This window comes from Poecilia reticulata, chromosome 2 (assembly GCF_904066995.2).
Source record: "Poecilia reticulata chromosome 2, P_reticulata-male-v2, whole genome shotgun sequence".
NCBI classification, from domain to species: Eukaryota; Metazoa; Chordata; class Actinopteri; order Cyprinodontiformes; family Poeciliidae; genus Poecilia; species Poecilia reticulata.
In genome coordinates, this window is record NC_088831.1 from 1,695,076 (window position 1) to 1,755,956 (window position 60,881).

A 60,881-nucleotide genomic window follows, 5' to 3' on the forward strand; every position below is an offset into this window, starting at 1 on the left:
TACCTCCAGAATATCTCTATTAGACAAAAGTGGCATGTAATTCGGCGCAATCTAAAAGTAAATGATGTTGTAATTGTCAAAGAGGATTTTCTGCCAAGAAATAGGTGGCTGTTGGGTCGTGTTGTGGAAACAATTACCGATAGTGATGGCTTGGTTAGAAGAGTGAAGTTGAGAACAGGAGAACAAACATCAGGAAGGGATATTATCTCAAAGAGTTCAGTGATAGAAAGACCGGTGCAAAAGTTGGTGGTGTTATTAGAAAGTGACTGGTAAACTGAATGTACACAAACAAGTATGTTTTAAACAATCTGCATGGTTTAAGGGAAACTTTAAAATAATGCATGATTTTGGCAATAGTTCATGCATTACTGGTGGGAGTGTAATGGATAGTGAATCATTTTAATTAAGTTTCCTAAATTATTCAAATTTGTAATTATTCATTGTAAATTATTTAAGTATGTTGCAGATTGTTTAATTATATTTGTCTGTTTGATTACCACTGATGGTTTGTATTTTGTTTATTTGGATTGCACTTTGTAAAGTTTTTTTTTTTGTACCTCACGGGCTGCCATAGCTAATGAGGGCAGGCCTATAAAAGCTCGCAAACAACTTGAATGAACTGTCAAAGATGTGCTTGGCACAATCAACACTTGGTGTTCCCCTGTGAAAGCAGCGAGGTACGTTTTATTTTGTTGTTTGTGTTGTAAGTTTATGTTTATATTCTAATAATTGTATATGTTTTTAGTTTTCACGGTGACTGAGATGGGTGTGACGTCTGATGATCCAGTCAAAGAAAATAAACAAACCTGGAAAATTCACCCGTCGAGACCGCGCAATTCATTCGAATGCTGGGGAGCAGCTACAAATATGTTTATGAACAAATATAGCGTTAGGCCTTTTCATTTAGATGACACACTACCATGAATATGTGATTTTGAGGAATGAACTGTCCATTTTTAGTTTTTGTAAGTTAACTAGCAGCACTAGCTGTGTTAATATGTGAGCAGCAGAGCAACTGAAAAATCTCCTCTACCAGTAAAAAATTTGATTGCAGATTACAGAAGCTGGTTTGATGGACAGATGTAACATGCTGAGCATGGAATCATTTCTCATGTATATTGCTTTTGCATTTATCATTTTTCTTGTTTCCATTGCTTCTGTAACAATTGTTTCAGTAGTGAATAACTTCATTTAAAATGATCCTTCACTACATTTATTTTTCTCTACAACAGTAAAATAATTCCAAAGCGCCTTCCAGGTTAGAACCTTGTAATTTTTTTGTAGACTGCATGGTTGTTTATGTGTTCATTAAAATTCTCCAACTGAACTCAATGATTTCTGCCTGAGGCTATATGACACCTTATAGCTTTAAAGGAATACCAAAAATTATTTTTCTAAAACTTCTGTTTCAACAATATTACAACACCTGTTCATAGAAGGGCAAGTTGATATGAAGCAAAACTCTGGGAAAGCACAGTTCTGATAGTGCCTATCCTTTTCCAGGAGGGAGGTTGCAGGGTTTTGTGGGTTTCTTTTTGAAATAAAACCTAGATGAAAAAAAAACCTGAATTCCGAGAAGAATCATAGACATACCATAAGGAGTAAAAAGCAATCTGAACAAGCAATGCATTGTTTGCAGTGACAAAAATAGATATCTATGAAATCAAAAAGAATGAAAACTCTTGTGATGCTTACCAACACGCCAGAAGGTTAAGATTAAATTTACTTTGACGATAAAGTCATAATCCAAACTGAAATCCTTCAATGGAAACAGCAAATTAAAAACATCCTCCTACTGTTTTCCTTAACTGTTCTCAGCAGGAAAGTACTTCACTTCACAGATTGAAAGAATGTATTACTAGAAGACCAGACCTGGAGGCATGTGCTTTGCTTTTACTCAGCTTCACTATAACCAGCGTTATAGGCCACTTCGCCACGCCGCCACGTCCACCTGCTGCATCGAAACCGGTTGGGGTTAGAATCCACTACACACCAACATGTTTTGTGTCTCTGGACAAGGTGTTGTGCAAATCTGTGCTTTTCACTTCCATTACCAAAATAACTAGCACCAAAATAACTAGCAGAGCAGGAGTTTAAAATTATCTAATCAACCACCGCTGTGTTCAGGGGAGTGCTTATTAATAATCGCAAAATCAGTGGTGGCAAGTATCGAAGTACAAGTACTTCGTTACTGTACTTAAGTACATTTTTTGTGTATCAGTACTTTACTTAAGCAGATTTAATAATAGGTACTTTCTACTTTTACTCCACTACATTTTACAGTAAGTATCTGTACTTTCTACTTCACTACATTTTTACAAAACTGTCGCGTTACTCGTTACATCCAAGTCGCGTTGCGCTTTTTTTCCGTTAAAATGTGAAGTTCAGGGACTTAAGGTGGCGCCATAAAATCCAAGCAATAACGTGACTTAGTGTCTGTTGTCACCCATCGCCTCCCCGTTTACTGGCACGCGGAGCTCCAGACATGCGCAGTGGTTTCCTCTGAGGGGGAGAAGATGTCTGTCTAATCGTCAGTAATATAATAGCGCTGCATAAATCATAAGATATGGCGACATGTAAAATCAGCAGCGCTTTGCTTTCACAGACGGTGGGGACTTCGTCCAACTTTTAGCGTCACTTCGAAGGAAAGCTTAAAGAAAGGTAAGATCTGTGGACGTGACGCTAGCAAAGCTAGCTGTACAGAAACACATGTTGCATCTGCAATGAAAAAAGTTGTCACATGCGCTGAATTATTGTGTGGAGGTGTTGACTGAGGTGTCGCAAATATGGGACAACGCTGTGACCAAAGTCTGCATTGATATGACATTCAGGAATGATCCGATTCTTCTGGACGGATCTTTACTGATTAAATTTATTTCAGCTCTAAGTATTTAATATCTAGGTGTTTCATGGGAATGTGGATCTTTCAGATCAATTTGAGAAGCAATTTTGATAGGTAAAACTTAATTTTTTGTGTCATGTAGCACGGGGTGCTGGTCTTGACTTGGTCTTGGGTAGGTGGTCTTGACTACAACTCTGCTACATGGCTCCTCGGTTGCATGTCCTCCCCCACCCACCTTCTTTCCATCCCCTTTCTGTTGGATTTCTTTAAAAATAAATGCCACTGGTGGCAAAAAAAAAGTGAAGTGCTATTTTAGGACAGGAGACCAGATGTTTCCATCCCTGAAATTATGATGCATAGAATCACATATCTAAGTCTAAACTATGTTACAGAGAGTAAACACAACATTCTTTATCTGTGGCATTGTTCATTAAAATGGCACATTTCTAATGTATTATATGTAAATACGATCGGTTCACTTAATGATATTGTATTAGGGATTAGGTAATGCATTCAGCAAGTACTTTTACTTTTAATACTTAAGTATTTTTAAAAGCCAGTACTTTTTTACTTTTACTTAAGAACAAATGTTAATGTGGTAGTTTTACTTTTACTTGAGTACATTTTTGTCTGTGTATTTGTACTTTTACTTAAGTAAATTTTTTGAGTACTTTCTCCACCACTGCGCAAAATAAATATCAAGCCTGAAAATCTGATAACGTAACGTACTGAATGATATGTTTTTAAAATTAATCTCTGCTCTGCTTGCGGAGCTCAGGCCGAGCCTCTTTGCTTAAATGACAAAGAGGGAGAGAATAAAAAGGTGCAAGTGGCTTTGAGTTCAGGTAATTTTACCTTCGTTTACCTTTGCTGTGGAGCATCACAGCCACTGTAGTTTCTGAACGTTCAATAAACTACAAAATGTGGACTAATTACCTCGTTCTTTGTGAGTATACGTTGTTCACAATAAACATCAAACACGGTAAATTTGTTTCATTAAGTATTTGACAGACAAATGGCTTCTACTGCGATAATTTTGTGAAATTAAATTAATTGTATAATATTAAAAAAAATAGTTTGCGCATTTCGCTTTGAACTCAGAGTCTGAGAGGCTTTTCCTCTATCAAACTATTTTTTTTGCCTCTTATTTAGTGGAAATATTGATGTTGATGAGACTTAATGATAACCTTATTCAACATTTGTAGCTTCACTGTTGAAAATGAGGCTCCAACATTCACAAATGACATTGAAATAAAATCCAGTCCAACATCTGGTTTGAGGTGATTCCTCTGGTACCTTTGGAGGAAAAATATCCCAACTTCAGAAGATGTGGTTTTAATATAACAGAGCTCCTGTCAGTATGAGAGTCAGGGTGAGGAGGCACCATGTCAGGGAGATGAAGTGGAAGTTGAAGGATCTTCAGAACAAACAGGCCATGAGACCAGAAAGGACCATTTTTGAAACCAGATCCCAGAGTGGATCAATTTCAAAACTCTGGTTTTATTGTGGACATATGAGCCATGCCTTTTTAAAATAATGATACTGTTCCTCATACTGTCTCTTTATCCTGTATGTACCTCACTTTCACAAACAACAAATATGGCACATTGGTTGTTTTTTGTGTTGTTCTGTTACAGTGATTCAGCACCTCTGAGTGTCCTGGCATGCCTAAACAAAGATCACACAAATCAAAATGTCTTATGACAAATGTGTCATGGCAGTGGGATTATGTACTGTAAATGGAGTCAAGGAACTCCCTGCTCCTCATTGCATGGGAACATTTACCGTCTCACTTATTTTTTGTCACCATGTTCATTTAATTTGTGTCAACGAGGAGTAAAAATAGTCCTTCATAGTTCGTGCATGGACAAATGAGACTGTGGGTGGAAGCGTGAAGGCATATGCTTGTGCTATTCAAAGAAAACAAACTGAATTCACTTGCAGTTTGTTACTATTTATACTAGACGGTTGTTGTTTATGGTAGTTTGAGAGGAGGCCCATGGCAGAGCAGTGTCAACACTTCAAGTCCTGCGACTGTCAGGCTGGTCGTTAAAAGGAGCTCAGTCAGGGTAAGGTACTGCAAACACAACAGAATACCAGCTGGCAGAATATCACTTCATTTTAAAGGATTTAAACTATTGTCCATTTTTAAGACCTCCTTGTGTTTTTACCTTTCTGATTGTCCTTTGATGTTATTTCAATATGTCAATGTAATGTCCTTTCCTCGTGATGCCATTTATTTTGTGAAGTGCAAGAAATATTACTGACTTGTTTTTATTTCTAATTGAAACTTAAATGCAAAACACTTTTAAAAATACTAACTAAATGGTAAAAGATAAGTTTGACTACTTAAATCCTGACTTGTTTTAAAATGTTTTCTGCCCATTTTTGATTAAACATTTAATTTTCTTTTTTCAGTCTGTATGATGTGGACTCAGTTCTTAAAAATGCCGAGCAATTGTTGCATTACTGTGGCAAAGAAGTCGTACCCTGGACCGAGGGACAGTAGAACTGTCACTTCGCAGCCGTCAAGCTACTTAGTGGAGCAGAAGCTGGAACAGGAGCTGGAACAATGCATTCCAGAACAAACCTCATTGCCTCGTCAGCTACAGTGGACACATGGCTTTTGTTGTGCATCAAACTCTGTTCTACAGGGATTGATTTTCTGTCATTACTTGAGCTGAAATCCCATCCCACACTCTGCTCATGTCAACAGTAATCCACATTGAAGATGAACGTGTCTTTATTTAATAAATTCTCAGTGGATTAGCATTTGGATTTGCAAAGCTTAAACTGAGGCCATTAGTGGTTTGCATAAACACAGAATATGACAGTCAAACACATAAGAAGCCTTAGCTAGAGATTTGCTGGAGGGTGCTGCCCCCACCTGTTCAACACAAGGAACAAAAACAAATCGTTCTATAAGTATCAAGTATCTTAAATCCCTAAATGTATTCAGCAGAACAAATAACCAAGATTAGCAAACATAATGTTGCACTTTAAATATCTTTAACCCTGCTGCCCCTTGAGCTCAGTTAGCTGCTTCTGCAGGTGGAAAATTTCATCCAAAGTCTGCCTGAAAAAAGAGACGATTTGATTGCATTTTTAAAATTTTGTGTCATGGAAAGAGGAAATAGATGACTTTGGGGCGATGGCTTTACCTGTGTACGGCCTGAGCTCTGCTGAGCTGGCAGCGCAGCCGCTTGACGATGGCTTCATAGCGCCTGTTTTGGATCTAAAGGAGAGAAAATCATCAACAAAAGTTTTTAATTTTGGGGGATAATTCAATCCTCTGCTGTACCTTGATATCTCTCTTTAACTTTGCATGAATCTCAAATTCTTTCTTCAGTTGTTCTCTTCCTCCAGCGATGGCTATATTTCTCTCAGAGATCTCTCTCTTCAGGGTATCAGTTTCCTCCTGGACAGAAGAACGTTTACAAAACCAAATACTTTAAAATCCTTTTGTGTATGTTTTGTACCTTAGCTGTTTGCAGGGTCATCCCGTTTGGGTTTTGCAGATCCTCCTTGAGCTGTTCCTTCTCCTGCCTCAGCTTCAAGACCAGCATCCTGTTCTCCTCCAGCTCCCTGTGGGCCTCTGTCTGGCTCACAGCCTGCAGGACGGCGTCTCTGTGGCCTTTCATCTTGTTCCTGTACATGCTGATTTTTTCCAGAGTGGCTCGGGCGTTCTCCTCCTCATCCTGTATGAGCATGTGCCGCTTTACGTTCTCCCTGTTGATGCCGGAACAGCGGTCCTGCAGCAGCACTCTCTGCCTCTCCAGATGCTCCATCTCTCCCTCCAGCAGGCAGATTTCTCTCAACTTGGACCTCAGCTGCTGCTCCGCATGTGGATTTTTCTTTTCAATGTCAGCCAGGGCCGCCTTCAATAGAAACTCACCGAATCATAATAGCATGATATTACAAATACTACAGAAATACAGTGGCTCGCAAAAGTATTCATACCCGTCCAGCAGGAAACTTCCTGCTGGAAGGAAACTGCTGGGTAATGCTGGGTAATGCTGGGTGGGTAAGACTTCACCTTACTGCTGGGTAAGGTGAAGTATTATGTATCCAACAAAGCCAGATTGAAAGAGTTTGCGTTTGTACCACAAATTTGAAATGAAATTTACTTGTTTTTGTATTGCCTGTTAGCCTATTAGTCTTGAAGCTAGTCGGCTAAGAAACATTAGGCTAATGTTTAAACCTTCTTGATAAAAAAATATATTTGTTAACATTCCAATATTTACTTAAGTATTTTGCAATATTATTTCCTAACCCTGGTTATCTGTGAATTCCGACACCCTCCATTACCCTCAGGTAATGGAGTCTACCTGAAGGTAATCTGATCTTAGGACAAATACAGCTACTCTGTGGCAACTTCTTCTGAAGGTAATTGGTTGCACTCAGAGAAAGGGGGGAGGGGGGTGGGAATACTTTTGCACACTGCACTTTCAGTTTTTCATTTGTAAAATATGGTTTGAATCATGAATAATTTTCTATCTTTACAACTGGATACCACTTTGTGTTGGTCTTTCACATAAAATTCCAATGAAATATATTTATTGTGACAAAATATGGAAAAGTTCACAAGGGTATGAATAATTTTGCTAGCCAATCCGAGTGAAGTTTTATCAGAAAAATGATGAGGTGTACCTGCAGGGTTTTCAGAATTTTCTGTTTCTCTCTCAGGGTCTCAGTCTGGGTGTAGCTGTGCTGACTGACATCCTCCACCGCCTTAGTTAATGAAAACTCACAGGATTCCTGGAAGCCTAACACATCACAATAAAACACTTGTGTTAAACCAACTTTCTTTTTCTGTTCCTGCTGGAATAGAAATGAAAACACTTCATACTGTACATGAAAACTTTTCATATTTTCCAGTTAAGGTGAAGTATTATGTATCCACCATAGCCAGATTGAAAGAGTTTGAGTTTGTACCACAAATTTGAAATGAAATTTACTTGTTTTTGTATTGCCTGTTAGCCTATTAGTCTTGAAGCTAATATGCTAGTCGGCTAAGAAACATTAGGCTAATGTTTAAACCTTCTTGATAAAAAAATATATATATATTTGTTAACATTCCAATATTTACTTAAGTATTTTGCAATAGTATTTCCTAACCCTGGTTATCCGTGAATTCCGACATTTTGTTGCGAACACATAGCCCTACGCTTTTAATTTATTTATCACAACTTTATGAAACCGATGAAAATATAGCAAGACCCTTTTCACAGTGACGTCAGACAATGGCCGCCATAACTCGAAACGGTGTATCTTTACTTCCGGTGTGATTTTGTCTCGGGAAACCTGACTGAAAAATTCACGGATACTCATTATCTTAAGGACATAATAAAAGGTGAGGTTAATAATAACAGCATTAAATTGTTAGATAACCATCATTACTCATTGTCAAGCCACCATTCTCTAACTGTGTATAAAATAAACAGCCTCCGATCGGACAGTAAACGAGCTAGCAGCAGCTTTAGCCACAGTTTGGCCACTGAAGACAAATATTCTCCTCTGATGCGAGACTAAATGAACACCAACCCATGATGCAGCGCGGCTCATCGCGCTTTTATTTTGAAAACCGACACGCAAAATGAAGCAGTCACGTGACCCAGGCAATGCGAGGCCTTGTTTGTTGCCAGTCACGTGGTTTTCAGCAAGACGACACAAGCCTCGAAGCGGGGCTTCATCGGACACGCCCCCTTTTTACTCGGTACACGCCTCGAAGCCTGGATTCAGATGGCCCATCACTAGTGTTTGCGTCATCAGCGCTCGCCAGAAACATTTCTTCCTCACCGGCTCCTAAAACTTAGCTGAAATGTTTTTCCCTCGCTGGTTCGAACTGTGCTGCCACTGCAGCCGTGTAGTTTCACGCCGTGGGTTTCCGTGGGGGACCCCGAAGGACCACAGCAGGCCAAGACATGCTAACTTTACAGAGGTACAGCTCCGGGGCACCAATGCAGTCCCAAAACGCCTTTCACATTGTGATATAGGGGATTTGTACAACAGCAGCTCAGTTCAGAGGTATCTGCAGAAACTGATGGAGGAACACAGAGAAATCAGCCGCAAGTTACAACACGATCACCTCCGTGGTTCAGACAGGAAAGCGCTGCTGAAGAAGCACACAGAGCTGCTGCCTGTTGCTGGTCTGTTTGGAAGCATTGAACAAGCCCAGAAAGACTTGGAAGAAGTCCTTTCCCTTCTGCACAGTGAGTAGTGACTGAAACCTTTCGTATTCCTAACCTTAGGGTGGAATATTCGTGTCTTAGGTTCTTTTTGAACCTGTGAACCTCAGCTGGTACTAAAGATGAAGATCAAAACCTGATCCAGCTGCTCAGAGAGGAGGAGGCGCAGATCTGCAGCAACATTCTGACCTTGAGAAAACATGTGAGTCCTGTGCAAACATCTACAGAGCTTTAATGTCACTGATCATACTTTTCAAGGTCAATGTTTATTTTTTTGTATTCAACACATTAAAATCAGTAGAAGTTGTCAAAAACAGGAAACAAACCTGTGGTTCCAAACTAAAACACCGTTACCAGCATAATACTTGATGCTGTCCGGTGTCGGGTATACAGTATCTGTCCATCGTTAGCCAAACAGTGGAAGGCATGTTGTGCTTTCTAAAGATGGAACCTAAAGCCAACATTTAATGATTAAATAGTAGCGCAGAATGGATCCTTGCGGTACGCCAGTAAGGGGCACAGAGGGATCAAAAAGAAACATTGGTTGAAACTCAAATATGATGTAAAACTGTGCAATTTGACCCCAACCAGCTCTTCCTGTTCTCATGCTTAAAACTATATTTTCTCTCCAGTTAATCAAAGCTCTTGTGCCCGTTGACCCTCTAGACCCAAGCGACGTTGTGCTGGAGATTGTCGCAGGACGAACAACAGGAGGTAGGAAAGAAAACAGGACTATTTTCCTTGGCTTTCAAGTATCAGATTCTGGTTCCTTCATTTAATTTTCCACATTTTCTTTGGCAGCAACAAGAAAGATCCATCCCTACTATAGTATTAAAATCCACGTATGAAAATGAAAATCAGTTAACCTTTAGGGGGTTCTCAAAAGATGAATGTTGACTCTGTTTCAGGTGACATCTGCCAGCAGTTCACCAGGGAAATGTTTGACATGTACCGAGGCTTTGCTTGTTACAAGAACTGGAACTTTGAAGTTCTGAACTACTCAGCTGCAGAGTACGGTAAGGTTACCCAACTGAAAGAGTTTAATAATAGCACCAGTGATACCAATTATATTTTCTTTACATTTCAGTAAAAAAAAGCAATCCTAAAGTTGTGTGACCAACATTTCTACTAGGCTTGAAAATTGACTAAATGCAACAATCTCTCTTTCGATTGGGTTTGATTGATCATAGTCAATCTTTACTGTGCCTTACACAGAACAATAGAACAATGACAGTTAGCTGTCTTTAGGTGGACTGCACCATGCGGCAGTCAGGATAGCCGGGGATAACGTGTACATGCACCTGAAACATGAAGGAGGAACGCACCGGGTTCAGAGGATCCCTGAGGTGGGCCTCTCATCCAGGATGCAGCGGATCCACACTGGAACTATGTCGGTCATCATCCTGCCACAGCCAGTTGAGGTACACCCCAAATTTTTACCTTGTTTCTCTCTCTGATGCTAACCTCAAACTCTCTGTAGTTGGACGTCCACATTGACCCAAAGGATCTGCGGATCGATACATTCAGATCACAAGGCCCTGGCGGCCAGGGCGTTAACACAACGGACAGCGCCGTGCGGATTGTTCACCTTCCTACAGGTCCGGTCTGCCAGAGATCTTCCTGAAGTTACTCAGGATCCGTTCCAGCTATAAACATGTCGGTTCTAACAGGAATAGCGTCTGAGTGCCAGCAGACGCGCTCGCAGCTGCAGAACAGAGACACGGCCATGCGCATGTTGAGGACCAGACTCTACTAGAGCATGATGGGCAAGGAGACCGAGCAAAGGCACATGGCGCGAAAGCAGCAGGTCAGGATACCGTTGAGAATCTGTCTCAGATGTTGTTCCTGTAGAACAAGGGAGCTTAAGCTCTCTAAAAAATATGAGTGACCAGACAAAAGTTTTCCAGAGAGAACATTACCCTAGGGAAGATGTTCTTTGGACCAATGAGACTAAAACTGAGTTATTTGGATACCAGAACATTTTTGGCAGGAATCGAATACAGCATTCCAGAAAAAAAAAAAAACACCAAAAATGAAAAATGAAAGCTGAAGCAGAGCTGGACTCTGCGACTTGACAATGATACGTAAGGATTTTTTTACACGTTAATGTGCCCTTTGACAAACACTATACAAAGCTACAAAGCACTTTGTTGTGAGAATGTATTTGAGTGGTCAGTAGGACTTTTACAGCAAGATATGAGCTCAGGCCACTTACCAGCTAATTGCAGTTTAAAATTTTGACACTAGATGGCTCTGCAATATGAAATGAAATGTTTTCATTCTTTCCTCTAAAATACAGGTGCCTGTGGGCAAAACGTGGCCCATCATAGCTTTTTATGTGGCCCTCTAGACTCCAAATTACATTAAGTCCCTCCAGTTTTTCAACAAATCTGCAAAACTCACTCAAAGTTCACACAAAATCTACAGATTCCCCCATTTTTTTCTGACTTTTGCTGCAAATTGTTCTCAAAATTGGATAAAAACATTGAGTTTAGATGACTGCTGCCTCAGCCTTACTTGATGTCAAGTTATAGTCTGGGATCGACATAACGATTAATAAAAAGTCACATTTAATGTCATACATCAGCACAAATATCATAAAAAGTCCTTAAAAATTTTCTAAATTAGCGCCACAAAATCTGTTTTTGGTTGCTAAAAAGAAACACAAAAACAATAGCAAAATCCTGGATGGACTCATCATTGTGAAAAGATGTTCAATATTATTTCATTTTAAGAAACACCAACTGAAAGCTGAAACAAACAGCTATTTGTTGATATTTTAACGTTTGTATTAGTTTTATCAATACATTCGGGCACAAGTGGCCCTTTAGATTGTTGATATGGCCCAAAATGAAAATGAGTTCGACACCCCTGCTCTAAAAGGTTGAAGGAGTCTCTCCATTGTTTCTTTAAAATTTGAAGGTGCACGTACATTTCGTTTATTGGAGTGGAAGAAAGATTCCACTCTGCTACCTGAATAAAATACCTGGAAGTTCCAGGCCTAGCCAAAGCTCAGCTTTTCTCTATTATCAAGGTGGGCACACGCAACCAGGCAGAGAGGATTCGCACCTACAACTTCAGCCAGGATCGAGTCACCGACCACCGGACAGGATACACCACCAGAGACATTAAGGTCAGATGAGAAGCAAATGTTAATATCCATCTATCTCTGCCTCTAAAATTGATTTGATCACAACAAATGTTAACTTAGGGTAAAGTTTGCACTACTTGATGATGACAATCTGAATGGAACATTGTGGCCAGATCTCTACCCTCACAGAGCTACTGGAAGTTGTCTTGAGACCTGGTTTGTTGATCCAGAATGAGTCCAGTAAAAAGTCAAACTGTTTACAACACCCCTTAACCGAGCTGCTAGCATCGGTGTGTTGAGGAGATCTCAAGATGTAGTTGTGGAGAAGAGGGTGTCTGGTTGGGTAACATTCGGCCATCTTTGCTTTGTGCAGACAGTATTGTGATGTTGCCGCCTGACAGTCAACTAATGCTGGAGCAGTTAGGAACTGAGTGTAGAGCAGATTTCAGTTTGTGTTTCTGAGTCACAACCAGAAAAAGGTGAACTTGTGACTCATGTCAGACCAAACCTCTCATGCATTTTGTTTTCAGGAGTTCATGAGAGGAGGGGAGGAGCTGGGGGAGCTGATCACAGACCTGCTGGAGCATTCTGAGCAGGAGGCTCTGCTGGAGGCAGTAGAGATCTTTGTGACTGGACAGCCTGCAGTCTGACAGATGGATGGACAGACAAGTAGGGTAGCTGGACTGATGAATGAAAAAATAGACAATGAAAAATTAAGTAAGGGTGCACCGATAAATTGACGTGTTCGTTTAAAAAGTCACCCCATTGTTGCTAACTCAGCAACTATTTATACAAAAAAAAATCTGCATTGACCAAAATCAGAATTGGCAGGTCAGACTTCTTAAAGATGGATGATCGGCCAGAAAACTTCAATCAGTGAACCTTTACAAACGGGTGAGTGGATGGACAGAAGATGTCTGGAAAGGTGGAGGATGCAACTTTTAAACTACCAGATTCCATTTGCGCCATGCTTATCCCAAACCGGAAAACTGGTCAATGAAATTCCAGACCGAGTGGGTACTTCTCTCCATTACATCTGGAACCAGGCCTGTCACATCAAGATGCATGTCTCCATGCTGCTGCGTCTGTTTTTTTGGTATTAAAGATGGCTGATCGGCCAGAAAACATAATTTCTCTGGTTATTTGCCAGTCAGGGTGTGGTGAAAACACCTATCAGCTCTACACACACACTCCCCACGTCACACCCTGTGTGTCTGTGCCAAGAGGCCAACAGCCCTGCTGGGCCTGAAATGGGTTTCATTCCCCTCTAATTGCTGGAAAATGATCATGTTGGATTGTCTCCATTTAATAAGATCCCAAACTATAGGAACGTTTCAAAATCATGACTTCAGTGCATAAAAAATACATTTTAATCTGGCCAAATTCTGCTCATCATACATTCAGAAAAATAAAAAACCTCCTACAAAAGTTCATGTCAATCCACTGACATGTTCCTAGAAACTTTTACTTCCAAGAAAGTCTCCATCTGAAAGCTTCTGCTGAGATCAGTCGTCGTCGTCTCTCTGCCGAAGGCTCCTGTTCTTCCCGTTTTGGGCCTTGTTCCTCCGGAATGAGGCGGGTCCGCCCTCCTCTCCCAGAGAAGTGATGACACGTTCCTTGAACTTGGGTTTGGGTTCCGACGGGAGTTCTGCCGGAGTGCCGGCCACGCTCTCCTCCGTCTGGGGCAGCTGTAAATCAACGTTAGCACTGGGAAGCAGACGGGAAAACACTAGCTGATTACCTGTGGTCCACTTCGTTTCATGTGTCGGGTTGGGAATACTTACAATGGATCCTGCTTCTGCTGGATCCGTTCCCAGGCACCGTACGGATTGGCTGCTCGGGGCCTTTTTACTGGAGTTTTTCCCGCTGTCGCCACCTCTGCTACCGTCTCTGGTTTGGGTCCTGACCTCTGCGCCTCTTCCTCTGGTTTTGTCTCTTTCTTTTCCTCTTCCAGAGCTTCTTCTGCCACTTTATCCTCACCTTCTTTTTCTGAGGGTTCAGTCTCTGATTTTCTTTTCTAAAAACAAGAAATAAATTCTCATGCCTCGCTCTTTAAAATTCGCCTGAGCGATGTTTTTATTTAATCTCACCCTGAAGTTGATTTTGGGGATTTTGGGCTTCAGATCTACTTCTCCCACCGGCTGCAGCTCCAGTGCTGACCCGTCAGACTCGGAGCGCTCCTCCCCTGCGGGCGCCGTCTCCAGCTGGGAACTCTGGTCCTCACCTGCGTTCTCCTCTTTCTCCAGCTGGGTCTCCGATTCCTCACTGGAAGGAAAGTCCGCCGGCTTCTCCCAGCTGGACTCTAGGAGGAGACAAACAAAACCGACATGGTTGACTTCTGGATCAAAGTTATAATAGTTAACTAAAACTAATGACATAATGAAAACTGTAATGGAAAAACTTCTTGTAAATAAAATAAAAATGGCAATTACTGGGGAAAATCTATATTTGGTACTACATTTTGTGTTTCTAAAACTAAAACATACTAAACTTATGTTTTAGTATGTTTTACTAAACATACTTAGTCCTGTACAGACAGGACTAAGTACATATTCCTGTCTGTACTTAGTCCACAACACAGTGACAGCCACAGTTGGGAGAAAACGCCAGAGTCAGTTAGTTGTTCAATAACAATTGAATATGTTTCTTGAAATTGACCCAATCGACGTATTCATAATCACAATACAATACTATGACCTTTTGGAATTCTGCATCTATAATGAACAAAAGTATGAAGAACAAAAACAAAACCTACTACTATAACTAACAAAAATTAAATATTGAACTTATAATGACTAATAGAAGCTAGCAAACACACTGTAAAAACAGACTGGGCTTAGGCAGGAACCCCTCACCCCCTGTGTTTGTGTTGTAGAAGTATGTGTAGCCATCCGGACTCACAGCCCCCATCCAGGGAGAACCCAAGGAACTCTGAAGGGAAACGGGATCAGAGCGTCAAGCTCAACAGGAAGCAGAATGTGAAGCTCCACAGGAAGCAGAACTTGAGGACAGAATTTACCTCAGACTGCTGGGACTGAGCAGAAGCTGAACTTCTTCCCTGGAAACCTTCAGGTTTTTCCCATTGAGACACTGCAGAAAAGGAGAAATAAGACAGAAATGGTTCTGGATTCCAGCAGGAGGTTCTGTTGCATCAGCCTGCCTCACCTCCTGTCACGGTGTTATAGTAGTAGGTGTGTCCCTCATCGCTCTGGCCTTCCATCCAAACCTGCATCTCTCTCGGTCCCTCTCTGGACTTCCTGCTCGCCTTCCATCCCTTCTTCTTCTGCTGCTGCTGCTGCTTTTTGGGCTGAACTCCCACCAGAGGTACAGGCTGATATTGAGGGGCTGCTCGAACTGGAGAACTTGATCCTACAAAATATACTCAATTTAAATCCAAATAAATAGCAAAAACACTTAATAAAATGTTGGTGAATTACCATCTGATCCCCGCTGCATCCTCTTCAAATCTTCCTCATACGCCTTCAGCGCTGCCTCCTCCATCGCTGCAAACTCCTTGGACATCCGCTCCTCTTTCTTCGCCTTTTCAACACTCTTTTTCTTAATCTACGCAGAGAAGGTCAGAGACAGATCAGCGGCTGCTGCTGATCGGCCAATAGCGGCCAATAGCAACGTTAGTCGTGATGCGGAAGCCTGGAGCTTATCTCTACTGCCAGTCCTTAGAATGATGCCAAATGAGGCACTTTCTCTCTGGTTGATCATCTGTAATGTTTATTCAAGTTCTAAACAGCAATATAGAAACAAAATATTTTCATCATTCATTATGCATTCATGGCAATATCCTAAATTTTCTTGCCGTCTCTTTCTAGTCAGCAAAATCTATTCCTGGCTCAATGCTTCAGTTTAAGTTAGTTCAAAAATACTTAATTCAAAATGAAAATTAAAAATTGTATAAGTTATTTTTCTTATTTAGCTTTGTTATACTTCTTAACTGTTTTCAGAAAATATACTGAGGAGTTAGTTATGTCCAGCGTAGTTTTATTTCTCTTATCTGTGATAATTGAAGGTGCTATGTGTGTCTTCTGGAGTTTCTGAGCTAAATCTAGAACTGATTCTGCTGCAGTTTTCTTCCTCTTTTCCTCTACCTCCACATGCTTTGCTCAAGTAGGGTCCAAACTGGATTCTGTATAACAATACAAACTTAGTATGTTTGTGAAGTGATACTAGATATTATATTAGTAAGAGAGGAAAAATATTTTCGGTGTAAACTTTTATAACATGAGTAAAGCAACAATTATTTTTATTTTACCCCAAATGCATTTGTGTTCATTGTGTGTTAATTGGTTATTTATCCCATAAATAAATATAAAATCAATATTACCTCTGAAATTTTAGCAGCCACATTTTCTTTGTGATTCTTCCCTCTTTCATGGAACTCGATGCTCTGCAGATCAAACATTAGAAGTAGTAGCATTACCTCCAGGGATAACAATGTATGTTTCTGTAATACTCACAGGCTTGTTGTCAGCAATCCAGCACTTGCAGTACTGGCAGAATTTCCTCGGTTGTGACTTCCAATAATCCGCCCTGGAAAATGCACAACATTTTTGAATTAAAGAAGAAAACATTTAGCTTTAGCCTTCGTTGCTAACGTAAAACACAATGCTAAATATTTAACCGGTCTGACGTCACAAATGCATACAGATAATAAACTCCGGAGAGTTTTTCATTACGTACATTTTAGTTATGCGTGGTCAAAGTAAAAAGAAATTGGTCAAACAAGCTGAATATGAGGACAACTGCCTTCCACATTTCAACAACCACAACACTGTCCTTTATTGATTACGTCATCATGCGTTGTCAAACTAAACAGCGTCCAAGTAAGAAAATAATGTATAAAGTTTAAATAGTAATTTTAGACTGAATAAACACAAAAGGTACTTACGAAAAGGAAATAAGTGTTTCTAATAGAATAAGTATGTTTTCAACATTTGACCCGTTTGTTTGACATCGGGTAACATTACCAATGAAGTGCTTCCCCCTGGTGGAGCATACGAAAACAACTACTCGTTTACCCTGGTAGTGTAATTAAAACTTGTGAAACACGCCGACAGAAATTACATATGGTGTTAGTAGACATGTCTCTAAATGGTAGGCGCTGGTGACCATGAGTCCCATATGGTCTAGCGGTTAGGATTCCTGGTTTTCACCCAGGCGGCCCGGGTTCGACTCCCGGTATGGGAAGGTAACTTTTTCACAGACCGCTGCCTTTTTCAGCAACATTCTTAAGGACTCACTTTCGTACATAGGTGTATACAGTATTGTAGTTTGAGGCTTTACTGTCATATCTTTGCTTTCGAAGTCACTTTAAGTAAAATATGACTTTTACTCTCCCCAACATACTGTGTGTACCTTTGGTTTTATTCTTGCATATCTCTCCGTCCATGTCCTCTCCATACTCCTGGCTGTAATTACTTGATTTTGACCGGGAGTGGCGCATTTCTTCAGATGGCAATAATAGCAGGAGAAGATGGAGGAGCTTATTTTTTTCACAGGTTATCTGTCTCATAATATACTTTCATGACATGGAGACATATTTATATGTAAAAACATTTTTCTTTACAAAGCTATATATACCAAAATATGAATTGGCATATAATGTTACCATTCCATGTTCAGAATAATATTGGAAGCACACTTATGTGTTAGCTAATTTAATTTAACTTATGGAAAACCCTGGCCATGCTCCTCTTGAGACTGTGTTGGGAATCTATAGTGTCTTCAGTCACAGGCTTTTTCAGATTCGCTGTAATACAGAAGACTACAGAAGATTTTCCTGCCAACAGCCATCGCTATCTACAATAACTCGTTGAAAAATCTTACCTAATAAGAGTTACAAGATTTAATTTCCCTTTGATAACAATGAAGTATTCTACATAGCTTAAATTGCACTTTGTGAACTGAAATAACTGAATAATAAAATTATATTATCACATACAATGAAAACATTTTCTCTATTTTAATGATACTGCTAAAAGCCTCACAAAATATAAAAGAAAGCGAAATAAAATTTATTTCTGTAAAAAGGTTTGCGTGCATTTTTTCCTTTTGTAAACGACCCCATAGTTACGTCTTTTTTGAGAGCGACTGAAACTGTCACGTCATAAGATCGCGGCAGACCGCGCGCTGGCACGCCCCATCTTCAGACTTCAACAACTGTTCCGCACCGGTGCTGGTAATCGGGTTTTCAGCTCCCGGGACGGCCCAAGAACAGCTCCATGGTGGCGTCCTCTCACCGGATAAACCTGGGCCCGCTGGTTGGTGCCATCGACCAGGGAACGAGCTCCACTCGATTTCTGGTAAGACGGACAGATTGAGCTCGCCAGGGAAAGCCATTGGGGTTGCTTTTAATGTGTCACAGCTGGCCGTGCCCTTGACCGATCTAATATATTTAGCTTTCACGCTGGCTAAAGGATATGTGTTAAAAAGAAAATGAACGTTGGTGAACTTATTGGGGCCTGCCATAGCATTACATAGGGAAGAGCAGCGGACAACCCTGGCCATCCTCCTCAACTGCTGAAATTTCGGCAGTTGAAATTTCCAACTGCTGAAATTTCGGCAGTTGAAATTTCCAACTGCCGAAACGCAACTCTTTTAGAGTTGCGTTTCGGCAGCTCTTACGGGGTCTTTTTGACCCCCTAAGCAATTTTGAAATCGCCGTGATGCCTACAAAAATCGCTCTATTGGTATGAAAGTCGGTCATGAAATTGCACCGAATGCCTGCTCCCGTAAAATGTTTTCGAAATTTCTCTAGGGCTTACGGTTTTCTATTAAGGTGCTTCAGAGTGAAATCATGTGACAGTGTAAACTCAGGCTCTCAGCCATTCATTTCCATACTTTACTGAAAAATTTCAGAGCTCGGCGCTCACCATCTTTCTCTCATCTCTGTTATTATTGTGAGTGAGCTACAGAAATGAATCGCGGTACTATCGGAGACGAGAAATGGCTCTCATACGCTTCAAAGGGGTTTCGGATTGCTTTTATGGATCCTGCACGGGAAGCAGTTGTTCGGACTGCTTTTTTCAGAAAATGTGACTGCTTCAGATAGAATTCCGTCTCTCCCTCATATGATAGTTGGCAGACAGTTGACATTTAAGCGTTGATCGCTGGTGTTCCCACATGAGAGCTGCTCCAACTCCAACACCTAGACTCTTCAAAGGGTGCGTTCACACTGCAGCCTGAAGTGATCTAATTCTGATTTTTTTGGCAATTCCGAATTTTTTTTCCAGGGCCGTTCACACTGCCAGTAAATGCGACCTCTATGCGTTCTGCAGTGTGAACGGGCAAATGATCTGAAAGTGTCCCGCATGCGCAGTAGAGGGCGCAATAGCGTCAGCGTTCTCAGTGTTCTGCCAACTGCCATAAAAAGAAGAAGTGCTCAGTGTTTACAGAAGTAAACATGGAGGCTAACGGTGGACTTAGCTTACATGAAGTTGTTGTCCGGCCGGAGCAGCATATTAACAACTTAATCCTCATTATAGTCCGTCATGGTTGTTTTTCTTCCCGCTTGCGCGTGTCAGGATACAGAATAGTGAGATTTGCTGAGAATCAGTGACGTTCAGTTCGGATGAATGCGGCCTGGACGTTAGGTCGCATTTGAATCGGATACGTATCGGATATGGGTCACATTCGAAAAGAATCCGACCTGTGCTGCTCACACTGCCATGAAAAGATCGAATATAGGTCGCATTACGTCAAAATAAATCGGAATTGGGTCACTTCAGGCTGCAGTGTGAACGCACCCAAAGATAGACTAAATTTTCTCAACTAATAGCAGAATATTTTAATCTATGTTTGGAATTTGTGAAACCTTTATGTGATTTGTGAGACTTCAATAAAGATCAGATTTCCATTCACACTTGTTCCATGCAGTCTTTTTCAAATTCAATTCTAATTCAAAACCACTTTATTAATCCCAATGGGAAATTAAATGTTGGTGTAACTCATTAATTCTTCAAAGAGTTATTGTAGATGGTGATGGCCAGGGGTGAAAGTAGGCGGGTATGGTCGGGTACCGCGTACCCCTAAAAGATTTAGCGGGGGTTCGCAGTACCTGCAAGAGAGAGGAGCGGCTGTCAGCTGTAAAGAATCAGTGGGTTCACTGTGCAGCCGTGAGTTTACCCACTAATCAGCCGTGACTGATTAGTTTTTCAAGAACAATCTAAAACACGACTTAATCAGTTAATAAATAGCTTTTTTCCCATTTCATATTGTTTCTGAACTATTTGTGCTTTGCTAGAGCAGCGGTGCAATATGTCGATAGCGGAAGGTTTTGAGTCGATCTCGACATTAGGTGACAAACTGAACACAGCCAGGACGCTGAGACCAGCACGTCCTCCTCTGACTGGCTTAAAACGTTCGTAACTTTATTATAGAACAAAAACATCAACAAAACGTGTTCAAATTAATGACCCAACAAAACTAATAATCTCAGTGATTATTGTTTCAACAAGGTGTTGCGCAATTCTGTGCGTTTCGGTTCCATTACCAAAATAGCTAGCAGAGCAGGAGTTTAAAATGAACTCACCACCGCTGTGTTCAGGGAGCACCTATTGGTAATCGCAAAATAAATATCTAGGCTGAAAACCTAATATCGTAACAGACTGAATGTTATGTTTTTAACGTAATCTCTGGTCGGCATGTGGAGCGCAGGAGGTTGCCATGGCAACAAGTGTGCTTAAATCACAGAGAGAGACGGAGAGTAAAAAGGTGCAAGTGGCTTAGAGTTGATCACCTGTTCGGGTTATTTTACCTTTGTCTTGGTGCATCGCAGCCGCTGTAGCTTCTGAACGTTCAATAAATGACAAACTTGGACTAATTATCTCGTTCTTTGTGACTATACGTCATTCACAACAAACATCAAACATGGTAAATATGTTTCATTAAGTATTTAACAAACAAATGGTTTCTACCGTAATAATTATGTGAAATTAAATTAATTTTCTAATATAAAAAAATAGTTTGGTGCTGTCGGGCTCAGAATCTGAGAGGCTTTTCCTTTATCAAACAATTATTATTATTTTGCCTCTTATTTAGTGGAAATATTGATGCTGATGAGATTTTCTCCAAAATAATAACCCTTTTCAACCTTTATAGCTCCACTGTTGAAAATGAGGCTCTAACATTCACAAATGACAATGAAATAAAATCCAGTCCAACATCTGGTTTGAGGTGATTCCTCTGGAACCTGTTGGAGGAAAAATATCCCAACTTCAGAAGATGTGCTTTAACTTATCAGAGCGCCGTGGTTCCTCCTATCAGTATGAGAGTCAGGGTGAGGAGGCATCATGTTAGGAAGAGAAGTGGAAGCTGCAGGATCTTCAGAACAAACATGCCTACTACTACTAGGCCTACTGATTATCCGTCTGTCTGGACACAGGATCAATATAATCAGTTTAAAAGCTAAAATGAATGGATATATGCCAGACATGAAAAACTGAGATGCATTCCATGCCATGATGTTCAGAATTTAGGTCTCATGGCATCTCAATGTGTCAACATTGCAGCCAGTGGGCTGAAGGAAATGCAGCTCCATTTTGTAGCAATTCAAGAGCTACCCAGCTTTTATCGCTTCGCAAAAAAATTAATCGGCACAGAACCTCCAAAGCACACAAAGATGCAATATATATATATATTTTTTTGTGTGTGTGTGTGTGTCATAGTACCCCCAAGAATTTAAAACTACTTTCACCCCTGGTGATGGCTGAAGGAAGGAAAAATCTTCTGCAGTGGTCTGTTAAGTGAAGTTTCACAAATCAGAAAAAGGTTTCACAAATCCCAAACATGGTTTTAAATATTCTGCTATTAATTGAAAATAATCTGATCCAGAAGTGTCTGGCCTAACGTCCAGGCCGAAGTGTTTGAAGTGTCTAGGTGTTGTAGATTTGGAATTAGAGCAGATCTTGTGTGATCGAGACTGGGGAAAAAAAGGGGCAAAAGTTGCCATTTTTTGAAGTTTCACAAATCAGAAAAATGTTTCACAACATTTTTTGCTCAACTTTCTAGTCTATTAATGTAGGAGGGAATGCATTTTAATTTATGAGCCTGAAAATATTTGCATCCGTATCACTTGTATCACTTAATGCTTATTTTTTTTAAATAATTTTCTCCAACTTAAGCGATTGAAAGTATAAAAATGGCATTCAGAAAATGTAAATATATCTACATATATTTTTAGTCACAGAAAAATAAAATATGTATCAGCTCTAAATACACAGAATAAACTTCTAATGTCAGAATAGAATTAACCTTAGAAACAGTCATGTAGCTACGTGACAGTTAAGAAACAGTCACGTAGTAACCGTTGCTATGTAAATAAAAACTATCAGGATATGGCTTTTCTAGAATAAACACATTTGGAAAACAATCTCAAAATAAACTAACAAAACATATAACACCAAACAGAACACAGATTGAACTTACAGCCATTGTTTCCGGAGGTGTAAGAAAAGATTGACAACACAGGAGGTGAAGTTCATACATTAACAGGCAGGCTTTTTCTCTGCGAACAGGTATTCCAAACTGCAACTGCCTCTGCTACCCACAATGCACTGCTACCTCAAAATTCTCCTTCAAAATAAAATACAGAGAAATTAATACTATAGAACTTTTTAAAACTAATTATTACATTTCCAACTTCCAGCCTGGGGCAGAACATAGACTAATGTTCTGTTTTAAGTTTGGACATTAGTAAGAATTCAAACTGAAAAAAACAAAAGATAAGTGTCATGCTAGTAAAGTGATTTAAGTGAAGCATTTACTTTGGTTGGTTCTCGTGTAAAAGTATAAGCAGTGGGGAAGAAAGTACTCAAAAAAGTACTTAAGTAAAAGTACAAATACACAGACAAAAAATGTACTCAAGTAAAACTACCACATTAACATTTGTACTTAAGTAAAAGTAAAAAGTACTGGCTTTTAAAAATACTTAAGTATTAAAAGTAAAAGTACTTGCTGAATGCATTACCTAATCCCTAATACAATATCATTAAGTGAACCGATCATATTTAATTTTAATACATTAGAAATGTGGCATTTTAATGAACAATGCCACAGATAAAGTATGTTTTTATTATGTTTACTCTCTGTAACATGCTTTAGACTTAGATATGTGATTCTATGCATCATAATTTCAGGAATGGAAACATCTGGTCTCCTGTCCTAACATAACATGAACTTCACTTTTTTTTTTGCCACTAGTGGCATTTATTTTTAAAGAAATCCAACAGAAAGGTGGGTGGGGGAGGACATCCAACCGAGGAGCCATGTAGCAGAGTTGTAGTCAAGACCACCTATCCAAGACCAAGTCAAGACCAGCACCCCGTGCTACGTGACACAAAAAAATTAAGTTTACCTATCAAAATTGCTTCTCAAATTGATCTGAAAGATCCACATTCCCATGAAACACCTAGATATTAAATACTTAGAGCTGAAATAAATTTAATCAGTAAAGATCCGTCCAGAAGAATCGGATCGTTCCTGAATGTCATATCAATGCAGACTTTGGTCACAGCGTTGTCCCATATTTGCGACACCTCAGTCAACACCTCCACACAATAATTCAGCGCATGAGTGACAACTTTTTTCATTGCAGATTCAACATGTGTTTCTGTACAGCTATCTTTGCTAGCATCACGTCCACAGATCTTACCTTTCTTTAAGCTTTCCTTCCAAGTGACGCTAAAAGTTGGACGAAGTTCCCACCGTCTGTGAAAGCGAAGCGCTGCTGATTTTACATGTCGCCATATCTTATGATTTATGCAGCGCTATTATATTACTGACGATTAGACAGACATCTTCTCCCGCTCAGAGGAAACCACTGCGCATGTCTGGAGCTCCGCGTGCCAGTAAAGGGGGAGGCGATGGGTGACAACAGACACGTAAGTCACGTTATTGAATGGCTTTACGGCGCCACCTTAAATCCCTGAACTTCACATTTTAACGGACAAAAAGCGCAACGCGACTTGGATGTAACGAGTAACGCGACAGTTTTGTAGAAATGTAGTGAAGTAGAAAGTACAGATACTTACTGTAAAATGTAGTGGAGTAAAAGTAGAAAGTACCCATTATTAAATCTGCTTAAGTAAAGTACACATACACAAATTGTACTTAAGTACAGTAACGAATCACAGATTCGTTACTGTACTTAAGTACAGTAAGATTCGTTACTTCACTTATACTTCACCACTGAGTATAAGTGAAGTATAAAGAAGAGCTTTCAGTTGAGTTGATTTAATTTGTTTTTCAGGTGTGGTTGTCATTTGGAGCCAAGATTTTTTTTTCTTTTTATGTTGTCTTATTAAAATGACTCATCATTTCCACCTGGTTTTTAAAACACACCTTAGAGTTTTTACCTCTAAGGTTTGATATTGTTGGCTTGTACCGAGGTTTTCCTTTGGATTTAATTTCGCAACTGTGACGTTTCAGCGATAAATGAGTCGCACCATGTTACACATGCAGATTTATTTTTGTTCATTGACAGACACTGGCTGTGTGGTTTCTGTTTTTTGCAAATGCCAATCATTTAAGTGCTATTTAATATTTTCCTTTTGGGAATAAAATAATCTCTCATAGCAGTACACATAAAAGCAAGCTATAAATTGCATCAGGTTTTTTCTCTCCATTTTTCAGGTGTTCAACTCAAAAACAGCAGAGCTGCTCAGCCATCATCAAGTGGAAATCAAACAGCTCTTTCCTAAGGAAGGGTAAGGCCGGTCATCTGCTGTCTGATGTTACCTCGTCCAACTAATGTGTCCCTGTAATCTTCCTTCATGTCCAGATGGGTGGAGGAAGATCCCAAAGAAATCTTGCAGTCGGTGTACGAGTGCATAGAGCGCGCATGTGAAAAACTCACACAGCTCAACATTGACGTGTCAAACATTAAAGGTACAACAATTATACTACGATCGAGTATTAGGACCAGGCTAAGAAAAAAGAAAGAATTATGAGAATAAAGTTGTACAACAATAATCTTATTCTCTGAATAAGTCCTAATAATAACAGAGTAAAGCTGAAATAATTCTATAATAAGGTTACAATATTACCAGTCAGAATAAAGTTGTAATATTAGAAAAATGATATAGTAATTTTATGAGAACTCCTCCACAAAAGATAATAAAAACTGAAATGAGCAATGTTGATGTGCTCTGGTGTCGGTTTTACAAATATAACTTGATGCTGACGTGTTAAAAGATTATCATAAGCAGGTCTTTGAGTCTGTTTCAAAGAAAGAACCACACAGACTTGTTAAGTTGGTTATGTCCAATCTTGATAACTAATGAAACTTTTTTTTTTCATTGAAATCATTTTTTTTGTGAATTCTTGTGACATTCTTCTGGTTCTTCTTTCTTCTGGTAATATTTCATATTTATTCTCCTAATATAACTTTATTCTCATAATTAAAATAATTTCTTTTAGTCGATCTGACCCATACTTCTGCTGACTCAGCGGTTATTGAGCCTTGCAATGAAAGACAATGTACTTTCTTTCTACCTTATAAACATCAGCATTTTGTGAAAAATGTAAATGAGAACATAAAACAGTTAATTGGAAATCATTCATTAATCCGGGTCACAAAGCTAAAAACAAATCCTTAAAGTTTATAAAATGTATTAATATCTTCAGTGCTCAGATTTCCAAATCAGTTGTGTTTGACTTTTTCTCATATGTTAAGCTGCATTCTGTGTGATTGTCAGCCATCATTGTGTTTAATTTGATGCAGCTGTTGGAGTGACCAACCAGAGGGAGACCACTGTAGTGTGGGACAAGCTGACAGGGGAGCCCCTCTACAACGCCATTGGTACCGATCTCTATGGCAGCCATTTGTTTAATATGCTGTTGTACTGCGTTTGGAAGACGGCAAAAGTGATGTTTGGGAGACATAGTAGTGGCATAATCACCTCATTGAGGGTTGCGGGTTCTATTACAGGAATTCATATAAAGCATTTTCTTGCTCAGTTGATAGATTATTAGATTATTGGTGTGTTTCCGTGGAAAGATTTCAAGAGAAATTCTCAAACATACAACTAGAGGTCACTAGTAGCATACAAAATTTATGCTAACGATTTGTAGCTAAATGTAACTCCAAGTGTACCTAAGAGCAGCGAATTGATCTGATTTGTTGTGTTCCTGTTTAGTATGGCTGGATCTGCGAACTCAGTCAACGATTGAGCATCTTATAGATAAAACTCCAAGCAGGGATAAGAACCATTTACGAGTAAGACTGAGACCTGACTTCTCTCCCAGTGATTCATTGTTTTTATTTATTTATTTTGGTGTACATCCAATGGGGATTTTGTGTCACTGCAGCATAAAACGGGCCTCCCGCTCAGCACCTACTTCAGTGCGGTAAAGCTTCGCTGGCTGTTGGACAATGTGGAGGAGGTCCAACAGGCCGTGGCGTCTCACCGCGCCATGTTCGGCACCATCGACTCCTGGCTTATTTGGGTCCTCATAGATTTCCTGCATCACCTCTTTTGTAGAGACCAGTGGAAATTGTAAATGAACGGATGAAACAATGTTTAAAGTTTTCAAATGTCTTCCTAACAGTGTTTGACAGGGGGAAAATCAGACGGAATCCACTGCACAGATGTGACCAACGCCAGCAGAACCATGCTGTTTAATATTCACACAATGGCCTGGGATCCAGACCTTTGCAAGTATGGCTCCTAGACTTGATTTTATTTTTATTTTATCATGTTGAAATAAGATTTATTTTGTGTACGTTTATGGTTTTTGTTTTAATTCATGAACAAAACTGCTGATGCGACTCTACCAACTGGGTTTATACTTTCTGAAGTTCAGCCTATTGGACAGTCATGCACCATTTTTGGAGATGTAATTCTGTGACAAACTTATGATAGTATTCAATTAACATACAAGATTACAAAATATTAAATTATAAAGGTTTTAGGAATTTATTCTTTACAAATTTTAATAGAAATCTTGAGAAAGACTGAGCTCAGTTACATGTAGTTGTTTTGATGTGAGATTAATCTAAGATGCATCACTAAAATAAATACCTTAGAGCCATCAGCTGCTAGTGTAAGAAAAAACCTGAGTGGATTCATGAAGACGAGCAAAATACAGCAAAAATATCTAAAGAGTCCAAAAAATGTACAAGAAAAGATGTGATTGTTACAAAGATCCATGAAAGTGGGATAAAAACATTTACTGAGGGTCCATTCAGGCCACTTTCATCCAACTCCAGTCCGGTTGTCTACAAAGTCCTTTTCGTTTGGAGAGATGTGAATGCTCTAATTATTTGCTCTGATCCAAACAAATAATTAAACTCTTGTCTGCTCGGTTGAGGAGCGGTTCGAATCAGGCAAGCGGACCAGAGACCGCTCTGAAAGTAGGAAGCGGACTATACCGCAGGGCATTCTGGGTAAATACAACCAAAACCAAAAATGTGACAGAAATGCTCCAACCACTAAAATCTGGTGCCCAAACACCCAAATGGGCAGACTAGATGGCTTCTGAAGTGACCAGACCTCAGTTCTGAAATCTACTTTAAAAAGCTTCTGGAAAAGACTACACAAGGAGGCAGTATAACTGTAAAAACTATTATTTTTACTCTAATCCTAATCCTACAGAGATTAAAATGGAGGACTTCCAGAGCACAGAATGTTCTCCTAATTATATCTTCCATTGGTTTACTTTTTTAGATATTTTGGTGTTCCTATGCACATCTTGCCTAAAGTGAGGAGCTCATCAGAAATATACGGCCTGCTGGTAAGACGCAAACTCTTTGTTCATGCAGTTCAATACTAAAAAGGATCCTACTAATTTTATTGATTCTGAAGTGAAAAGGTTTTATCTTTTTGTCTTATGTAAGAAATGTTTTTCAGGATGTTTTTAAGTGCATGAAGGTTGACTGTTAAAAATTCTTTTAGGCATTTTTTGTGCAATTATCTCTCTTTTCTCACTGTTAGAAAATAAGTTCTTGCTGGGTAAGTGATAACTCATCCTCACTCTTTTACTCACCATGTAACCTATTTGGCTTTTCCATCACTGGCAAATAAATCCACCATTCCAAAACTCCAAACGTGGAGGAAAGGTCCGCACCTTAACAGAAGCTATAAAGATTTTGTGTTTCCAAGCAATATTTAATTTTTCAAAGATCAAAATCAGTTTTGTCAGTTTAATTTTAATGTTATTTAATGAACTTTTTAAAAAATATTTTATATTTAGATTTGATTGTGCAGACTTTAAGTCTGCACTGATGCTGTATTTTGTTGTCTGATTATCTCAATTAAATTAGCAAAAATTACAATTTATCAATAGAAATATTTTAGTATTTTATATAAATGTTTTAGATTAATTGATATATTACATATTGGATGAATTGTATCAAAAATGATATTAGTGATTAGTGTGATATTAGTTTTACATTAGTAATATTTGACTGGAAAACTTAAACATGTAAGATATAAAAGTCAGATTTTGCTGAATTTAACCTTTTTTTCCTTAAATCTTTAGGGAACAAACTAAATTTAATAAAAATAAGGATAAACATTCTTCCGTCTTGATGATTCTGTATTTGCTAAAACTAGACCCTTAATATGAGACCAACCCTGGATCTATTTTAGCTGCTGGGAATGTTTTGGATGGTGGCTGTTGCTGTTGGCTGCTCTGCTGGTTGTCCTTCACATACCACTCCGTCTTCACACTTCACAGTTTTCCTTTCACATTGTATTTCCTCTATAAACTTCTAACCCTAATTTGCATGTGGGAGTGAAGACTTTATTTCCCAAAGATTCACCCTTCGATCTGCTGGTAGAAGTCGGCTGCTTTCCTGTTATTTGACTTTGTTTAGTCAAATAACAAGTGATTTATTTTTCCTACGCCTGTGTTACCTGAGCTTGTTTATTCATCATGTTTAGACCTATTTTCACATTTACTTTTGTCAAGTTATAACATTGTTTAAGATGTGTTAAGTATTTTTTTCATTTCGTTTTAACTGTAAAGAGTTGAACTGTTAAAACTATAAGTTGATTGGATCGGGTCAATAAAACCAGAACCAAATGCTGGATTTGAGTTGAAATTTGAATTCAGATGCAGTTTCAATCTGTGTACATTTAAATTCTCCTCAGAATTTGAGATTAAACTCAGATTTAATTAAAAGTGAATTTAAATTTTGATTACAAATAAAAAATTGGATTTGAATCTTATGGATTTGATTTTCCGTGACAGAAAGCCGGGGCCCTGACAGGTATTCCCATCTCAGGGGTAAGTCTGTCATTTTTTTAATTCTAAATATTCATTCATACCTACATTTATTTAAACTATAATGTTTCTTTTGAACCAGTGTCTTGGTGACCAGTCAGCTGCTCTCGTCGGTCAGATGTGTTTTCAAGATGGAAGTGTCAAAAACACGTATGAGCTTCCTTTCGCCCTGCTGGGTTTTTCAATTAATTATTTTTTAAACGAACGGCGATCCTGTCTTTAGAAATTCCTCTGTTATTCCTTCAGGTATGGAACTGGATGTTTTCTCCTGCGAAACACTGGGACAAGGGTAATTAAGTTTTTATTTCAAACAAACAAAACAACAACAAAAAAATAACAAAACAGTATAAACTCAAGTGGTGTGTGTCAACTTGCAGCCTGTCATGTCTAATAACGGTCTGCTGACGACGGTCGCCTACAAAATGGGCCGGGACAAGCCCACCTATTACGCTCTGGAGGTAGAGTAACATTTCTCAACTATTATCATGTTTGACTTCATGTAGTTCATTTTTATTCTACTGCAGTTTTCTACTGTGCCTCTTTGGCTCTTCATAGATTTACCTGACATGATTTTAAGTATAACATAAAATAACGCATAATACAATAACATGCATGTTTCATTTTTCTTCTCATCGTGTCCTGAGCTATGTGCTGCTTTTATATTGTTTTTCATAAATATCAACATCCCACAGAAGAAAATGCCTCCATCCTATCTTTTTCCAAACATTTTATTTAGGGCTGAGCATTTATTGCATTGTTTATTATTTTATTGTGACAAAAATTGTCATTTATTGTCATGATAAATTCCAATATGTTAAGTTTTACCATTTTCCCCACAGTTTTTTCTTTTAGGGTATTGGTAAATATCAATAAATGTGATTAAATGCAGCTGCTGTGTGCAGTTTGATGACAGAAATCACTTTTATTCATGTGACTGGGGTCAGAAAGAAGCATATTAAATATTAGAACCAAAGTTACCTAAAAAAGAAGTAATAAGTCGTTATCGTCATTTTTATCATTATCACAATAGTACCACAAAACATTGTGATATCATAAATTTATCCATTTTAAAACCTAAAGATAGCAATAAAATTGGTTCTTTTGAAATATGAGACATTTCCTGCAGTAGATATACATCACAAATGAGCAAGTTGTCTTTTTTTTTTTTTTTCAAAACATTTGGAGCTCTGTATTAGTTTATCTTTACCCAGGTGAAAAAAAAGTATACTGTAGTATACTAAATTCTAACATACTTTAGTATACTTTAATTGATGTACTTAAACTGTACTATTTTGGAACAACTAATTTTGTGCTTAGTATTCTTAAAGTATACTTTTTAAATATCATATTTCAGAGCTTTATTATTATATTTTGATATAATTATTATATTTTTAGTGTAATAATTCTGTCTCAGAATTATATTAAAAATATATATTTAATATACTTCAGATATATTTTAAATATACTATTAATATTAGAAATGTGCCGATCAGGTTTTTTTCTGCCGATTCCGATCACCCATGAGGGCCGATCACCGATACCGATCACATAATTATTATTTTTTTAATCATAAGCACTACCAGTTACATTATGTGGAAAAAGTAACCATTAATTCACCTTAATTTAGACAAAAACTTGTTTTTAATAACTTTTCCCAAGAAAAAAACAAAGTGGGCATTGTGCAAATTGTACTGCTATCTGTAATTCTATCTTTAACAGACTGATAACATATGAAGGCTCTGAAGAGGCTAATTAATGTAAAAAGTCAATATAAAACCTCTCAACATTGCCAAAGAAATTCAAGTATAAAACTTAACCCATTTAATCCCAAATTTTTCCCAGACATGAAAATATTAAAATCAGATGTCATTGATAGCCCTTTGAACTAATCAAAGGGAAATAATTTTAAAAATTGTGGAAAAATATGTGAAAGTGTGTTTTATGATCGGTCACAATTGTGGCCGGTGGGATAATATGGTGTTCTTATACTAAGATGAGCTAAAAGTGCTTTTTCCAAATAGACATGATCATAATATGTGAACATTGTTTCTTTATTGGAATATATCTTGCCCCAGCATTACTTTAATGCAACATTTGCTCTGTAAAATACAAATTTGACTATCGATATATTCTAAACCAAGGTAAATTTGAGTGCTTGAGTGTTTATGCATAATTATATTGAACTTCAGTCAGTTGTAGTGTCATCACAGTAACGTAGATCATAAAGATAACATCTACAGTAGAGGCTTTCATTTATATTTCTGAAAATTATGAACATTTGTCACACTGTCATACAATAAAACTCAAAAGTCTTAGTCCAGGAGTCTCCAACTACAGGGATTGAGGGCCAGTGTCATGCATCTTTTCCATCCGTCTCTGCTTCAACACACCTGATTCAGGTGATTAGCAGGACTTGGAGAACTGGACTGCATACTGAGGAGGTGATCCACTTAATTCAGGTGTGTTGGACCAGGAACACACCTGAAAGTTGCAGAATACCGGACCCCAAGGCCTGGAATCAAAGGAGAGTTGTATGGATCCTTCTCACCATTTGGTGACTTTGGTTTTCTTCAATTTTGGGTTATTTCATCCCTTCCTTACTTTCCATGTACTTTCTTGAAGCACTCGATGTGCAATAAAGCCTTGAATTTCTCCAAGGCATGGGTGGTGCAAAAGCAACATCTCTGGAAACGATTCTTGCATTGACTGACCAGTAAGTGTCTTGGTCACATCTCGTCATAACTTGAAGAGAAGTGTCCATTTGAGATCTATTTCCATGACCTACTGGCCTTATACCAAACCTTTGCATAAGATAATAAGTCACAACCCATGATGAGAAAATCGGTCGTTCCTCCTACGACACATTTGTAAAATAATATCTGAAAGGTAAATGGCCTGTACTTGTATAGTTCTTTATCAAGTCCAAATGACCTGAAAATGCTTTTCACCACATTTAGTCATTCACCCATTCACACACACACATTCACACACTGATAGCAGTAAGCTACTAGATTGTAGTTACAGCTTCCCTGGCACAGTTTGACAGGAGTAAGGCAGTCATTCACTGGCACCACCGGCTCCTCTGACTACCACCGGCTGGCAAGGCGGGTGAATCGTCCTCTTGATCAAAGTCACAATGACTAACAGACAAAGTGGGGTTCCAGCAGGCAATCCACCAGGTACAAGATAAACTCCAACCTCCTAAGCTACCATCACCCTGTTTACAGGTGTTCTTTTGAGATGGGCCACCACCACTTCTTGGACCTGACCATGACAGTGAACCTTGAGGGGTTTAGGTCATGAAGGTCTACACCTCTCATGTGTTCATTGATCTAGTTGACATCAGTCTCTGTATAGTTCTTTCTCATCTTTGTTTCTACTATGAAAATATTGCTGTTTTTCTAGTGGATCAGCAGTTTCTCATCTTGTGTCGGAACCTCATTAGGATCCTCTTTATTTTTTAAAGGGTACATCAGAGAGACAGTTGTCCCTTCATCATAAACCTTTGCAACAGAGTGCCACATGACTGATGAAGGGTCAGATTATTCTCTTTTCCCATGAACTGATTATATGCATTCAAAATCAGGCATGGAAAATGGCCCATATTCCCCATATAGTCCATGTCTAAGCCACCACTATCAAAGCCTACCAGATTCTGATATATTTTATTGGTCAAAATGCATTGACATAAATTGACTAGCAATTGAACTGGTTCTATCTCTTTCTGAAACCAAAGTAGAAAACAGCTCATAAAATAGGATACAGCAGTTGCACCAGCAAAGATAAAATCTAAAAAACAAGTTTTGTTCTTCTTGAACAACTCTTAATCAGTGCAACAATTTGATCTACAAAATAAATAAAAATGATACTTTTCACATCTGACACCTTAGCTCCTCTGATAACTCAGTCTCACTTTCCAGCACTGCATTCAGTAACTTACCAAACATGAGCCATAAAAAACACTGAAGCAAAAAGCCTAAATGTTTTTTTTCCCTGCCATTTTCAGCTGCAAACATAACTGAAATATCTACGGATATGTGTTTCTGTCTCTGTCTCCCTCTGACTCTCTGCAGCCTGATGTTCCTGCAGGGATTCAAGGATTTACAACAGACACTACAGTAATGTACAGTGTCAGAATGTGAACTAAATATAAGTAGTATGTTTTTATCATACAGAATGAGAATTTAAACAACTTAATTTTCTGATGTATACATTATTATACATCTCAACTCTATTTACTGTGTAGCAAACATTTTCACTAATTTATTTTTAAACCTCTCCTCAAGCACTTTTTTTATTGTCTCCTGTAATTAATATTTTTTTAATATAATTAAATTATAAATTAAATATAATTTTTATATCTTCACACTCTGAAACTCCACCTGGCTCTCCTGTGTCTTCCCTGACCTGCTCCTCTCATAATAACATAGTTTAGCTTATTTAAAGATTAAAAACAGTTAATATTTCAATAAACTAAATGAAGACCTAACCAGAGCTTCTTCAACATCATTCTAGCACTGCTGTTCTCCTAAATATCTAAATAATAGAATAGAATAGAATATATAAATACATACATGTTAAGTGGTCGAGTATGATCAGGTGTTGCTCACTTTAAATAATAAAAAGGCAAATTTTGCTGCTGTTTCAGTCTCTTTCTAAATCATTGTGACTAGACTAGCTAACTTTTAACAAAGTTAGCAGTAACATTTTGGACATGTGACTATTCCAGAATTAAAACGGCTTAACCAAAAAGATTTTGTTCTATATGAAAGTAAACTGACAACTGTCTGTTGGTTGCCATGGCAACCAACAGACAACAGCTCAACCAGCAGATAGAGCAGAGATTACCGATCGGGAATCAACACCAAAAAACGAACATTTTTCACACAAAAAAGTAGCAAAAACACCAAAACGGAACATTCAGTCTGTTGCATTATGCTGTCAGGCTTAATGTCTATATTGTCATTATTAATAAGTTTTTGCCTGAGCACAGCGGTGATTGATTAGTTCAGCTGCTCTACTGATGACTTGGTGGGCGGGTTGACCTGTTTTAGTGCCAACGGAACCAAAACACACCGAACTGCGCAGCACATGTTAAGGTTATCAAAGTCAATAGAAGGTTGGCAACAGTTAGGTTAGCATAACTGACCCATTGCTCACTTTTTCAATGTTTTTTTAAGTTAAAACTTTTTCCTCACCTGTTAAATCTGAAGCCCTTGTTATCTAATTCATAGGGTTGAATTAATATTGCGTCCATTTTTCAGATTCTTTGCGTGACTGTGGTATTTTCCTGTCCACCCATAATATTGACTCAATGGACAGCAACGGTGCATATGTGGCGCATGATAAGTCACGTAATGTAATGTCCAGTCCAGTAATTTATATCCATCCATATCAATGCTGCTGCCTCTGTCTTTCTCTCGCACTTCCCGCTACTCAGCAGTAGCTGTCAGGTTGCATTGTGTTGCATTCAATGTTGTTGGAAAAAAGAGATTCATGTGCTTAATGTCCGATTTCCCATAACTATTTATTGAATTCATAGTCGCCAGCTGGGGTGGCAACAGAGGCGGCAAGGCTCTCATTTTGGTGGCAACTGCCACCCCATGCCACTGATCTGCCCCTGACTGGAGGTAAAATGGCTCCTGTTCTAGAGTCAGAAGTGACATGTAGTTTTTGGATAATTTCTTTTCTTCACAAAATCAGCTTTTTTTCCCCCAAGTTGAACCTATTTGAGTCATGAACTTGTCACTGAGCCTTTCTACTTGTTATTTTCTATCGTCTTGTTGCCCAGGGATCTGTGGCCATTGCTGGAGCCGTGGTTCGTTGGCTGCAGGACAACCTGGGAATCATCAGCTCATCCCATGAGCTCGGTACTTCCTCCATCAATCAACTGCAACTTTTTTACATTGTTGATTCGCTTTAGATATATTTATTTTTTTGCTTAATGTTTGATGCTTTCATTTCCTCATATCTGCAGAGATGTTGGCCGGATCGGTCGGCACCTCCTACGGTTGTTATTTTGTTCCTGCGTTTTCTGGGCTCTACGCTCCGTACTGGGAGCCCAGCGCCAGAGGGTATGACCAACAACTTATTTACGGTGCAGCATGATCAAGCAGCATTATTATGACTTCAGATATTTACTTCACAGGATCATTTGTGGGTTGACTCAGTTTACCAACAAGAGACACTTATCTTTTGCTGCCTTGGAAGCCGTCTGTTTTCAAACACGAGAGGTAAAGCTCAGCTCGAAAAATCTTCTCAGAAAGTGGGAAAAGAAAAAAGTAATTAGAATAATTATTTGTGTCTGGATGCAGATCCTGGATGCCATGAATCAGGACAGTGGCATCCCTCTCACTCAGCTGCAGGTTGACGGAGGAATGACGACCAACAAGCTGCTGATGCAACTGCAGGCCGACATTCTCTGCATCTCTGTCGGTGAGGCAGACTCGGTACTCGGCTTCTTCAATTAACTGTGACCATATTTATTAGAACAAAAAAAGTATCCAAACCGTTTAGTAGGTTGCAGTTTTATGGCCGATCATCAGTCCTTATAAAGCCTGACTTGCTGATTCCAATTTTTTCCGATGGCGATTTTAAAAATGTATATTTATCTAAAATACTTCTGTACCATGAAGTGCAAAATACTCAACTAGAACGACTCGGACCGTACCTTTACCTGTTGGTTCTAAAAATCACGAAACAACGCTGGATGGACCTGGACCAACTTGGGTCTGTTTTGTAAAATGCTAAAGTAAGGGTATGATATGAAAAAGTCAAATATAAATCCATTTATGAAACATTTTTTAGATTTTTCTTTTGTAGAAAACAGAAACGAGAAACAATCTAGAAAATCAAGTTTTCAAATATTTATTTACTGAATTTATTAACCTTTTGGAAAACATTTGTACATGCATAGTTTTCCATAGAGAGATCTTCTTAGTTAGTAATGAATTAACAGTAATGCTGTTAGCAATTTATATTTTCCAACTCTCCAAAATGGGCAAAACAAGAAAACGTGATTTTTTTTTATTTTTTGTATAAAATGCTTCTTGTTTGATAGAATGTGATGGTGTAATGATTGTGTGGTTTTTCTGGTAGTGAAGCCGTCCATGCCGGAGACCACGGCTCTGGGGGCGGCCATGGCGGCGGGCGCGGCCGAGGGCGTGATGGTGTGGAGCCTGGAGCCAGAGGACCTGAGCACCGTCACGTCAGAGCGTTTCGACCCTCAGATCAAACTGGAAGGTAAAAAGAACCAAACCATCAGATAAATCCCACATCCGTGTGGCTGGACACGGTCAGGTTGATGCAGCTCTGATTGTGGGATGCAGAGAGCGAGTTTCGCTATGCGAGGTGGAAAGAAGCCGTGAAGAGATCCATGAACTGGGAGACCACACATACTTTGGAGACTGAGAGCCGTGAGTGCAAATATTTGTATGTTTTCAGCCAATAATTCATGTAGCTTTTATGATATGATACTAGAGATGTGCCGATCAGGTTTTTCTCTGCCGATTCCGATCGCCCATCGCGGCCGATCACCAATACCGATCACATAATTATTATGTTTTTAATCATAAACACTACCGGTTACATTATGTGGAAAAAGGTACCATGAATTCACCTCAATTTAGACAAAAACTTGTTTTTAATAAGTTTTTCCAAGAAAAAAACAAAACGGGCATTGTGCAAAGTGTACTGCTATTGATAATGCTATCTTTAACAGACTGAAAACATATGAAGGCTCTGAAGAGACTAAATAATGCAAAAAGTCAAAACCTCTCAACATTGCCAAAAAATTCAAGTATAAAACTTAACATTCAAAGGCAAATACAGGATCCATTACAATAAACAATCCTGAGTTACTGAATGAAACCTTCCTGATAGCATGGCGGCTAGCTGATTACTGCTAGTTCGGTAGAGAGCAGTGTCTAGGGGTTGGAAAAAGAAGAAGAGCTGAGTGTGTTAGCTTTAGAGACTCTAGCTGTGCAGCTCGTTGTTTGCCTTGCCAAAAGAAAGGAATAAAGTTCTACAAGCTTTCATCTGCCTCCTCCTTGTTTGCCGCCAGCGGAGCAGAACCTTTAAGAGCTCGTTACCAGCAGACAAGCCGAAATAGACTTGCTAGGCAACACTGGGGGCTCGTCTGGGATCGCTCTGCTAAAAAAGGCGGGGAACGGCAAGAAATGGATGAAGGAAGCCGAAAGAACTTTCTGGAAGTTCCCAAGATGGCTGTGACTGGCGCCAACGCTGCTACCGGAGTATCAACGCACTTGGAGGGAAGGAGCCGAAGAGTAAGTTTAAACCCCTTCCTGGTGGATGTAGAAGAGACCCGACAGGTGTGATGAAATGGAGTGGCGTGATGATCGGTTGGTGACCAGTATGGAATTAACTCCATCTGTGAGCGATGCCGCTGAATAAGCTCCACCATGGCCGCTTACCCCGCCGCCATCAGAACATTACAACGCCGGACCAGCGAACGACAAACTGCGGTGAGACTTTAGCCCATTTCTGTCCAAGTCATGGTTGTGCTCGAAACGTAGCATCCACGCCTTGTGTGACGAAATGTTTTATGGATAACAAGACTAATAGCCGAAGTGCAGCTGCTCTTGACAGATTTCCTTTTTCCCGGCCAACTGTACCGAACTGGGAACGCTGTGTAGCTTCATCGCAGACCCACACAGTACCGCTTGTTCATCAGTCGGAGGGGTTTGCCCACATACTGCAAACTTGTCCACCTGCACGACAGGATTTTTCCCCCACATGAGCGGAGGCTCCGTACATCATGTAGCACCATTGGGCAGAGTAGAGAACAAACACAGATTTTGTATTTCATCCCAGATGAAAAATACAGCCTGCAATCAGCACTTCGGTTCATGTAATCTTGTGCATGGATTGAACGACATAAACAGCATTGAGTGTCAAACATGTGATGAGAAGATTCCAATACTGCAACCAGGCCATTTTGATGGAGCAGGTTCATGGAAAGGCTTCCTTTACCAGTTTGAATGCTGTGCTAAGGCTAATCACTGGACTGAAAAGACGAAAGCTGTCCAGTTAAAATTCTGCCTCACTGGTCTGGCTGGAGCCATTATCCATAAAAATCCCAGATCAGCTGATTGGAGCTATCAGCGGATTGTTGCCTATGGGGCTTCTTCAGAACATGCTGCAGCTATTGGCATCGAACTGAGGCAAAGAGTCAGGAAAACTAGAGAAGCTCTACATGTTCTAAGACAGTGGTTCTTAACCTTTTTTGAGGTACCGAACCCCCCAGTTGCATATGCCCATTCACCGAACCCTTCTTATTCCCCCCCCAGACACACAAAATACTTTGCGGTATTCTGATTTAGTAATGTAATTATATTACTTGTGTTACCACCCCCACACCACTAGAGGCAGTACCAACCCCAAAAAGATGCGACTAAGGAGCAGATTTAGACTATAGAATTTGGTAAAAACTGTGAGCTTTGCTGAAGTAATTAAAGACAAAAGTTCAAATCCATGCTGAGAGTGGAGCTCCTTCAATCAGGGCTCCTCCACAGCACTGATTGGCTAAGCAATGTAACGTGATCCTCTGGAGCAAGTGATGGCAAAGCGGCGCATCATCACGACTTTACACAAGTGTGTCTTTATCTCCGCGGCAGAGGCTCCGCCGAACCCCTGAGATCGACTCACCGAACCCCTGGGGTTCAACCGAACCCAGGTTAAGAACCACTGCCCTAGACGCTGCTCTCTACCGCCCCCTAGGGAAAGGCTGGGCCTGTAACACTACCCCAACTCTGGAGGATGTTTAAACATATTTAACATTACTCCAGCAAACATAACTGGTTAGAACTAATACCCCAAAATCTAAACTAGAACATTTCAACCATCCATCCATTTTCTTTTCACCCTTGTCCCTCAGTGGGGTCGGGAGGGTTGCTGGTGCCTCTCCAGCTAACGTTCCGGGCGAGGGGCGGGGTCACCCTAACCAGGTCGCCAGTCTGTCGCAGGGCAACACAGAGACACACAGGACAAACAACCATGCACACACACTCTCACACCTAGGGACAATTTGGAGAGGCCAATTAACCTGACAGTCATGTTTTTGGACTGTGGGAGGAAACCGGAGTACCCGGAGAAAACCCACCATGCACAGGGAGAACATGCAAACTCCATGCAGAAAGACCGGGGCCAGGAATCGAACCCAGAACCTTCTTGCTGCAAGGCAACAGCTCTACCAACTGTGCCACTGTGCAGCCCTCTTTCATCAATGATCTAATGCGGACAGAGACTACAGTGCAAGACAATACACCTTCACAATAACAAGCCAAAGTCAACTAAAAGAAAAATGGTAATAATCCACTGCATGTAGCGTATTACTCTAGGAACTGAAACAGGCATGCTGTATACATTTTTTTTTTAATGTCCACCACCTGAACTGGGCAGCGATCCTCCTACACCCAGCTGTTGAACTAACTTATTCCTTCATTCCACCTGTCAGAAACATGCAGGACGGTTTGTGCAAGCTATAGGGGTTGAAGCTAACCTCTCTGCTAATATGAGCCAATATGTATTTAGTTAACTCATGAAGTTAACTCATGAAACATTTCACCAGGTTGGAACACACAGGAAGAGCAATCTGGACTCACATCTTAGATAATTACTTCCCAATGTTTCCGTTTTAGCCTCAGATCAAAATCATCACATGAAACCAGGCAGGACCAGTTCCGACCTTAACTCTGTTAAAATCAATGGATCCCTTTAAAGACCTGCTTTTGGACTTTAGTTCTTGTTTTGAGGAAAAATTTAAGTTGTTCCTATATAACTCTACCACCCTGAGGAACAAACTGCTCCAATGAACGATGAATCAGGATGTAAATATGTGTTTTCAGCTGCAGCCATTGACTCAGGTTCTCCCTGTTCACTTACAGGTGGAACGAGTATCTTCAGCAGCATCCCGCTGGGATTCTATATCATTGGCAGCATGTTGATGTTGGTTGGGGCAAAATACCTCGCAGGTCAGTCAATCTGTTGGAATTTGCACCTGCAACATGATAATGTGGAGACAAAGATAATAATACAAATGTAACTTTTCATTTTATTTTTTTTTACTTTTGAATTAAATCTTAATTTTAGTGAAACAAAAGAATTGTCACTCGTATACTATTACTTAAAATTTAAAAAAAAAACAACAGAAAACCAACTAAAGCATAAAAAAATAAGCATTTCTTTTGACAAAGTGCATTTTTTTAAACAAATAATGTCATTGTTGAGAAAAAGACATTATCTGTTTGGTATTAAAAAAAGAAAAGAACAGTTCTGAACAAACTCTATGGCTGTCTTCAGTCAGGCTTATTCAGAATCGTTGTAATACAGACTGCTACAGAAAGAAGCTTAAATAATATGAGTTTCCCTTTCGGCTCAATGGTATTTTTTAATTAAATTGAATAATTATTTTACTTAGGGTTATTTAAGAAAAAAGGAAGAAGTATAAATTTCTCTTAGTTAAAAAAACAACTTTTAAAAATCTCAAAATGATCAACCTGATGATAAACATCAGTTCCAAAGCAGGAAGCTGTCTTAATTTCAGATAAAATCACCTGTTCTGTGTTTCACTGTGAGCCAGCGTTACAGTCACAGTTTAAGCCGGTTATTTTTGGGGATTAATTTGGAAAAAGATGTCAATCATTTGTCAACATCTCTTTTTTTTCCATCTAAGATAATGTTTAATCACCTAACAACACCCATTGAAGCAAAGCCAACTGTGTTCAAGCTGAAACGTGATCCCCTGTTGATTCTGAAACCTGTTTTGTCATTTCTCAACCTGATTTCAGGTCGCCTGTAGTCCCAGAAGAGGCGCCTCACAACAGAAACCAACGCCCGGCCACGGCTCCTCCTTCTTGCACTCTTTGCTCCCAAGCCATTCCAGGAGAATAAAGAATCCAGACAGCTCTGAACAGAAAACAATTTTTTTATTCTACTTTGTATATCTGTAGCAGATTAGACCATATTGGCATGAAGAACACTAACTTAGCTAGGGTTTTTTCTACAATGTAAATATGAATTTTAGACTTATTTATTGTGGAAATTCACTAAAACTAATGTTCTTGAAGTATGGGGTCTAATTTGGATTTTTACGTCACTGTTCACCTGGACGTTTTCTGTTTTGCTGTTTTTTCTGTTCTGGTTCACTAGTGAGTTTTTTTTTTTAGAGCACTTTAAGTAATTCTTTAGTCTCAACACATGTCAACACATTTAAATGTATGCAGCAAAAGGGAAGGAAGAGTTTTGATAAACTTGAGGCGTTTAGTAGAGATGAAGCTCCGTGTACGATAGACGCCTCTTGAAAAAATTAAGTGAAACTTGTATTAACTCCAAAACTACAAAAACTGTCAAATAAAATCTCACAGCTGAAATGCTTCACAAGTCTGAAACCTTGAAGTGGAAATATTCAGATCAGATGCTGTGAAAACATACAATATGCAAACTCCACCCACACATCTGAACTGCAAAGCAGCAGGATAGTGTGAGATGTTGATTTATTCAGTCATTTGAATAAAAGCCTACGCTTGAGGAAATATTTTACTGTAAAAACCTGGACTCAATTCTGACTGACTTTCGCTTTGGTTCAGATTTGAGGAGTTGAACTTGTCAGTATTCACATCGCCCATCCTTCTCATCATCTGTACAGATCTGTGACTGAAGGGCCAGTGCTTCTGCTAGGTGCCAGAATAAAGGGGTGTTTTTGTGCGTGCGTGTGTTTAAGTAATGTAAATTCGCGCTGTAATTTATTAAAACTGAAGTCCTTTTAAATGAGTCTGTGGTGTTTGTTGTGATATTAGAAACTGAAAGTGTTTTTGTGTGTGACAGACAAATTCACCTTTCTTTTCTTGCTGTGGTAAAAAACAGACCCTTTTTCTCATTTTTGGGGCAACAAAACACAGCGGCCCACTGCTTTTAGGGGAAAAGAGAAGCAAACATATTGTTCAAATAAGACACATGAGCTCCATACACTAGCTGACTTATCCACATCTACCGTCAGCAACACTGTATTGAACATTCAGAATGGGAAAGTCAAGAAAACACCTGTTTAAATATGACGGGTGTGTCGATCAAACTTACTTCTATCTCAGTTAGATACATCAACTGCTGTTCAAAATGGGAAAGACTGTAAAACATGTCACAGAACGCAGATCTTTGCTGATCTGTATATGGCAGACCTGTTACTATACAGCTGCCCACAAATGGCTATCCATTGATACATAATTCTCTAAAACGCTTATTTTAATACTTCAAACACCAAATCTACCTTATTTTGCTTTAATACAAACATTTAAAACAATCTATCACTAATTGTGGGTGAATTGATCCAAAATATCAGTAAAATAAATACTGATTCGATATTACCATTGGATCGATACTAGTGTGGTAGAGATTTTAATTAAATTTTGTATTGTAATTTCTCAACTCCAAAAAGATTTTGTCTTCATTCTTTCAAAAGTATATATTTTATTGCACTTTATTTAGGAAAAATTCACATTTGTGTTTCACTTAATCATGTTAAGTATTTTTTACTAAGTTTTAACAAAATAATTTAAAGGAAATAATATTAGGTACTTGATAACATATCAAGCATAAATCATTAAACATCTATATCAGCAACACAGATCTTGTACAATATTTACTTGGCATCAGATTGATGACAAAATATGCAGTATCCACACACCCCTAAGTTAGCAGCTAATCAGCGGCATAGAAAATGAATGCCTGGATTGGCTGCTTTCTGAGCTCTAGCCAGTAGCCATCTCAGTTTGCATTGTGTCTTTGTTCTTCGGGTTTCAGCTTCCCATGATGCAAATTTTCAGCAAATTATTGTTCCACAGAAAAATCTGCAAAAAGGTGAATCCAAGAACAGACGGGTTCCATAAGTCACTCAACTAGACTTACTTATTACCACTGCTTAAAAAGGGGAAGACAATACTTCTCAAAGTTTACCTATACCAAAAGTAAGACAAATTAGGGAGTTAAAAGAGAAATCTGTACAAAATTGCAATGTTTATTTCTATTAAAATTTTATTTTCAACCCTTCAAAAAATGCCTGAATCTCTACATACTCCAAACATCTTAAAAACAGTTTTGTTGTTCAGTTCAGGTGAGCTCCTCCTGCATGTGGGAGGGGAAATCCCCTCTACAGGAGGACTGGTTGGCTGGGAGGAGGAGTTTGTCCCAACAGCTCAATAAAACTTCTCACACTGTCATGTTTGAACCAGTTGGCTGTTTGTGCTGCACTGTTGATTCAGAGGGAGATTGAGCCATACAGGTAGGTTCACCGCCCTGTTCTTTGCAAGCTAATAAACCACAATTATTAATTTAGTTTAGAAACAATTTTCTTAAGAAAAACCCTTTAACCATAAAGTAATTTCATCTGTGTGCTTTTCACCTTGTGTGCAAACAATTCTGCCTTTTTGCATATGAAATGATCTTGAGCTTCTCTTTTGACTATCAGGAAATACTTGGAACAGTTTTTATTGGAGTTTCACATAAGTTCATAAGTATTCTTTGTTTTATATAAATAAAGTTTTATGGATCTGCATTTACAGCACTGACTTTACTTTACAAGATTTATCTTGCTTTAAATGCACCACTGAGCTACTTGATCCTTCTGCCAACCAGGAAGTTGGCCCTGGTGTGTGACAGGGATTGTGTGACAGTTGTTCCTCATTTTTAATCTTGCGTTGGACCGATGCTTATCGCCTCAGAGTTAACATTCAGGTTTGTTGTTGCCTTCCAGGTGTGGAACCAGTGGGAAACAAGAGACGCTGCTTTTCTGACGGCATCAATAAAACTGTCAGCATGTTAGATCATGGAGGAAGTAATTTGATGGCAGGTCAGGTTCTGTCAGCCTCCTTCAAATTCAGCCCCAACACTGAAGGTGCGTTCTTAGAAGCTCAAATAGTAACTTCATGTTAAAATAAAATGTACAATTAGAAGGCATAAGTATTTTATACGTATTTTTAATGCCTTCTATTATTATTTTTAAAGTTGATGTGTTTAAAATTAGAAGTCCATACATTTCTGTTTCCCTGAGATAGATAACAAAATGAGATCATGGGCGAAACTGCAGTTCAAGTAAGACAGATGAGGAATTATCTTTATAAGTTTCTTTCTGACAAGAAATGAAAAGGAAAAAAAAGAAGTCAAACAGCTATGTTAACAATATTAGTTGAAACTAAATGTGTAACACTACAAACAAGTCTGAACCGTTAGCTTATTTAGCTAAACCTTCAGCTAAAAATTGTGTAACATTTTCCAGAGCATGGTTATGTGTTTTTTCTTTATACCAAATTCCCCAAACTTGAAAGTGCTTACATAGCAAATAGCATACTTGTATAGGTTTTGCCTAATGCCCCCAACAACAGAGGTGTCCAAAATACATTCATAGTCCCAGGGCTGATTTTGGCCCCCAGCACACTGATAGATGCAGATGGAGACTTCCTTTTAGTTTTTAATTAAGTCAAAATGATGGCAGACATTTAAACATTTTCATAAAACAGAACATTTTAGGTACAAAACAAAGTAGTTGTCTGTTAACCTGAATTTTGCAGTCTCTTTAATTTTATAGTAGATTAAACCACATCTATCCAGTGACTTTTACTCTTGTTGCTGAGAAGAATAAAAGTCCATTTTTTTAGCAAACTTGATTTCATTATTTTTGATGACTTAAATTATCAAAATGTCAATTTTTGCTACTAAAACATCTAAGTACTTCATTTGTCTAATTAAAACAACGAATGTAAAAAAAATAGTGAATGCTTAGTTTATTGTTGAGCAGTTAAGTTCCAGTTCTTTAAAGAAACAACTCATGAGTACTTCTGATTTGATGGTTTTAGTTCAGACATATCTCTCCTACAAATCTAAAAAAAAGAACAATACAAAATCTATAATAAATCTTGAGGTAATGGATGTTCTCATAGATCATCGTAACGTCCTTTTCATATTTATCAGATTTCTGCCTCAAAGCTTGCAGTCTGTAATTACTCTAAAAATGTGAGCTTTAGACTTCCTTTATTTGTTAGTATTATCTATCAAACGTTTAGTGGTTAGTAAAGCAACAAGAGCAAGAAAAATACTAAAATATGATAAAATATGATCAGGCATGTGACATAAGATCTTGTTACCAGACCAAATATAACAAAACACAGAGACTGCAAACCTCAGTGACTCATGACAACTGCCTTACCTACCAAACATATAATTTGTCCAGTTAGACGTATATTAAGCACATCAAAAGACAGAATCAATGCCATCTCGAGAAGCCTGTTCTCTTGTGTGCCAGTGTTGCTCATTAAAATTACAATCAAGTGATCAGTTGATCAAAGTAGCTAAAGGTCCTAGTTAGGCTGTTAAGGGTCAGACAGATGTCAGCGATTAACTCATGTAATCATTAATCAAGCTGTTTGGGAGTTAAAGTTTAATACAGAAATTGTCGCATATTGATTAGGTTAATCATTTGAGACATGAGACCTAGTGAAACTAGGTCTCCACTATTAATTAGCAAAACCATTAATTAATAAAAAGAAGATTTGACCTTGGTTAAAGGCTGTATAATATGAGAAAAACCAAAGGTCAGTAACCTCTGCTTTACATGAGTGAAACATTCTTGATACCAACTGAAACAACGATGACAAATAGAAAGTCAAGTGAGTGACGTCAGTCAGTGTGACAAATGGGAGCATTTTAAAGGCAAAGCAAAACTTTGGACCTGTCATGTTGAATTATAACAGTAGGAGTCCTAATTCCTCGAGCTTCAGCCATTAAGAATGTAGAATAATGGTAATCCAAGTATAGAACCCTGGGGAACACCACAATAGATTTTGTCAGAGGTAGAATTAGTAGAAAGGAAGCGTGTTGATAATTATGAACAGTTAACAACTTGTTGTGTAATTTCTATATAGAAAACAAAAAGATTAGACCACTTTCCAGATGTTTTGTTTCTGAAAAGAATCTCTATTTTTCTGATATTGTCTTATTCGACTTATGATGGAAAATAGTGTTAAATAAAAGTTTAAAATAAAATTAAAGTATCTTTATTCTTGCAACCAGTGTTTAACTGTTATACCTTATTTATTATTTTTCAGGTTGCATGATATTTGACGCTAAACCACAATCATCCCTGCAGCATCTGCATAGGAAGACCACCGTAAAGGAGCTGCTAATGATGAGACGCCAGGTTAGTTGCATGACTTCATTATACAGCTGTCTAATCTTACTTTAGACAGCTAAATAAGGAAACATTTAAGTTGCTAATGTATGAGGAAGAACAGCTGAAGAAACTAGGAACAGAGTACAATTTCTCCAGATAGTTATGCAGATTTAAAGGGTGTGTTTGTGACTGCATACTTTCTATTTCCACAGGCTCACATCTTATATGAGTTTATGACAACTTAGGTCTGGTTTTCTTTCAGAAATGGAATTCGGAGCAGAAATGGAACTTGGAGCCTAAATTAAAGTCTCCCAAATACGAACCTATCGCCGCAGACATGAGTCCTCAAATGGCAACCTCTCCAACATCTCTCCACCTGAACTCCACCGCCTGCTTCATCCCAGATCTCCCAGAGAATGCTGTCATGGGGCTGCAGGAAATGCCACAGCCTGTGCAGCTTCCCGCTCAGGAACACGATGTCCCAGCCTCTGGAGGGAAGATGACTCTGTTTCACTGGCAGATACAACAAGAGGCCAAGAAGGCTGAAGGCCTGTCTCCAGAGCAGCTCTGCATGCAGGACTCGGATGGTGACACGTATGTATAAATTATCACCAAAACGAATTAATATCACAATCTTTTGCTAAAGCTTTTTCTGTGGTTTGTGCTAAAGCAGAATGTGTTAAATATGTTGTTGTAGCATTAGTTACTGTTCAAAGATTGCATTTATGCTTGAGAATTATTTGTTGAATCAGGAAATGCTTTTTAGAATAGCTTTCTTCGGCTGCCATAATTCATAACCAGGAACAACAATATGGATCTAGTCCAAGTGCTTATCAACCTGTCACTTACAAAGGCACGGTGCTTTAAGCTTGTCTCCAGACATGCCTAAAACAAATCAAACAAGAAAGAACGACAGACAGCATCAGTGGGCCTTGACGGCTACCTTGGGGAATGCCAAACCTAACTTCTGTGTGGCTGGAACCGTCCCTTTAAATTTTACAGATTCTTTAATTGAAGCAGCCAAAATGGCATTGCTACAAAAAATATCATAAACTGAAGGATGTTTTCAAATTAAATCCAAGGTTGATTTAAGGAAAATTAGGTGAAGCTGAAAACACACATTTTTGTTTATCTACTATCAAAGATGAAAGTCTGTCATCCCATGTCCTTTAGGTAAACTCTTAACTGTTTCCATTGTAGATTCCTTCACATAGCGGTGGCCCAAGGCAGGCGAGCCATGTCTTATGTACTCGCTGCAAAAATGGCTAGGTATGGCTCCCTGGATGTGAAAGAACACAACGGGCAGGTATGGCTGCCATCACAACGTCATTTATTCATATTCCTATCAAACGAAGCAGGAATAATGTTGTGTTCTTGTTGCTCAGACGGCTCTCCAGATCGCAGTGGCCACCAATCAACATCTGATCATTTCTGATCTTCTAAGTCACGGAGCACAGATCAACATCAGGGACCTGTGGGGGCGCTCTCCTCTGCATGTGTGCGCAGAGAAAGGCCACTACCTCAGCCTTCAGGTAAAAAGGTTCTTCTTTAGTAATTCAATCAATTGAATAAACTGATAATTGCATTGCTTTTTTAAGAAAAATAGATTTTGGCTAATCCCACTTGTTAAAATGTACCAGAAGTAAACTTGGAGATTTTATGTAGCAATCAGAAGGAATTTGCTCCACTTACATCTGCAATTATGTTTTGGCTTGACTGAGACAGAGTGGAACCTTCGTGCGAAGATGGAGCCCATGGCTGTGGGACAGAATAATCAGGAAATAAAAGCACAATACACAGAGACCTGCTTGTTTTGGCTGCTGTCTCATCATGCAAATCTGAGCTGTTTACCTCTGATGACACCTGAATGCTGCATGGGCTATCACCATAACAGCAGGGCTGGGGGAATATATAGAAACCTATTGGTGGATGTCTCTTCATGTAACGTTACTTTTTTCTCAACATAAATGACAAAAAGCTTTACTAGTACTAATTTGACAAAAGAAAACCTTAGCTGAAGGTTTAACAGTGTACACATGTTTGAGCTAGTTAGATAAATATTCAGGTCAGGTTGTGACACGATATTGCAGTCCAAAGTTCATGTAACCAGGCATAACAATCCAAGTTAATGAACTCTGGATTTTAACACATTTTAGAAAATTTAACACTGAATCATGACACTGAAGTCATGTATTTAATTCAGCAGGGAAAATATCTGTTGAACAAATAAAAATCCCAGAACTAATTCTTTAATCAATTTAAAAAGAAGAGAAATAACCAATTACCAAAACCAACAAAAATTACTCACAACTTTAACAGACAGAAATGGGGCCCCTATCACATCGTATTTATCAGCCAAAGTAATCAGCCAACGATTATAATTAAAACTGTAAATATTAAAAATGAAGAGTGAGAGGGATTCACCTTTTGTTTTCATGGCGTTCAGTCAGATTTCCAGATGTTGTCGAGACTGGAACATGTTCAGGGCATCTTCCTGAACATGTTCAGGACATGTTCCAGAACATGTTCAGGCCATGTTCCTGAACATGTTCAGGACATGTTCCAGAACATGTTCAGGACATGTTCCTGAACATGTTCAGGACATGTTCCAGAACATGTTCAGGCCATGTTCCTGAACATGTTCAGGACATGTTCCTGAACATGTTCAGGGCATGTTCCTGAACATGTTCAGGACATGTTCCAGAACATGTTCAGGCCATGTTCCTGAACATGTTCAGGACATGTTCCTGAACATGTTCAGGGCATGTTCCAGAACATGTTCAGGCCATGTTCCTGAACATGTTCAGGACATGTTCCAGAACATGTTCAGGACATGTTCCTGAACATGTTCAGGACATGTTCCAGAACATGTTCAGGCCATGTTCCTGAACATGTTCAGGACATGTTCCTGAACATGTTCAGGGCATGTTCCTGAACATGTTCAGGACATGTTCCAGAACATGTTCAGGCCATGTTCCTGAACATGTTCAGGACATGTTCCTGAACATGTTCAGGACATGTTCCTGAACATGTTCAGGACATGTTCCAGAACATGTTCAGGACATGTTCCTGAACATGTTCAGGACATGTTCCAGAACATGTTCAGGCCATGTTCCTGAACATGTTCAGGACATGTTCCTGAACATGTTCAGGGCATGTTCCTGAACATGTTCAGGACATGTTCCAGAACATGTTCAGGCCATGTTCCTGAACATGTTCAGGACATGTTCCTGAACATGTTCAGGGCATGTTCCTGAACATGTTCAGGACATGTTCCTGAACATGTTCAGGGCTATAGGTTGTTTATAGCCCAGACTCTACAGATGACTGGGCTATAAACAACCTAAACAAAGCAACATTAGGTTATCTGTCGTCAGATCTGTTTGTGCAACACCTGATTTAGATCTGCATGCGACTGTTGACAAGCCGCTACAAGGAAACCCGGCTTGAGTGGAAAATGCAAAACCGTCCACAGCAGCTCTGTGACGTCGAGACGAACTCTTAGTTAATTTCTAACTGAACTCTGTGAATCTTTGACTGCTGATGAAAAAAAAATCTTAATAAACTTCCTGTCCACAGAGCATTTGTAAAACCCTGGCAGGGCGCGGCCCATCAGTAGATGTTGAAATGTTTAACTATGACGGTAAGAATATTAATCTATTGTATATTTTCAGGGCTTTGAGGTATTCTGAAATATGACTGAATCTGTCGTGTCTTGAAGGTTTAACTCCACTTCACGCAGCAGTTTTGTCTCATAACGCCGTCGTAAAGGAAGTGAGGCACCTGGAAAACCCTTGTCCATTCATGATCTCAGAGCTGACGCACAGGAGGCGCAGGTATGTGGAGTGCGTCAGGACTTTAATGCACATGGGCGCCTCCTACGGGACAAAAGTAAGTATTGCAGATGTTGGCTGTTAACACGACCCGTCAGATTTCGGAGTTTTGTTTTGTCACACCTAAATTTGAATTTGTAAAGATAACGCGGAGGTAACGACTGCTGATGAGTCGTCATGGTACTGTTGAGAAATCTGTTGACTCTTTGCGTTCTTGTTGTGGAATTGAAGGGTTCTGAGCTGTTTAAAGTAATTGTTGGAACTTTGACTAGGACCCATTTATTTTTCTTTTAACCCTTGCGGGTCAAAAGTGACCCATTACCATGTTTACCTGTAGAAAAAATAATCTAAACTATCTTTTTTCGACTTGAAATTTTATGACTTTTCCTAAATTGTCCCTGATACTTTGTTTTTGTTTATATTTCCATATGGGCTGTACATCACTAGGGTACAAGAATTGTCTTATGGGTCATTTCGGCCCAGCGAATTATAAAAGCATTTAAAGGCACATACATACATATAAAAGCATGTAGGCACACACACACACACACACACACACACACACACACACACACACACACACACACACACACACACACACACACACACACACACACACACACACACACACACACACACACACACACACACACACACACACATACATACATAGATATCAAAGAAACTAGATTGATATACAAATTTAACTTGCATTTGACCTATACCTGCACTCTCGATCTGCAACTAACCCCACACATCAAGTTCCCAAACACAACAGAAAACAATCTCAGATATAATAAAAACAAATAGAGGATATGAAGATATGCTGAATCTGAGTATCACTAGTTGGTTCCTTGTTGAAGCATTGAGTATTCGTTTCACTGCCCAACAGGTGCTACGTTGTATGTTTGGACATACTTTCCCACATGGGATCTTCAGCATAAAAACTTGAACATCTTATGTTGAACAAATTCTTGTGCTGAAGATGTTCAACGTAGGAGCGTCTTCATATGGTGAAGAACATCTTCATGCTATGAAGATTTTCTTGAACATCTTGTGTTCAACGTGGGAATTTCTTCATCTTATGTTCAACATAGGGTAGAAAGGATAGGATGATCTTTGTCTTATGTTGCAGATGTCCATCATGAAAGCATCTTTATAAGATGAATAACATCTCCATCTCATGGGGAGCTGATGTTAAATTGTTCACAAAATCAAGCTACTTTTTGTTGTTGTGTTACCAGGTATTTTTATAATTCAATCCCTAAAGAAATATGAAGGAATGAACCATTGGCAAAAAAGTTCCAAATTGTTGACTTTTTGTTCCCTTCACATCATATAATTAATTCAGAAATAATTACTTCACATTTATATAATTACAATAATAAACCTTTACTGTGTAAAAGAAAACTGCTGCAACACTTGACTTGTGGTATAAAAAAAAGTGTAATACTGTTAAATGTCTTTTTGTATTGTATAACAAAATATATGATAAAATATACATTAAATTGAGTGGAATTGATAAAGAACAGATTGTTTCATCATGCAAAATAGTTTTTGGATTTAAAATTAAATTCATTTGCTTTACTTTGGGGCTTTTGTTAGGGTGGTTCATTTTTGACCCATAGGACCAGGGGAGTAAACATCCCACAAGGTTTAAGTGAATTCAGAGGCCGTCTTCCTGATGCACATGACCCTGCTACATAACACATGTGCACATCAGCTTTTTGGCGACATACTGTCTGTCACAATTTATGGTGGGAGACAGAATTTATGATTTCTAACAATTCTTACAATCTGAAACAAGTGATGACAAACAAAAACAGAAGAAATCTGTAACAAAAATATTCCAGCACTCTACTGTAATGATGTAGAAACATTTTAGTAGCAGCTAAATCTACTTTCTTTATGCCTGAAGGATCTGAAAAGTGGAAGGACTTGCCTTCATATGGCAGCCGAGGAGGCAAATATTGAGCTGCTTCACCTTTTTCTTGAACAGCCAATGTCTCTTGCTGTTGTAAATGTAAAGGTAAGCATAAAATAAAGGAATATAAAGTTCTACAAATACCAGTCATAAAATGATGTATTTTCTTCATGTTCCCTGGTGAGAATTTTCTTCTTTGTGTCAGACGTTCAGCGGAAACACGGCTCTGCACATCGTCAGCTCTCTGCAAAATTACAGAAATCAGGTGGAGGCCATGAAGCTGCTGATGAGGAAGGGCGCCGATTCCGGAATGAGAAATTTCGAAAATGAGCTACCGTGTCAGCTGGTGCCTGAAGGATCCGTTGGTGAAAAGGTAAACACCTGGAAGGAAGCCCAAAGCTTCCAGATCTACACAACTTTTCAGGGACACAACACAAACACTATTACAATAAAAGAAAAGGCTTTTCTGTCTTATTATTTTTGTAGTTTGTAGAAATATCTTGTGTATGCTAAGGACAGATAAAAAAGAACCCTTACAGTGATGTGTGGCTTTGTCTTAGTAAATTATCCTGTAATTGTCCTGTCTTCTTCATGACTGAGTCAGTAACTTGCCCATTTGTTCTCTTGTATTTTGCAGGTGCGACATATCCTGAAGGGAAAGTACAGTCAGGTTTAAGTAAAACTCCAGAACACTGTCAGTCAGACAGTCAGCTTTATCATATTGGAAATTTGCCCAGAAAAGGCAGATGATTGTTGTTTCAGTGAAACACTCCCATGCGTTCGTTACTATGTAATGTGTAGATTTTTTGGGGGGGTCTGTGGGTTAGCTTAAATCTATGGGTGTCCAACTGTTGGCTCCATTTACAGCAGTAAACCTTCTGCTGGAAATCTAAGCCAGGATCCCTTTGTCATATTTAGCTCTTAGCTATAGCCACACATTTTATTAGATTACATTTTTTGTTCTAGAGCCCAAACTTTAGTCTTTTATTTTTATTAGAGGTGCACCGATTTCCTTAATTTTGGGACATCTGTGATCGGTCGATTTTTACATATGAAGCTGATCTTATCTACAGATCTTATCTAGCTTGGCAAAGGTCTAAGAATCAACCACTGTCCTCTTTTGCTCTCCAGTGAGAAAGGTTTGACTGACAGACTGGCCCACCAAGTTATGTCTGCAAGTTTATAATTAATAGAGACCCCGCTGTTACCAACTCAACAACTTTCTTGCTATACTGTGCAACATTTCAGACAAAAACAAATACTATCAGCCAAAAGCTGAGTCAGCAGGTTAAGCTTTTTAAAAGATCGTTAATCGGTCAGAAAACTGCAATTGGTGCACCCCTAATTTTTTATAAATTGGCTCTTTTAGTCCGTTTTACATGCCACTCTAAAATCCAATACAGGACTAACAGTGAGTGGGGAAATTATTGAATGGTATCACCTACATGTTGCTTTTTGCCCCAACATGCCATTTCATATCTACAGCAGGTCCTGCTCCAGTTTTTTTTTAATTAAGATTTGTTAGATTGTGATCCAATTGTTAATCCCACTTTGTAGAACAGACTTTTTTTTTTTTTTACATTTTGATTGTTGGGATTTTGCAGAGAACTAAAGCCAAGCTAATAAGCATTTATAAAGTTGTAATAAGTAGTATAATAGTCAAAAATAAGGGAATAAAGTCATATTAGAAGAATTAAGCAATTTTGAGAATTCTTTCGTGAAAGAAGTGTTGAGCTATTGAAGTTATTCCTTTGAATTGGTTTTACAAATAAGGAACTACTTAATCTAACACATCAAATGGTCAGTAGCAGGACTTTGAATCAGTTGTTCCCATTTCAGAGAAAGAAACTACAGACTTGCCAAGCTGATCCAGTCAGATCTTGATAACTCTAATGAAGCCTTTTTTCTTAAAGACTTTTTTCCTCACTATATGACTTTATTCTCATAATTTAAAATGGAAAAATAAATTTTAGTTTGCATAGAATTAGTATGGGATTTTGGTGGTGGGGAGTTTGTGGTTTATTATTTACAGGTTTGTGATATTGGTGGAGGTGTCATTTTATTATAAGCTTAAGAATATTATCTGTACTTAACATTTGTGGGTTTTGGTCAAATTTGAATCAAGTCACTGGTTGTGGGAAATATGGTGGTTTTTATTTTGCAGTGAATAAGTACTGATCTGCTATGGCTGCAATGTGATGTAAAATGCAAATAAACCTTTTTCTCCCCGTGTTTCTATCCAGTTTTACCCAAAATAACAAGGCTCAAACAAAAACACTTGTTCTCAGTTTTTTAACATTGAAATTACATAAAAACTCATTCAGGGAGGGGAAAGCAGTAATCAAACTGTCCAATGATTTTTATAAGCATAATTAAATCATCGTCAAAAATAAATATAGAAAATGATGCTGAACAAGAGCGTCTCAAAGTCTCCTCAGCCAGCAGAGCTGAAGTTATTTCTTCTTCTTGTCCTGTGTGGTGGTGAACCACTGGTCCAGCAGCTTCTTGCTGTAGTAAATCTGCCAGGCGTGCACCTGCACAGAAATGATGATGACGAGGTACATCACGGACACTGCCGAGAAGCCAAAGATGAAGCGGTACGCCTTGCCATGTCGGTACAGCTGCTGAGCCACGGGGAACATCTCCATGCCACCGTAGATGAGCGGCGCCACGCAGAAGAGTCCGGCACTGATCATGGAGATCACCAGGTAGCTGATGTTGTTACGCGGCAACGCCAGGAAGCTGAAGACAGTGGGGACTATGCTCAGAAGGTAGGGGTACTCCCACTGATACGGAGAGGCGACTACCTTGTGAGACACCACACTCAGCTGGCTTACAGTTACCTGGACACATCAGAACACAGTGAGACTCTGCCTGCTGGGAAATGAGGCATCCTCTAATGTTTGTTCTCACCTGAGCTGCCATCAGCACCCAGATCAGTACATGGACAATGTTCAGTTTACGGATTTCAGACTTCAAGGCAACACTGAATCAAAAAGGAAAAATACATGGCTTGGAACAAACTAAGTTAACTGTACAATAAATGAGATGGTGTAGGGGGGTTGAAGAGACTGTCCTGACCTCATCTGGTAGTGGGAAGCAACTCGCTCCCTGTGCTGGAAGTCACTGCCGTCGGTACCTGACGCCCTGGGACCCGCTCGAGAAGCCATGGTGGATCTGCAGGTAAAACAGGAAGTTAATGCACAACTAACCAAACCTCTGAGCTCCTGCCTTAAGCAATTTCTCGGAAATAACGTTTGAACAAATCAAATTCATTCAAATAAACTCATCTGCAAAAAGTTGACTAAATCTGTGGAGGTCAAAACAAATGAAAACGAAGCTTCCCTGTATTTAATAAGTGTTTTTTAAGGCAAAAAGTAGCCCATACCATTTAGAAAAATTAAATAAATCAAGTAAAAAAAAAAAAAAAGACATCAATCACAACGCATCGATTTATCCTCTTATTTGTGAGCAATGAGAACCTTTTATTTTAATTTACGTAGATAGCTGTAAGCTACAGCAGCGTTAGCCGAGCAGCTGTTTTCATTCACTTTTCGGTGTTAGCATGTTAAGTTACCATTTGTATCTTTTCGACGTTGTTCCTGAAATATTAAGTTTAACATTCTCAAAAATGTTAAAAAGCGTTTCATTCCAACTTTTCTCATCAACATTATTGTAACGCTAGTTCGAATTAAAGTCAGTGAAAGGAATGACAGTCTTTAAACTACCGAATATTTAGCTAAGCGTTAGCCATTACAGGTCAAACACCTGCCACGCTAAAACGTTTTAGCGCAGATGTATATCTATGCATGCACATTGAAAGTCTACCGTTACTGGCTCTTACCTGGTTGCACCTTGGTGTTAATATAAAGCATATATGTGTTTCAGACTAAACAGTTAAGTTGCAGCTAACTGACCGCAAGGTTACATGGGATGCATGACGTTTCATACATTGCCCCATAGACATAATATAAGAGTAGACCCCGCATTGGCTGCTCCGACGCAGGAAATACGGCGGCCATCTTGGAGCGGTCGTCCCTCCTACTTTGCTTAACCAAAACAGGCAGAAGATGCCTCAGCAGTGAGGGATATTGTTGTTCGGATCGATGGACTATTGATGTGAGGGCTCCACAAACAACATTTCACAAGTAAGATGGACATATTATCGTGTATATTTTGTGATTAGAATATTACTTTACTGTATTTATGTTCACCGGCGAGATACCAGCTAATATTAGCTATAGTGCTTGGTGTAATACGGGGTTCAGCCTCGCTATGAAGGCTAACTGAGATTCCGTAAATCTAAAAAAAATTTATTATTCTCCAACATTGACTTAGATTATCTGACACAAGAACATACATTAGAAATGAAACAATGTAACATATATTATAAAACTTATATTATGTATTACATTCACCAGCAAAGTTTACACAGGTGGTAAAGACTATTATTTATATGTAATTCTTTCACTCTGTCAAAAGTAAGGTACATCCCAAATCTTCCGTTTTTGTTTTGAAGGTTTCCTAAAGACACGATGTGAGGAAGAAGTGAGAAATATCTTTAAAGATAGACAGATTCAGATTGGATGAATCTCGCATCGGAGTTTGGACTCAATCTCAGCTGCTGAATCTCTCTGAAGCTAGAACTCGTCGGCTGAAAAACACACACACATATATATATATATATATATATATATATATATATATATATATATATATATATATATATATATATATATCCCAACCCTAACCCTATATATATGTATGTATATACTTATAAACATGTTATAAACATGTATCTAATATATATTATTCAGTATTAATCATTATTTATTTTTGTTTGTAGTTATATAAATATGTATTGATATTACTAAATAATTTATTAAATAAATTATGAACGGCTGTGTGCTTTGCAATATGCTCATCATACATCAATATTCCATTCCTATTCTATTGTTATAGCCACTAAGCATATTTAAATATGCTGAACTATGTATTAAAAACATACTTAAAAAATACAATTGTTTATAAATGTAGCCTTGATAGATGTTTACATATGGTTTCCAGTAACAAAAAAGCGTGTTATGATCGATTAAATGCGCTGATACGTCATTGTGCTGCTAAACACATAACGCTGAGTGGAGTGGTGGACCGCTCCAAGATGGCTGCCCTAAATCTCGTCAGCGGCAATAGGCGAGAGCGATCCGTGAGGCGAATATTCTTATATTATGTCTATGCATGGCCCGGTCCAAATGCTCAGTGCGCAGCCTACGCCCCTCTGTGAAGTGTGGATTCAGTCAAGTGCACATAAGGGTTCAAGTGCGCAGGTTTACAAGCGTGCAAAAATGTGAAAATTGGGACAGTACGCCCCTGTGTCGTAACTTCAACATCCAAAATGCCGGGACTGGTCACTATTTTGGCATTTGTACTGCTAAAAAGTACAACTAGAACAAAACTAATTATTTTAAATGTCTTGCTTTCCTCATTGTCATTGTTGGAGATATTTGGCTGTTCAAATGTGTTTTGCTATGACTTGTTGAATACAGTAAATTATATGTAATCACACATTTTCAGTTGAGTAAAACAAACATTATTTCAACCTTTGAAAACTGATTTTATTCTATTTTCTGAGACAGAGAGCTTGCTCAATGAACTTTGCCATATTTCCAAGATGGCAAAAAATATGCATTAAAATGTGCTAATAATCAATTTAACAGTCTGCCATTTCACTAATTAGAGACAGAATTTTTTTTTAGTCATAAAACCATCTCTTTTATGCAACTAAAAGTTAGTTTGGTATAAAGTGAAGCCATATATCCTTCTCAAAAAATTAGCATATTGTGATAAAGTTCATTATTTTCCATAATGTAATGATAAAAATTAAACTATCATATGTTTTAAATTCATTGCACACCAACTGAAATATTTCAGATCTTTTATTGTTTTAATACTGATGATTTTGGCATACAGCTCATAAAAATCCCAAAATCCCTGTCTCAAAAAATTGGCATATTTCATCCGACCAATAAAAGAAATGTGTTTTAATACCAAAAAAGTCAACCTTCAAAGAATTATGTTCAGTTATGGTCAGGAATCCTTTTGCAGCCTTCAATGCGGCATGGAGGCAATCAGCCTGTGGCCCTGCTGAGGTGTTATGGAGCCCAGGATGCTTCGATGGCCTTAAGCTCATCCAGAGTTTTGGGTCTTGCATCTCTCAACTTTCTCTTCACAATATCCCACAGATTCTCTATGGGGTTCAGGTCAGGAGAGTTGGCAGGCCAACAGTAATACCATGGTCAGTAATACCAGTGGTTTTGGCACTGTGAGCAGGTGCCAGGTCATGCTGAAAAATTAAATCTTCATCTCCATAAAGCTTTTCAGGAGATGGAAGCATGAATGCTCCAAAACCTCCTGATAGCTGCTGCATTGACCCTCCCTTGATAAAACACAGTGGACCAACACCAGCAGCTGACATGGCTCCCCAGACCATCACTGACTGTGGGTACTTGACACTGGACTTCTGGTCTTTTGGCATTTCCTTCTCCCCAGTCTTCCTCCAGACTCTGGCATCTTGATTTCCGAATGACATGCAAAATTTGCTTTCATCCGAAAAAAGTACTTTGGACCACTGAGCAACAGTCCAGTGCTGCTTCTCTGTAGCCCAGGTCAGGCGCTTCTGCCACAGTTTCTGGTTCAACAGTGGCTTGACCTTTGACCTGGGGAATGCGGCACCTGTAGCCCATTTCCTGCACACGCCTGTGCACTGTGGCTCTGGATGTTTCTACTCCAGACTCAGTCCACTGGTTCCGCAGGTCCCCCAAGGTCTGGAATCGGCCCTTCTCCACAATCTTCCTCAGGGTCCGGTCACCTCTTCTCGTTGTGCAGCGTTTTCTGCCACACTTTTTCCTTCCCACAGAGGTGCAACAACACTCTGGGAACAGCCTATCTGTTCAAAAATGTCTTTCTGTGTCTTACCCTCTTGCTTGAGGGCGTCAATGGTGGCCTTCTGGACAGCAGTCAGGTCAACAGTCTTACCCATGATTGCAGTTTTGAGTAATGAACCAGGCTGGGAGTTTTTAAAAGCCTCAGGAATCTTTTGCAGGTATTTAGAGTTACTTCGTTCAGAGAACCTTTTCATGATATGTTAATTTTTTGAGAAAGGGATTTTGGGTTTTCATGAGCTGTATGCCAAAATCATCAGTATTAAAACAATAAAAGACCTGAAATATTTCAGTTGGTGTGCAATGAATCTAAAACATATGATAGTTTAATTTTAATTTTTATTTTCATCATTACATTATGGAAAATAATGAACTTTATCACAATATGCTAATTTTTTGAGAAGGACCTGTATATGGCTTCACTTTAAAAAGAAAAAGACTAATGGAACTAAAATATCCTTTTTAAAAGAAACTATGAATTTTATCACTTTACCAAAAATGTTAGAAAAAATTCATCAGGATCTCTGACATCTATCTATTTCTATTCCACTCCCACAAAAAACCTAAGATATTAATTTCATAAGTATTTATAAAGTTTTCCATATAATGACTTTCTGCAAAAGAAATTGGAAATAAATATCAATTCCTGGGCGTTCTGTGCCTGAGATTTTGAGACAATACACCTAATATTATTAACAATTTTATTTAAGAGAGTTTTTAAACATTGCAACGTCACAAAAGCCCAATCTTATACCAATGTTAATATCTTAATTTAAGATTTGAAATTTGTCTTGCATTTGTGACATTTTGTTTTACTTTCCTCACTGTTAGTTTGTGACTATTCTTTTTTATTTCTTCTTTTTTTCTGCTCAGTTTATCATATCAAACTTTTTTTTATTAATATTGTGTCTTGTCATACTATTTTCAATTAAGACAGGAAAAAAACTAAACGTTGCCACAAGTCAGCCTTTTAACTCACAACGTCACATTCACCAATGAATTGTGGGTAACACACTTCGCCGAAGTCCGTAAAAATGCGTTCTTCGAGTAAGGGCGGAAATAGTTCCCAATATGGACGGAGCGAAGGGCGGATGAGGAGAATGTGGGAAACACTACGCAGTCAAATCCTTCGACATTGAACGTGCATTTTAAGTACACTAAGGAGGAACGACGGTGGGAGTGCGAGTATTGGGACAAGACTGGTTTCTTTCTCATCCACCCATCCACTTTCTAACACCCTTGTCCTAGTGATGGGTCCAGCAACACCGATGCGTCGGCGCATGTGTCAAGCCCACAGACCAAAACCCATGTCAGTGCGCGTATTGGTTTCAGCATGTCACGTGACTGATACAGGAACTGTTTCGAAATGACATTAACGCGCCAAACTGTGTTTATAAGGAAGCAAATCTGTCAATCTGTCAAATGCATTTGCCAAACGAATTCTTGATCTTTTACGGAACAGCGTCAACAGCTTCAAAGGAAATGTTTCTGCAGTGTGGGACCATTTTGATCTTATATTGGAAAATACATTTGTTTTAATTTTTGTTGTTTCATCCGGTTCTTGTCAGTTTCTACTTGATCTATCTGAATCCAAATTTAGCTGAAATTGACTCTTAGTTTACTTTCATATTATGTTCTGCAGGTT

General features: G+C 38.8%; 6 protein-coding genes and 1 non-coding gene across 19 annotated transcripts; 4 read left to right on the forward strand and 3 right to left on the reverse strand.

The window, feature by feature from the left end:
- Positions 1 to 5,567: 5,567 nt before the first annotated feature.
- Positions 5,568 to 8,474, reverse strand: ccdc122 (coiled-coil domain containing 122). 5 transcript variants are annotated; one of them, XM_008431021.2, is made up of 6 exons: positions 8,387 to 8,474; positions 7,493 to 7,608; positions 6,322 to 6,732; positions 6,144 to 6,260; positions 6,004 to 6,077; positions 5,568 to 5,918 (listed from the first exon to the last, which is right to left on the reverse strand). In XM_008431021.2, the coding sequence occupies exons 1-6, from the start codon at positions 8,388 to 8,390 to the stop codon at positions 5,852 to 5,854; spliced, it is 789 nt and encodes a 262-aa protein (XP_008429243.1). In that variant the 5' UTR covers positions 8,391 to 8,474; the 3' UTR covers positions 5,568 to 5,851. The 5 variants fall into 5 exon arrangements, with proteins under 5 accessions (XP_008429243.1, XP_081470732.1, XP_017157881.1 ...); XM_081614606.1 differs by having other exon boundaries at positions 6,322 to 6,720; positions 8,387 to 8,469; XM_017302392.2 differs by lacking the exon at positions 8,387 to 8,474 and adding an exon at positions 7,961 to 8,345 and having other exon boundaries at positions 5,568 to 5,914.
- Positions 8,475 to 8,640: 166 nt separating this feature from the next.
- Positions 8,641 to 13,251, forward strand: mtrf1 (mitochondrial translational release factor 1). Its single transcript, XM_008431004.3, is given in 9 exon segments — positions 8,641 to 9,054; positions 9,141 to 9,232; positions 9,663 to 9,744; positions 9,939 to 10,046; positions 10,279 to 10,451; positions 10,511 to 10,628; positions 10,701 to 10,837; positions 12,065 to 12,163; positions 12,652 to 13,251. Coding segments are annotated over 9 exon segments (1,320 nt in total). The 5' UTR covers positions 8,641 to 8,663; the 3' UTR covers positions 12,772 to 13,251.
- A 217-nt stretch (positions 13,252 to 13,468) lies between these two features.
- wbp4 (WW domain binding protein 4) lies at positions 13,469 to 22,650 on the reverse strand. 2 transcript variants are annotated; one of them, XM_008430962.3, is made up of 10 exons: positions 22,562 to 22,650; positions 16,594 to 16,666; positions 16,461 to 16,523; positions 15,559 to 15,685; positions 15,287 to 15,490; positions 15,141 to 15,211; positions 14,977 to 15,052; positions 14,212 to 14,423; positions 13,906 to 14,138; positions 13,469 to 13,828 (listed from the first exon to the last, which is right to left on the reverse strand). In XM_008430962.3, the coding sequence occupies exons 1-10, from the start codon at positions 22,615 to 22,617 to the stop codon at positions 13,627 to 13,629; spliced, it is 1,317 nt and encodes a 438-aa protein (XP_008429184.2). In that variant the 5' UTR covers positions 22,618 to 22,650; the 3' UTR covers positions 13,469 to 13,626. The 2 variants fall into 2 exon arrangements, with proteins under 2 accessions (XP_008429184.2, XP_008429190.2); XM_008430968.2 differs by lacking the exon at positions 22,562 to 22,650 and adding an exon at positions 16,817 to 16,950.
- Positions 17,252 to 17,323, forward strand: trnae-uuc (transfer RNA glutamic acid (anticodon UUC)). Its single transcript has one exon. It is a non-coding gene; the product is annotated as a tRNA-Glu (tRNA).
- On the forward strand, positions 18,233 to 42,151 carry LOC103477700 (glycerol kinase). 7 transcript variants are annotated; one of them, XR_001776136.2, is made up of 21 exons: positions 18,234 to 18,438; positions 24,767 to 24,840; positions 24,915 to 25,021; positions 25,857 to 25,934; positions 26,272 to 26,351; positions 26,444 to 26,581; positions 26,684 to 26,793; positions 27,802 to 27,868; positions 28,069 to 28,086; positions 29,330 to 29,365; positions 29,445 to 29,512; positions 29,609 to 29,651; positions 29,740 to 29,820; positions 35,154 to 35,232; positions 35,340 to 35,436; positions 35,511 to 35,595; positions 35,677 to 35,797; positions 36,466 to 36,604; positions 36,691 to 36,777; positions 40,267 to 40,353; positions 41,170 to 42,151. XR_001776136.2 is itself a non-coding variant. In XM_081614583.1 (21 exons), exons 1-21 carry the CDS (start codon positions 18,358 to 18,360, stop codon positions 41,178 to 41,180), a joined length of 1,701 nt encoding a protein of 566 aa, XP_081470709.1. In that variant the 5' UTR covers positions 18,234 to 18,357; the 3' UTR covers positions 41,181 to 42,151. The 7 variants fall into 7 exon arrangements, 5 of the variants coding, with proteins under 5 accessions (XP_008429219.2, XP_081470709.1, XP_081470711.1 ...); XM_081614583.1 differs by having other exon boundaries at positions 35,677 to 35,811; XM_017302383.2 differs by having other exon boundaries at positions 18,236 to 18,438; positions 36,461 to 36,604.
- Positions 42,152 to 43,548: 1,397 nt separating this feature from the next.
- Positions 43,549 to 54,527, forward strand: nfkbiz (nuclear factor of kappa light polypeptide gene enhancer in B-cells inhibitor, zeta). Its single transcript, XM_008430949.3, has 11 exons — positions 43,549 to 43,655; positions 44,127 to 44,267; positions 46,474 to 46,565; positions 46,801 to 47,132; positions 47,739 to 47,844; positions 47,924 to 48,070; positions 50,118 to 50,181; positions 50,260 to 50,429; positions 52,290 to 52,400; positions 52,501 to 52,668; positions 52,933 to 54,527. Exons 2-11 carry the CDS (start codon positions 44,189 to 44,191, stop codon positions 52,969 to 52,971), a joined length of 1,308 nt encoding a protein of 435 aa, XP_008429171.2. The 5' UTR covers positions 43,549 to 43,655; positions 44,127 to 44,188; the 3' UTR covers positions 52,972 to 54,527.
- A 45-nt stretch (positions 54,528 to 54,572) lies between these two features.
- LOC103477674 (protein jagunal homolog 1-B) lies at positions 54,573 to 56,266 on the reverse strand. Of its 2 annotated transcripts, XM_017308100.2 has the most exons (5): positions 56,140 to 56,266; positions 55,377 to 55,472; positions 55,209 to 55,281; positions 54,904 to 55,138; positions 54,573 to 54,829 (listed from the first exon to the last, which is right to left on the reverse strand). In XM_017308100.2, exons 2-5 carry the CDS (start codon positions 55,463 to 55,465, stop codon positions 54,612 to 54,614), a joined length of 615 nt encoding a protein of 204 aa, XP_017163589.1. In that variant the 5' UTR covers positions 55,466 to 55,472; positions 56,140 to 56,266; the 3' UTR covers positions 54,573 to 54,611. The 2 variants fall into 2 exon arrangements, with proteins under 2 accessions (XP_017163589.1, XP_008429158.1); XM_008430936.3 differs by having other exon boundaries at positions 54,573 to 55,138.
- Positions 56,267 to 60,881: the final 4,615 nt, after the last annotated feature.

Coding starts and splice junctions, on each gene's coding strand:
- ccdc122 (XM_008431011.3), bottom strand. CDS start 7,985: ATGTCGGAATTCACGGATAACCAGG. Junction 6,733..7,492: donor AAATTCTGAAAACCCTGCAG/GTACACCTCATC, acceptor TGATTCGGTGAG/TTTCTATTGAAGGCGGCCCT. Junction 6,261..6,321: donor TGACCCTGCAAACAGCTAAG/GTACAAAACATA, acceptor TCTTCTGTCCAG/GAGGAAACTGATACCCTGAA.
- LOC103477700 (XM_081614583.1), top strand. CDS start 18,358: ATGGTGGCGTCCTCTCACCGGATAAACCTGGGCCCGCTGGTTGGTGCC. Junction 18,439..24,766: donor CGAGCTCCACTCGATTTCTG/GTAAGACGGACA, acceptor TCCATTTTTCAG/GTGTTCAACTCAAAAACAGC. Junction 26,794..27,801: donor TGGGATCCAGACCTTTGCAA/GTATGGCTCCTA, acceptor TTACTTTTTTAG/ATATTTTGGTGTTCCTATGC.
- wbp4 (XM_008430962.3), bottom strand. CDS start 22,617: ATGAACTTCACCTCCTGTGTTGTCAATCTTTTCTTACACCTCCGGAAA. Junction 16,524..16,593: donor GGATTGCTGACAACAAGCCT/GTGAGTATTACA, acceptor TTTGATCTGCAG/AGCATCGAGTTCCATGAAAG. Junction 14,424..14,976: donor CTACAACACAAACACAGGGG/GTGAGGGGTTCC, acceptor GTCTCCTCCTAG/AGTCCAGCTGGGAGAAGCCG.
- nfkbiz (XM_008430949.3), top strand. CDS start 44,189: ATGTTAGATCATGGAGGAAGTAATTTGATGGCAGGTCAGGTTCTGTCA. Junction 50,430..52,289: donor GCGCCTCCTACGGGACAAAA/GTAAGTATTGCA, acceptor TTATGCCTGAAG/GATCTGAAAAGTGGAAGGAC. Junction 52,401..52,500: donor TTGCTGTTGTAAATGTAAAG/GTAAGCATAAAA, acceptor TCTTTGTGTCAG/ACGTTCAGCGGAAACACGGC.
- LOC103477674 (XM_017308100.2), bottom strand. CDS start 55,465: ATGGCTTCTCGAGCGGGTCCCAGGGCGTCAGGTACCGACGGCAGTGAC. Junction 55,282..55,376: donor GCTTCCCACTACCAGATGAG/GTCAGGACAGTC, acceptor TTTTTGATTCAG/TGTTGCCTTGAAGTCTGAAA. Junction 54,830..54,903: donor TCAGCAGCTGTACCGACATG/GCAAGGCGTACC, acceptor ATTTCTGTGCAG/GTGCACGCCTGGCAGATTTA.